Here is a 72,089-nt window from a genome sequence, read left to right on the forward strand (position 1 = left end):
TTGAATTTGAAACAATGCACCTACATGTGCATTCATATGTATACTATATGTATGTTCTCATATTTAGCATCCATGAAAATACTATCTCACCAATTCATAAGGCAACATATGTCTAGGATGCCAAGATTAAGATTCTTTTCATTACATTCAGATGAAGAATCAAAATCTCTGCTGTCTCCAAATGACTAAGTGATTCTCTTTTACTAGGATTTGTATGGGGTTGGTCTATCAGAGGATTCTGCCAGGATTGCTGTTGGAAGGCCATAAATTAATCTATACGACTGTTTTGATCTGATAGAAGGAGATTTGTACAGATCACTGAGCGTACATATGCTGTTTAGCTATAGATAGATCACAGTTGTAGACATTAAAACAGCTGGAAGACACACAGTAGATAAACTGACTGATATCAACTGGGTGCTCTCTGTGGTGTTTGATCAAGATTCTGGCATGCTTCCATGTGTACATGGACTTTGGAATAGAGAATGTTTGGTAATTCCTAGGTTGGATAAATGTTGTAAAAACTGTTCTCACATGCCAGGAATTACAGAGGGATGGAATTTCTTGTTACACTAAGGTGCGATGTTGTGATGGGAATTGCAGTCTGCTCACTTGAGACTTTCAGGGGTAGTGTTAGCGATATGGTGAAGATTTATTCCTAATGAGGAGGTGGGCAGCAGCCTAACAGCAAGGTTTAAGTACGGAAGATGAAGTCTGTATCAAATAGAATCTGGCAGCTGAGTAAAGGAATTTGGAAGGAAAGACTGGTGAAAAACTAACAAGAAAGCCACTAACCAAGAAGAATGCACAGTGGAAGTAATAGCTACCAGAAGCTGGAGGAAAAGAGTATTTACATGCCTGTAATCCTGTGGCTGAGACTACTCAGATAGGCTTGGGAGTGCCCTGCTGAGTCCTCTCCAATACCATTTAGGGAATCTGATAAGTGGCTGTTGTTACTTTTTCCCCAAAACAGAGAAGACTGGGTATAATTAGATGAAGGGTGTGCACTCCACCACAGTGCCTGGGGTGCTTCATGCTATGCCCTGTCTTTGCAAAGCACAAGGCAGTGGTGAAGGATACAGCGTATTACCTTTCTAGCTGCTGTGGGATGGAAAGGCACTGCACTGGCAGTCCAACATTTCTACTCCTGCACTGAGGCTGCATACAGAGAAGTCCGTGCTGCTCCCAGCTTCTTCTCAGATCCTCTCTCAGTTCTGGAACAGGTAAGTGGAGGATGAGGATCGCCTTTCCTTACTTAGAAGATCTGCTTTGTGTATGGGCAAAGCTGCTGAAGATTCATTTTCTTGGGAGTAGGAGCACTTCAAAAAGCATGACAGCTGGACAGGGAAAAAGTAGTTGGCAGGAGCACCACGAGCTTTGTCTTTTGAGACTATTGGAAGGAATACTAACAAGAACACATTACAGGATTAAGGTAGTAAACAGTAATTATTTATAATGAATCTTTTCATATAAAAATCATATTTGTCCCTAAGAGCACTGATAAAAATGTCTTTCAGTTTCCCAGTTGCAGTCAGTTTTTGATTAAGTGATAAGAAAGTCTAGGACTAGGACTTCAAAAAGGGGGAAAATGGGTAGAAGAAAGAATGAAGTAATATGAGAGATTTGAGGAGACATAAATACTAATAGCACGGGACAAATATAGAATTGATGGAAAGCTGCAAATTCTGGAATTGAGGGAGAAAAAAAAACAACACAATACCTAGCATATAATTTGATGAAGGAGGAGACAGATGTGAGGAGATACTTAATGGAGGAGTGACCACTGAGATGATAGGTTGAAAGGTGAGAGAGAGGGAGACGGAGCTGGAGGAGGGTGGAGATTCTATGGGAAGGAAATAGGAGTCAAAGGTATCACATGTAGAAAGGGAGGCAGAAGGGAAGTCTGGCAACAAGCTGAAGGCTGCAGCTGCGAAAGCCATACAGGAAGCAAGCGACGGGTCTCCAAGAAGACCAAAGGTAGAAAAGCAATATTTATATAAACAAATAGGTCAGAAAATATTCATAAATGGAAGTTTCTGGAGTATTTTTTTCCCTTTCCCTTTCCTTGTTTCTTCATTTTCTGACAGGCTTTAAAGATGGAGCTTTGCAGAAAGCAAGGCAAAGAGGTTTATGACACTGGTTGATTCCTGTGTGCATGCAACAAGTAGCATTCTAGCCCTTGTCATGCTGTCTCACTTCAGGGTTTTGTTAACCCTCTATGAAAGGCCATGACAGCCAGGCTGCCACTGTTGCTGTTTGCTGTAACTGTCTGTTAGAAAGTGCTTCAATCTGCTGTTCAAATCCAAAAGTAAACTAAACCCTGGACAGTTCATCACTGCTGTGAGAAAAGGATCTTGCATGGATCCAAAAAGGCAGCAGGAGAAAGCAGTGACTATCATTTGAGTTATATGTTCTATTAGACATAGATCAGAACCAAAGCCTGTGAAGTTCTTTAAAAATACCAATGAATTGGAACATCTGTATCCACAGATGTGATCCCTCATTCTGATCTGTCTGTGCTTTATTTAACTGAGAATACAAACCTGAATCTAAAGAGTTATTTCCAGCGTGAAATGCCTCACCTGCCTTGCAGGGTCTTGTGGGGATTAAGTAGGATTTAGACTGTGTTTGCAAAGAGTTGTTGCAAAGACAAGAAGCAATTAAACTTGTTCTGGATTGGCAACACAGAACTGACATTGTCTGCAAGTGCTGCGTTATTGCAGAGGTTAAGGAGTGCTGAGGCAGGGGTTAGCGCTGAAAGGATTTCTTACAGCTGGTCTTTCTTGCAAAGCAGGAGGGTGAAAGAGTATTAACTTTGGCATCACTTGAGACAGTTTATCTACTGCAACTTTCTGTTTATCTTTGTGGCCTCTGTTGTCTTTGCACCCATTGGACACTGGGCAGCTGCAGAATTGCAGTAGAACTGCTGCAGAAACTCATTTTTTCTGTAAGGAGCTAACTTAGCAGACACCCTCCATACAGGTATGTAACCCTGCTTCTGAACTGAATTCAGTTTCTCAGCAGACAGCTGCACACTGTATTACTGTACATTGTATTAGCACACAACTGCTATGAAAATATTACTACATGTCTTAAGTACTGAAATCAAAGGGATCATTCAGCTTCTATTTCTTGTCTGCTTATAATTCTAAGAGCCCATTTACTAGAATTTATAAATAAATATGCTGCCAATAAAATGATTTAATTGCATATTAATGTATTGTTAATTGTAAAGTCTAATTAAAATGAAGATACTCAAAGTTTCAAACTGTCTATAACAAGTATAAATAATCATTTGTCTGTGAGGCATTATCTTTTATATGTGTCTGTGTTACATATGATTATATATATTACAAACGTGAAAGGAAAGAATCATGTGATATGGCTGCTTATAAAATAAATGTGTTATAAATGAATGTGAAAATTCTGACATAATAATGGACAGAAAAATGTGTATGTCTGAGTAGATTTACAGTTACAATTCATGCCCAATAAAGATTCTGATGTAACATTCTGAGATAACTCAGAAAATGTACTGTAACCATGCATATACTAATAACCTGTTCTGCTTTAGTGATCTGATTCTCTTTCAAAGCAGATGTAATCACTATGATAGAAACTCAATTATTTTTTTAAATTGCTAAAAATACTCTATTTATGTAAAAATTGTAGTCTGCAATTGTCCAGGGTCAGAGTTTTTTTTTTTTTTTTTTTCATGCCCTCAAGTTATGCTTCATAGACCCATAATGAGCACAGACAGGAAAATAGTGAAAAATGCAGTTTTTTTTTTTTTTTTTTTAACCAGTTAAATTATTATATTTTGGATCTACTTTGTATGTAACTGATAGTTACATGTGTATTTCTGTAACATGTTTTCATCTGAAAGTATAGTGTCATGTCTCAGCATCAGAATAGTGTATAATCTGAGAAGTTCAAGGTATCTATTAGCTGCCCGTTTCTTTCCCTACCAGAGCACAAATTTCACCACTAGTATTTTTTCTACTCGTCTGTTCTTCATAGTTGTTAACTCTTTCCTAATGTGCAGTAACTCTTCCCGTGTTTTCCTAATCTCTCTAGACCTTCAGCTGTTGCCAAGGTGTCTTTTTGTGGCCTAGCTCACCAGATCCATAAGGAGAGGTTATAGAAGGTGAAAAACGGTTGTAGCACATTTTCTTGAAACAGTCTGAATACTGCTCTGTCATGCAACTGTTAGGCAAGACCCACACAGTCTGTACTGCTGCTGTCAGCTGACGGGGAAGATGTGGTTTTCTCGAGCGTTTCCATTAGCTCTGTGCTGCTATAGCAGTTGTCTCTGATATCCCCTCGAGAGACAAACCTGCATCAGGAAGGACTTTGGCCCATATTAATTGTGTAGATAATGTTTTCTGTTTTCCTTTCTTCTAGTAGGAAGGCTTCTGTCTCCTGGCAGAGGTCTGGGTCTCCAGATTCTACTTCAGCTACTGATTCTGACTCACAAGGAGAAGATGGTAAATTGTCCCAGGACATAGGAGTATTTAAATAAAGACCCCTCTGACCCCTTTGAACTTGGGCTGGAATAATAACAGATACATATACAGACTGGGAAAAGAACTCCTTGAGAGTAGCCCTGTGGAGCTGGAGTTCCTGGTGGATGAAAAACTGAACGTAAGTGTGCTCTTGGAGCTTGGAAGGCCAGTGGTATTCTGGGCTCCATCAGAAGAAGGATGGCCAACAGGGACAGGGAAGTGATTGTCCCACTTTGCTCTGCCCTCATGAGGCCCCATCTGGAGTACTGTGTCCAGGTATGGAGTCCCCAGCTTGGTAAAGATGAGGAGCTGTTAGAGAGGGTCCAGAGGAGCCCACAAATATGATCAGAGGGCTGGAGAACCCTCTGCTACCAAGACAGGCTGAGGGAGCGGGTTTTGTTCAGTCTGGAGAAGTGAAGGCTCCAGGGAGACCAATATTTGAAAGAAGATTATAAACAAGAGAGAAACCAACATTTTTACCCAGATAGGTAGTGATAGGACAAGGGGAAATGGTTCTAAACTGAAGGAAGGGAGATTTATATTAGACATCTGGGGGAAGTTTTTCATTAGGGAGTGGTGAGGTGCTGGAACAGGCTGCCTATAGAGGTTGTGTATGCTCCAATGGGGCCCTGGACAAGTTGGTATAGTACCAGATTTGGAGATTGGTGGCCCTGCCTGTGGCAGGGATATTGGAACTTGATGATACTTGGAGTCCCTTCCAACCCAAGCCATTCTGATTCTATGATTAAAAGGATCGAAGGATTAGAGTATTAGCCCAGGTTTTTGGGTTTTTTTTCCAATTTTCCTTTATATTTTTCTTTTTCCTGGAAGTAGGTTTATCATTTGGCTTTAATGCTTTGTGTTTATGGTAGAAATGAAGTCTTGGGGTAGATCTGCATGTTGCTCAGACCAAGGATGTCTGTCCAGGCCTGGAAGATGTCACCTAAAAGAATAAGTTTTCAATTACTTGCCAGGACTCCATCACCAGGGAAGTCACCAAAATGTTAAAATTGGTTCTTAATTTATTGGAAAACTCACTTGTAAGTATTGCACAAACAAAATTCTGGTGTAGCTGGTAGGCAAAAGCTAATATAACAACTACCTTGTCATTCATCAGAGCCACTTCCACTGTCTGGTTGGGATGATTCATTATGATGGCTGTTTCTCAACCAGGTATTGCACCAGTGAAGGCGTTTAAAATTACTCTATTATTCTGTGACTTCTAAGCCAAGGAGCAGAGTTTTGCAAGAGGTGGAACATGTCCAAGTGAGGACAAGATTTGTTAAATTTCACTTGTCTTTCAAAAGATATCTGTTTCAAAATTTTTCTCCCTTACCATAAAAGCCTGCTCTCTGTGTCCTCCTTAAGTTTCTAATAGAAAAGTCTCTGGCATTAACAGACTGACCCAGACCTTTAGCTAACAGACTTTTATAGGCCTGTGTTGCTTCAGACTCACACAGAAACTAGAGTTGATATATTACATATTCTGTATTGTGTTCATTTCTACATTCTGAATAGCTCACACAAACACATGGGAATGGAAAAGATGAAGCTTGCTCTACCCCTGCCTCTGCTATGCTTTCATACCTGCTAAAATGAAGTGAAAATAGCTTTTAAATGGAACTTTGAGAACTGAGAAAGGCAGTAGTTCATGCATGCTATCGTGACTAAAGAAGAATGCAGAATGAGTATTTCTGGGTAGAAAAGAATTGAAATGGCTAATGGGTCTTCTATTGCCCATTTTGCCCTTAAATAACTTAGTTGCAGTTTAATAGAGAAACACATAATTGGCAGGAACCAAATGTATCACACTCTTTCCACTGTACTACTGCCAAGTTGGCTTGAGTCAGTAGTATTTTAAGATGCTTTCCATACCATCAGAGCACACTGAGAATCGCAAGGGATAGCACCTTAGGTACTAAAACTTCATAGAACTGAGAAAACTGCTTTTGAGAGTCACGAGTGGGTAACGAAAGAGCAGTACAGCAGTTCAAAATGAGTCTTCCGGGGTATTCTGGTGGGATCATGTATGGTGTGCTTGGGAGGATCTTTTTGCAGGCTGAAGCAGGCTGAAGACTGCTTGATATGAGTGGCTGCAGTATGCATTATGGGATGCACTGGAAAGCCTTGAAGGCCAACACATGTGCAGTAAATTTTATGATGCAAGGTGGGCAAAAAATGCTACAACACCTCTGCAATCTTTGTCCAAACTTTCCTTTGATGTCAGATAGCAAATATTTTGAACTTTTTCCATTAAATTTTCTATTTGCTTTGCAACTTGTTTGCACTCACCAAAACCTTGTATAACTGTCATGGTACTATTGATATAACACACTGATGAAAGGACGAGCTGAAAATCTCACTGGGGAGCCTGACCAGAGTTGCTCTAATATTAACTATTGAAAATTTAGATGTCTAACTTAAGCAAGTCATTTTGGTGCAAATCATTTAGGAGAGGACAGGAAATCAATGCCTCTCTCTTCCTTAGTTCATATAGTTAATTTTCACATGGTTAATATTATTTGCAACAATATTTGTAGATAACGTTAGATAAGAAAAGAATTGCTATGAAAATAAATTTAGGTCATTAAGCGAGGAGATGTTAAAAGCAGAACTGAGACAACTGAAGTATCTTAGTATTTCCCTCTTTAAAGTGAAGTTAGTACTCTATGCCATGTAACCTTCTTCTTTCCTATGGCTTTTGGAAAATAAGATAGCACAAAATGCCAGTCGCAGTGAGAGTAGCTGAGACAAAGACAGTGAAAATATCATTTAGGAAAAGAAAATTCTGTTTGTTTATTTATTTTTTTTTTAATTGATTGGTGTTTTGTATTCAATTTATTTTCAGGCAGTATCTTCATGTAGGTGAACGTTCGCACTAGGGGATCCTCATACGCAATAGGAGCAAAGCAAATTGTTGAAGCTGTCCAAGTGGAAAGCTTGCTTACTGCTTTTGTATTATATGATTAGGTGATAAACAGCAGGTTTTCACTGCCAGAGGAAACCACATTATCTTTTGTGAATACAAAACTTTACTCCATATAAAAGAACATTTCCTAGTATCTCTCATGCATGCAGAAGGGCAAAATTCTTATCTAGCTGGTGGCATATTGCACATTTTCTTCTGCAGATGATTCAGTTTCCTCATTGTCCTCCTTAGTAAATCAGAGTTCATAACAGAAGACAAGTGTGCTGAATCTGAATGAGGTTATCTGTGAATAGAAGACACTTGCTCCTATTTTTGGTCTTATGAATGCTTTGAATTTGTCATGACTAAGTATGATACAACCCTTCTTGTAGGACTTAATAACTTTCGGTAAATCTGAGAGGACCAGTGCGTGGTGACAGCAGGATTTTGAACTACCCAAAACAAACTGTTGCTTTTTCTTGCCATAAAAGGGAGTAAACATAATTTCTCACACCTTTACTTCAAAATAGGAAGAGTAGCTAAAATATTTTAGAAAGACAGGCTTTGAATGCTGACAAGATTAACTTCATCTTCTACTGTACATACTGACACTTTATTTTAAAAATATTTATTTTAAAATCTTTCTTTCTTTCTTTCTTTCTCTCTTTCTTTCTTTCTTTCTTTCTTTCTTTCTTTCTCTCTTTCTTTCTTTCTTTCTTTCTTTCTTTCTTTTTCTTTCTTTCTTTCTTTCTTTCTTTCTTTCTTTCTTTCTTTCTTTCTTTCTTTCTTTCTTTCTTTCTTTCTTTCTTTCTTTCTTTCTTTCTTTCTTTCTTTCTTTCTTTCTTTCTTTCTTTCTTTCTTTCTTTCTTTCTTTCTTTCTTTCTTTCTTTCTTTCTTTCTTTCTTTCTTTTTCTTTCTCTTTTCCTTGTTATTTCTGTTCAGAGAGTGCAAAAGTAATGATAAGTGTTTCCTGGAGTTTTCTAATGTTTTGAATGTTAACATCAGAGAAATGAAGAAAACCCAGCAAGTGGCTTTTCTGTGAGTGTGGAATCATGCCATACAAAGTCATGCCTTACAATACATCAGAGAATTTCCACAGGAACATGGGAACATTTATGTGGACATACCTCAGAATTCAAATTATGTGAACCATAACAGTATGTCATCCCCTCTGATAGATAGGATCTTAACTTAAAAACAAACAGAACCCCAACCTCCCAAAAAACCCCCAAACAGAATAAGTTGTTGAGTATTTAGTTACCCCACACCATACAGAAAGACTGTATCTCTCCTCATTTGCTCCTTCTATGTTTAGAAAGCATGCCAAAGAAAGTGATTTCCAGAAGTCCCTATTATGAGTTGTCTAAAAAAGCCAGGAATTATGCTAATCTCATTAGAATTTTCTTATCAGTGGTATAGTTACATCAAGAAATGAGGGTAGAGTTCATACAGGGTGCTTCCTGTGGTTTTCTATGTTTTCATCAAGTATATGAGTGTCATTTCTCTACAGTCTCTTTGTGAAAGCACACTGTAAATTCTGATGAAGTATGTAATTTTTTGCTTTCTCTGTCATTACAGTTCTTGTTTTGTTTCTGCTTTCTTCCCTATAATCTCTGAACTCTGATCTGAAGCCAGAAACAGAAGTACCATTAAGTACTTTTTTTTTTCTTTTTTTAAAATTCTTTTATGAAACAGAAAAATAACAGGCATTTGAAAGTGAACAACTCCCTTTGTTTCAAATCCCTTCAGCTGGTTTCTGTTGTTGAATCTGACAGGCCTGGTTTCACCACCAAACACAGCTTGCCAAAAGTGATTTTCCTTCAATGGCTCTTTGTCCAGGTGGAGACCAGTCAAAAGTGGTGCCTCCAGGAGGCTGTCTTGGGACCAGTACTCTTTAACGTCTTTATCAGTGACACAGATAATGAGATTGAGTGTCCCTCAGCAAGTTTGCTGAAAACATCAAAATGAGTAATGCAGTTGATACAACAAAAGGAAGGGATGCCATCCAAAAGAATCAGGATAGGCTCTAAAAGCAGGCCTGTGAGAACCTAGTGAGGCTCAACAAGGCCAAGTGTAAGATACTGCACGTGGGTTGAGGCAATCCCAGATATGTGTACAGAGTTGGAGAAGAACTCCTTGACAGCAGCCCTGCAAAGAGGGACTTGAGGGTCCTGATGGAAAACCTGGACATGAGTTAGTAGTGTACATTTGCAGCCCATAAGTCCAATTCTATTTTGGGATGCAAGACAGTGGCCAGCAGGGAGAGGGAGGTGATTGTTTACATCTGCTTTGCCCTTGTGAGGCCCCATCTGGTGTATTGCATCCAGGCTTTTGGCACCCAGCTCAAGAAAGATGCGTATCATTTGGAGTGGGTTCAGAGGAGGCCATGGAGGAGATAAGAGGGCTGGAACACTTCTCTTGTTAAGAAAGGTTGAGGGATTTGGGCTTGCTTAGCCTGGAGAAGAGAAGACTCCAGGAACAAAACAAAACAAAATAAAATGAAAAAAACTTAATACCACAAAAAACAGCAGCAGACATTCTCCTCTCTTGCCTATTCACATTCACATTCATTTTGATACATACTGGTCCCCATGTATTGCAGAGGAAGAATGGGCATGATAGAGAATATATCCACAGGCAGATATGAGTAATTGGAATTGCTTCCTTTTAGAACAGAAGAATAAGTAGAGAATAAGGCAGAGTAGCTTGGGAAGAAAATGAGGGAAAGAATTCCTAACATAAGCATCCTAAGGACAGTATTATGTGAATATACTTCCAATGGAAATAATGATATTTATAATCACAGAATCACAGAATTGTAGGGGTTGGAAGGGACCTCTAGAGATCATCAAGACCAACCCCCAAACTATACCCCCCAGACTACCCCCAGAACTATAAGGTTTGGAAGGGATCTCTAGATCATCATGTTCAAACCCCTTCTAAAGCAGGTTCCCTACAGCAGGTCGCACAGGTAGGCATCCAGGTGGATCCCGATTATCTCCAGGGAAGGACACTCCACAACCTCTCAGGGCAGCCTGTTGCAGTGCTGTCACTCTGACAGTGAAGAAGTTTTTCCTTGTGTTAGTATGGAACTTCCCATGTTCCAATTTCTGCCCATAAAAATAGTGCACATGAATCATAGCATGAAGGACAACTTCTTTCCAGAGCTAAACTTCAATCTTTAATTAGAAAAAGTGAATAATAGTTCTACTGCACTTTTCAAGGATGTGAAACTGGAGTTAGTCAAGGTCACCAACATTTCCTGTCAGTGAGTCTACTACAAAGACTGACCTTCATGTTACTTTCTAAGAACTAGGATCACTGTCACTATTGCTTTCCCCACCAGGAGAAAAAAATCGGATTTCTTAATCCATTTTGGACTGATTTAGAAGTGGATTAAAGGAAGAGAGCTTCTTCCACACCAGTTCAACTTTAAAACAGGGTAATATCAAAAATGAAACAGTAAACAGGAAGTTAAAACATGTAACAAATGCTGATTATGTGAATCACAAATTCACATGCAGTGCTATATCCTGAAAGTCTGCACCTAAGAATCTATTTTTAGGAGTATTTTCTCTCTTGTAATCAAGAAAACCATTTATAAATCACTTCCTTTTGATGCTGCCAGGACCTCTTAAGACAATTCATTTGTTTAATTCACATGGGGTAAAGAGGTATATAAAAAATACATTTTTCCAAGTTTGCCCAACTGATAATTTTTAGTATACACTGTGCTGGGATAACTCTTTGGGTGATCAAGATAGCAATGTAAATCTAACTGAGTTTTAGATACATTAATGGAAAGGAGCTTGGGATAATAAGTTCTTTGAACTTGCAGTTCAGGAGGAAGAGCATTAGCCCTTTGTGAGGAAATGCTGTAATCCAGTTTGTAAGATTGTAAAAGATTTGTGGATTGTAAAAGAACCAAAATCTGCTGTTTCCTAATTTTTCTTTTGTTTGAAAATATACTGTCATGATGATTAAACTGCAGAGGGTTTTGTACTGTACTCTGACACAATAACTTCAAATAGTAAGGCTTAATACAGCAAGGCATGCTGTTTAGAAAAGGGTATTTGTAAATATTCAGCATCTTTAAGAAGCTGCTAAGCAAGTTAGTCATAACTTGCTAATATGGGCACTTTCAAAGCAAATGGATATTAGGAGAGATGTGACCAGGAACCAATAGGGAAATTACCCTTTTGTCTCCTTGACCTTTGACTTACTTGGATCAAAATTTGGCAAAGATTGCAGCTGCTAAGTATATTACCATGGGATGTAGGTAGTGGCATTTAGTCAGACTGCAAAAATAGACAGTCCCCTCCCCAAGCACCAATACAGTTTAATTTTTTCTTCTGGCAGAAAGATAAACAGGGAACTGACATCTCTTGGAATATATAAGCACCCCCTCGAAGCTCTGAGGGTTTGTGCTTGGTGGGGAGCTCAGCTGCTTGTCCTCTTGTAACTTGATGCAAGTCGTGTGCTAAGTGCCTGTACATTCAGCTGAAAAGTCAGTTGCCCTTATTCAAGGTGAGTCATATGATTCATTTAAAATCAGGGAGTTTTCCTCAGAAATCCTTTTAAATTCACTTGATGGAAAAATCTTGAAAGTACTTACTTGTAATGTAAAATAAAATGATAGGATTTTGCAACACTGCAAGGAGAAATAGAAGTGTACATGCATTAGTGGATCTCTTCATAATGTTAATAGTAGGATTATATGTTCAGTGTTGCTGGTTTTCCCAATTTTATTCAGTCATTTGATATTTAATATTATTGAAAGTACAGCTCCTGAAATTAGGTGGATATTTAGAAAATGCATGTTTTAAAAGTGGTATTTGTAACATATGCTATTGTAATGTTGTAAAAATTTAATTATTACAATTCACAATAAAAAACTCAAAACTATAATTCAAAAGTACATCAGCCTTTAAAGGAAAATGAAAAGCAGAAATAATCTCTTCCCTGAAAATGTATCTATTAAGTATTTCAAAAATTTTAACATCACTTTCTAACCTTGAAGCAATAAGTGGAATTATGTTTTAAAATAACCATGTTTGTGGGTTAAGATCCTCACCAGTATTTTCAAAATCTCTTGTTTTCATTATGAACACTGCCCTGTTTACTTTCTGTTAGCTGGGGCAGCAAATCAAATTCAATGACAGAATCAAAGAAGTCCACACACAAAAAAGTGTTTTAAAATGACTATTGGATCTGGAGAAATCATTAAGGAAGTGAAGACAGTATTCTTCAGTTTGTGTAAGGGCTTACTTTGAGTTGATATGTGCAAAAAAAGTGAAGTTGGGAAGAAACACTATTGGAGGAAATTGCTACTTTAATCTTTACATCTTATGTTTATGTTCAGTTATGATAGAAATATGTTATTTACTTCTGTGCAAATAAGTTGTGAGTGCTCTTCACTGCAGTTGTGTAATGGATAATTGGAATAGCATAAATTGAGCTGTGTCTAGACTATTGTTACACTGTCTTTGGTGGGAGAAGGGTGAATAGGCAGAAGCTATAAGCAGTCATTGCTTCTATTTATCAATAGTGATGATGAGGGATATCTATTCTACCTAATGTAAAAAATCCACTGGAACAGCTTTTATTATATTTCTGTTGATTCTGAAAAGCCTCATTATATAAGCAAAGAAAAATAGTCTGACAATATCTAAAAGCCCTTTTCAAAGACTTATGGAAAAAATAATTTCCTTTTTTTAGTTTTAAAATAAATATTTACAAACTTTCTCATTTAAAAAAAAAAAAAAAAAAGGCTAGGATATATAAAAAACAGGCACAAGATGGATTTCCAAAGCAGATGAAAGAAGCAGTCTGGGCTCAGGTGTAGACAGATATGATGTTATTGTTGTTACAACATACAGGACACAAGAGGACACCAGCATTAACCTGCTGACCATGTACATGGTGTCAGTACATGATGTGTGTGTCCTTTGTCTTACCCCCATTAAAAAGGGCATCATAACTGCATATGGGATTTACAAAAATAAAACGTGGCTCATCCTACAACTGCTCTACTATTTGGAAATCCAGGAAGTTTTTTAGCCCTTTAATTGTGTGTAAACTGGGAATTCAGGTTGAGTTGTTCTTTCATTACATCCTTCTGCTTTTCTTTGCTCTGCTTGGCCATGAGTGTATAATTAACTCTACAACTAATACCTGCTTTAAAAGTGATTTAGAAATGATCCCAACAAGCTGACAGATGTAGGTAAAAATAAGAAGGACTATGGCAATAATGTCTGAAGTAGAAAAGAGCTGATTTACTGTTATTTGGAGGTCCAAGGCAAATAAGAAACTTAAATTCTGTGGGTGTAACTAATTCCTGAGCAAGTATAAATTATGCAGCTGTTTTCATAAGCATTATTAAATATGACAAAATATCGCTAGGAGCTTATATGTTACCATTTCACAGCACTGGTATCATTGTGATTTTGTTTCTGACATCTTCAGATAGGGGCCAGATCTCAAGATACTTAAACTCATACTGCCAGCAAAGGTTGTTTCCCAATGGATAATTAAAAACTTTTTTTTTTTTCTTTTTTTTTCTTTTTTTTCTGAGACTGAATTAAATATGAGGTGTTATACACTCAAAAGACCTAGACACACAACCTAGACACAACAACCTAGACACTTGTTAAGAAGTCTGCCTTTCTGTAAAGCAACTGAGATTGGTGAAATCAGCTGGTGGGGTGGATGGCTGAGAGTAAGAATTCAACTCCTACAAGGAAAACCTGGTAATGCTTTGGCCTTGAAGTTGCCCAAACTTTGGGAGAAGTTTTTCACAGGTGCTGGAACAGGATGTCCAGTGAGGTCATGGATGCACCATACCTGGTGGTGCTCAAGGCTGGATTGGATGGGGCCCTAGGCAGCCTAATCCAGTGCTTGATCTAACAGTCAGCAACCCTGCCCACAGTGGAGGTTGCAACTGGGTGATCTGTGACGTACCTTCCAGTCCAAGCCATTCTATGATTCTATGAAACAAAAATTTTATCCCTTCAGTAGTAGACTGTGGACTGACAGAGGTACAAGAAGACAGACTTTTTCTAGATGCCTCTTATTAGAGACTGCCATATCCACTAAGATGTGTTGCAGGCCTAGCCTGGGTAGCTTACACAAGTGCTGTAAACTCCTGATTTTGCCTGAAGTGGTAGCCATGGGCATTGCAGGCTGTGATCAAGGCTGAAGGCTATAACCTCCTGCTTTGGAACAGGGAGATTTCTGAGAAAGTGTTTTCCTAAGGAAGAATGTCATCTGAGTACTGTTATGACAGTTTTCCTTTGTACTGCAGAGCCATAACACAAAGAAAAAGGGAGAAGAAAAAAAAAAAGCAAATGAAACAACGTAATGGCCTTTAAGAAAATGAGGAAAAACCAGATTGCTGTATGTGTCAAGTGACTAGCATGCCAAATGTGTATAAAACTTTTTTCCGGTACTGCTATCCTCTATCTGACTGTTGTTGACATGTTATCTTCCTACCTATTTCATCTCATGTACTTTGTATTTTTGACCTTTAGAATGTAATTTTTGTTCACTCTCTGTGTACATTACCAGCTTCTCTCACGAAGATCAGTGAGTCTGTTGGGACCAAGAAGTGTGAAAAAAAGCTTGGAGAACTGCAACAAGGATATTTTTACATTTCCTGTCTGTACCCTGTCAAAGGAGAGGAATGACTTGTAATAGAAGCTGTGGGCTCCTTACTGGGGCTGTCATTGGTGCTGTGCTGGCCATCTTTGGAGGAATTCTGATACCAGTTGGAGATAACCTCATAAGCAGAGCAATAAAAAAGGTACAAAATATTTCTTTTTTTTCAATCCAGTGGTTTTCTGATTCCTGAATAGTCATTATTTCTGAATCTTTTGTTCTTTCTCCTTTTTTTTTTTTTTTTTTTTTCATTTTCTCTTAACTTTTTTTAAAGCCTGATGTAGTGTACAATCCAAACTTTCCTGGGAGTAGTTGCTGCAGCACTTACTTTAATATTTTTATTACATTACCACATTTGCTGGCTTTTTCATGATTTGAGTGAGAAGGTAAAATATTTTTTCAAGATTAATTTTAATTAATATAATTCAGTCTATTTAATTTTATTACAATTACAATAGTTACTGTTTTCTTCTTTTACCACTATACTGATCCAACTGTTTTTCTGCATTTTTTTTTCTTAATTGGGACTCACACCATGCATTTATGCATGCACTTCATGCCACTATGCACTCCTTACTACACATAACCTACACAAATTTCTAATGCAGAATCTAGTCTTACTCTTGAGTTCATTCAGATCATGTTCTGTGACTATGTAATTGAAACATGCTTTGCTTCATGAGACTACAAAATCTCACCAGACACCTTTCCTTGATTTAAGGTGTGTGAAGAATAACTGACGTATTGTAGACTTCATGCAGAAACATTTCCCTCTTTCTCTCTCTCACAACCTCTTTTCACCTGATTTTCTTTAGAATCTAGTTTTGACTGTAGTTAAAAATACAAAGTTAATTTGTTAAATCTTCTGTTAAAATGAGTACATAACTGTGGGTTTAAGCCATACTGAAAAGAAATGACCATGGAAGCCATGGAAACCAGTTAAAATTGGTCAATCAGACCATCCAACAGTTAGAAATCAAGCTTTGGTTAGGCTTCCTAACAGATCTGCTGTGAAGTTGAATGTGCTGGAAACTTTGGAGAGAGATATTTAAAAACCTTTCTGGTAGACTGGACATAATTTATTCATCAGCAGTATAAATCAGAGAACTGGATACATGGTCAGGAAATGTTTCATTGCCTATTGAAGCCTTGCCTAGATTCCACCATCACTTTGTGGGGGAAAAAAAAAAAAAAGACTAAAAAAAACCAAAACCCTTAAAAAAAAATGTGTTCTGCATTCAATTCAATTCTTAGCATCCATTGTATTCTCTCATGATCTTATCAGATTCATAGAAAAATATAAAAAAATATATTAATTGAAAAAGAGGAGTGTCTCTGCATAAAGTTTCACCCACCTTCTAGTATTTTACAAAAAAAAAAAAAATAGACATTGTCTACAACTGCAAATAATTTCAACTGATTGAAATATAGAGGAAGTTGAAAATTTTCTTGTAAACGTGTTATTTTAGAATGTATATCTCCTTATACCAAAAATTTTCTTTCAGTTAATCCACAATGTTGTCTTGTGCAGTTAGCATTTTCGAAGCAAATTACACACACTGCAAATGTTGTGTTCATCTGTTTACTTTGTGTTCATCTGTTTACTTGTAATAACGGACCAGTTATACAGCATACTTTGAAAATATCTACATATTATACATGCACAAATTCTTAGTAATGTTTTAGACAGAGTAATTTTTCTTTTCCCTCTTTATAATTTTCTGCATTGCGATCATGTTTCAGATGTTTGTAACTATTTCAAGACAACTTGTCAGAAGTATATAAAAATGAAAATTAGTGACACAATTAATCTGAATAACACAAGAGTAAATTTGTAGAGTCTTTGTTTATTTAAGTAATAGGAATGATTTGTTTTTCTAACCACAAGTCAAACTGGATTATTTCTTCTCTGTTTATCATGCTGATTATTCAGTGAGACCAGGAGACTGCAAGGCAATTGCTCTTCTCAAAAGATAAATACAGCTAAAATACAAGATCAGTTCAGAAGATGCGCAAGAGGGTCTTGAGTCTACCCAGAGACATAGAATGGTTCCTAGTTCTGATTTACTTGTGTAAATGAAATTGCTAACAAGAATAACAAATATTTTTTATTCACTGTTATAATGCTTAAGATAAATATTAACATATACTATTTTTTTTTCTAAAGCTTTTTGTTTTTTAAACAAGAATAGAAAATGTTGTTTTTTAAAGAAAATTTCAGTGGCAGTTTCATTGAAATTTGTCAACAGAGACTGCAGAATAGAAACAAATGTACAAACAAAAAAAAAGATTTTTTCCAAGATACGATCTGTAAGTATGCGTATTTCCATTTCATCTGATGTGAGGCATAAAGATGACAACAACCACCAGTAGCATTGTGCAAGAGATTAACTAAACAGGGTCAATTTTAAACTATTTCAGCGTTGGTCCTATACAGCGAAAGGTGCCTTTTTTTAAAGGCACCTTTGATTTCAGAACCAAAGGAACAAAAGTTGTTTTCCCAAGCTGCACCTATCCAGAAGGCAAAGATAGCATTCCATGAAGACCTCTACAAAAAGTATTTTGTTTGAGGCTATCAAAATATGCATTTCTATATGACTCAATACATTTATGTTGCTCACTGTCATGTGATATAGAATCGTAGAACTCCTCAGGTTGGAAAACACCTTCAAGATCATCAAGTCCAATCACAACCTAACCGTACTATCACAGAATCACCCGGGTTGGAAGGGACCTCAAGGATCATGTAGTTCCAACCCCCCTGCCTAGCAGGGCCACCAAACATACACATTTAGATCAGGTTGCCCAGGACCCTGTCCAACCTGGCCTTGAACACGTCCAAGGACGGGGCATCCACAACCTCCCTGGGCAGCCCGTTCCAGGGCCTAACCACTCTCCTTGTAAAGAACTTCCCCCTAACATCCAACCTAAATTTTCCCTCCTGCAACTTGGATCCATTTCCCCTAGTCCTGCTATTGTCAGCCCTTTTGAAGAGTTTACTCCCCTCCTGGGTGTAGGTTCCCTTCAGGTACTGATAGGCTGCAATGAGGTCACCCCGCAGCCTTCTCTTCTCCAGGCTGAACAAGCCCAACTCCCTCAGCCTGTCCTCATAGGGGAGGTGCTCCAGCCCCCTGATCATCTTAGTCGCCCTCCTCTGGACCCTTTCCAAAATCTCCACGTCTTTCTTGTACTGAGGTCTCCACACCTGGACACAGTACTCCAGATGGGGCCTCACAAGAGCCGAATAGAGAGGGACAATCACCTCCCTGTCCCTGCTGACCACCCCTCTCCTGATGGAGCCCAGGATCCCGTTTGCCTTTCGAGCTGCCAGAGCGCACTGCTGGCTCATGTTAAGTCTCTCATCCATCAGGACCCCCAGGTCCTTCTCTGCCGAGCTGCTCTCAAGGACCACTCCTCCCAGCCTGTACGGGTGCCTGGGGTTCTTCCGGCCCAAATGCAAAACCTTGCACTTTGCCATGTTGAACCTCATTAGGTTCACCCGAGCCCAGCTTGCCAGCCTGTCGAGGTCCCTCTGAAACTCTGTACTACCCTAACTCTAACAACCCACTGCTAAATCATGTCCCTGAGAACCACATCCAAATGGATTTTAGACGCAGTCAGGGATGATGACTCCCTTGGGAGCCTATTTGAATGCCTAACAACCCTTACTGTAAATAATTTTTCCTAATTTCTAACCTAAACCTCCCCTGGTGCAACTTGAGGCCATTTTCCCTTGTCCTGTCACAAGTAAGAAGAGACCAACCCTGTTTTCACTGAAATCGCCTTCATACCTTCATTAACATTAAAAAGAAAAAAATAAAAGAAAAAAAAAAAAGGAGAGGTCTATTCAAAACAATCGATCAGAAAATTTATATCTGATACTGCTGAAAGGAGATGTATAACTGAGCCACGTCAATATTTTTGCCTTTCTCCCCCTAAATACAATATTATTAACTTTGAAAAATCGAGTTTATTTTTTCCAGCTAAGTCTAATCATTCAAAGCCATTGTTAGGTGATTTATTTTCCACTTTTTCTCTAAGATCTTTTGCTGCTTACCAGAATGCAAACTCAAAAGATTAAGAGAAGCTACATGATATTACTTAATATATTAAACTCCTGGTGAGTTGATAATACAGAATATTTTGTCATAATACATCAGTGCTCTACTATTTCAGTGGAGTCTTCAGGTTAGCTTCTGCTATTTTTGAAGGAAAGCTATCAGTTTTAGCTATTAATTACTGTGTTAAGGCATCTGTCTCTCTACACATCTATTATACATGATTGGCCAGATCATTGCCTTTTGGGTACCAGAGGCATAGGACACACTTTAATTTTTTTTTTTTTTTCTGTGAAAGACATATGCAACTTCTCTATCTTAACCAATGAAATTAAAGCAACAGCTGGCTTCAGAAACATACATGATCATATAACACGTATTTCAGCAGTGGTAAAATTGATTGGCTTCCATAATTTTTTTATGACCGAGAACTGAAAAAGGACTCAAAGTTTTGATTCAACAAAGCCTGAATAGGAAGTCTAATATGTGGGAGAACTATAATGACATAAAAAGTAATACATGTTTATTCCTACTTTCAGCTACAAAATGGGAGATTGTTTCCTTGGAATTTAGTTACTTCAGTTTCACAGGACCATGTTGTTATCCCCAGCTTGCATTTGCAGCCTAAAATATGCAACACACAAAAACTAGTGATAAACTAGTAGCAGTTTTCTTGCAGCCTAAGGTACACACAACATCTTTCTGTTCCCCCAGAATCGTGACATTTTTTTGCTTGATTGTGTGCAGTTTTCTCCATAAGAAATCATAATTACTGATTTTTGTCTAAAGCGGTAAAATACAGCAGGCTTCTATTGTTGACTGCCTGAGCCTTCAGTTTGTGTATTGTTGGTTGACCCATCATCAGTAGAAAAATGTCAGAAAGACAAGGGGGTTAAAGTTCCTCCTGCTGTCACTCAGTCTTGCACATGTAGGTCATGAGCTGAACTTATCTGTGTAGCAATTGCATTCTGTATAGCTACTTTTGCTAACAATAGTTAAATATTGCTTAAGGAATTAGAGATAGATACTAGGAGCTGATGTGTTTATGTCTGTCCATGGCAGGCAGGGTGGAACTTGATGATCTTTAAGGTCCCTTCCACCCAAAACAATTATACGATTCTATAACTAAGGAGCTGAGACTTGTTTCATATTAACAGTTGTGAATTGTTTGTTTCCCATATTACTCCACCTTTCATAAAATTACAGTGGACAAAAAGCAGAGCAGAATTACTAAGTGAGTATATGTGAAGCCAGCTACAGAGAGGGATAGTATTTAGGGGTGGCCTTGCAAGTGATCAGACAGCCAAAGCCCAAACACTTGCTGGTGTGAGTACACTAGTGCTATTAAATGAGAACTTGAATAAGGACAGGCTTCTGGATTTTTTTCCACTTTAACCCATGATCTTCACTCTTAAAATATGTGGCAGCAAAATGTACACACCTTCTTTTTCAAAAAAGTGTTACAATAATGGCCAAATGCCAATAAAAAGAATAGTCTTACTCCCTTCCTTCTCCTCCCTCTTTTGTTCTTCTGCTTCCCATGTTTAAACCCTGATTCTCATTTGATCCTCACCCCTTCCCACACAGCTGAGCCAAATAGCTCTCTGGCAGAAAAGTAACCAAACAAAATAAAAAAATGAAATAGTCTTCCTCCAGTCCAGAAAGGAGATAAAGTTCCTGGAGGAATGAGAACTGGCCCAATACAAGGGGAAGGTGAATGCATCAGGTCCAGGAGTTGGTAGTAGGTCTTTCCCTTCAACTGCAAAGCTGTCAGGATAGGCTGGCTGTCCTCTTAAAGCTGCCTCCATGTGGTAGTAGTGCCATTTTGTGGATGGGCTGGAAATCCATAAGGGAGCACACTTCAGCCTGGCTGCCCCGCTACTTCACTCCCTGGGGCCTCTTCATACAATATCCAAGATCATTTTTCACCATTAGCATTTCCCAAGCATATAACAGACACAGTTATTCCTGCATGAAAAGAAAGGGAGAGTCACTCCACCTTTCTAGGTAAAAAGCAAATTAGCTCTTGACTGATAAGAAAGTACATAGTACATATGAGATACGATCACTGCAGAATAAATGCAAAGTGCTCCTAATGTCTAAAGCTGAGGTCAGATAGGATGCTACTTCTGCACCTCTCAAGGAAGGAGATGTCCAGCATCTCTGAGCAAGATCTGCAGTGGTGGGGGAGTCAGTGTGTCATTCTGTGCAGCTATAATACCTAGCAAAGGGTTATAGGAGGAAAAAGGGGTGGGAGGGAAACCTTAAAGGTTTTAAGAAGCCAGTAACACTGCTTTCAAATTTTGTCCAAGTTTGCAACTCCTCTGTTCATTTTGTGCCTGTTACATGCTGTAGACTGTATTACAGAGAGTTTAGTTTGTCTTCTTGATCGTGTAACTGCCAGAGATCCTTGAGCATTCCCCTGTCCCAGTTGCACAGAAGTAGGAGGTCAAATTCTTGCCTGTGCTCTCATCCAAATACCTCGCTGAATACATTACACAAGCAGACCCTTAGCAGACTGAGCTGCACGTGAACAGACTGCACTACACTAAAGTAGAATAATTAAGTTTGCATAAGATCTTAAAGATCATCAAGTCCAACCATCTACCTAACACTACAAGCCCAGTGCAAAACCATGTCCACCCATTTTTAAAATGTCTTAAGGGATGATGACTCCACCACCTCCCTCAGGAGTCTGTTCTAATGCCTGACCACTCTCCTTGTGAATAAATTCTTCCTGATATCCAATCTAAACTTCCTCTACTGTGACTTAAGGCCATTTCCTTGTATCCTATCACTTGTCACCTGAGAAGGGAGAATTAACACACTGCTCAGTGCAACTTCCGGTCAGGGAGATGTAGAGAGCAATGGCATCTTCTCAGCCTCCTTTTCTCTAAACTAAACATCCTCAGTTCCCTCAGCTCCTCCTCATGTGTCTTGGTTTTCTATTCTCATCAACAGCTTCATTGCTCTTCTCTGCACATATTCAAAGAACTCAATATCTTTCTATAGTGAAGGACCCCAAATTGAGCACAGCATATGAGGTGTGATCTGACCAGAGCCAAGTACGGAGTGACAGTCCCTTCCCCAGTCCTGCTGGACACACTACTTCTGATGCATGCCAGGACACCATTGGCTTTCTGGGCCATCGGGGCACACTGCTGGCTCATGTTCAGCTGGCTGTTGACTAGGACTCCCATGTCCTTTTCTGCTGGGCAGCTTTTCAGCCACTCTTCCCCAGGCCTATACCACTGTGTTGGATTGCTATGAGCTGAATGCTCCACCCAACACTTACCCTTGCTGAATGCTGTATAATTGAATGCAGTCCATCAATCCAGCCTACCCAGATTGCTCTTGCAGAGACTTCCTGCCCCTACTGCAGATAAACACTCCCATCCAATCTGGTATCATCTGCAAACTTACTGGGGGTGTACTCAATCCTCTTATTAAGGTCACTGATAAAAATATTAAACAGGACTGACCCCAATACTAAGCCCTGAGGAACAGCACTTGTGAGCAGCTACCGGTGAGATTTAACTCTATTCACAATGAACCTTTGGGTCTGGTCATCCAGCCAATTCTTTACCCAGTGAGCAGTACATCCATCCAAGCCATGAGTAGCCAGTTTTTCCAGAAGACTGTGGAAAACAGTATCAAATGTCGTGCTAAACTCCAAGTAAACAACAATTTGCAGCCTTTCCTTCATCCACTAAATGGGACATCTTATCATAGAAGTACATCGGGTTAGTCAAGCAAGATCTGCCTTTCATAAACCCATGCTGACTGGGTGTGATTACCTGAGTGTTGTGTATGTACTGTATGTACCTGAGTGTTGTGTATGTACATGCAAGATGATCTGCACCGTGACCTTCCCTCGCACCAAGGTCAGGCTGACAGGCCTGTAATTCCCTGAATCCTTCTTCCTGCCATTCTTTTAGATGGATATCACATTTGACAGCCTCCAGTCTTTATGTTGACCCATTTCTCCCAGATCCTTTGAGTAAATATCTGTGAAACTTGAAAAGCTAATTTCCAAACCATGGAAAATCTCTTTTCACGAAGGGAATGGCTTTCCCAACTCCGGATCACAGCTGGAACAGTCCTTGGCTTCCTAGGGTTTGCAAGACAAGGTTGAAGGGAATTGTAGCTGTTAGGTCTGAGTGCAGGCCCTCAGGCTGATAACGCATTTGCAGTGGAAATGTTTCCCTCCCCTAACATAGAAATGCACATGAATTATACCAGAAATTTGGAAAACAATTTCAATGCCTTACACTACCAGCAGAGGATTTGCAGCTAGACTACAGAAACAGCCTTTTCTCAGGCAAAACATTGTCTTTGTCAGTTCTTCAGGAGGTCACATTCACTTGTCAAACAGTGGTTCTTAATTAGTACTATTCTTTTTTGAAACGTGTTTGCTAAAGAAACTCTAGAATCAGAACATTAAGATAGAAAGAAAATCTAGTAAATTTAAATTGTAATTTAAAATGTCTTTTCTTGCTGCATAACTTTCTGGAAGATTCCAATTCTTTCTTTTCTGTAGCTCAAGTGAACTCTGAAACTTAACTAAATAATATTGCACAACTCAGCTAGAAAGTACACTGTGGGTTGCAGATAGCCTGCTTAGAATTTTCTTCCTATTGCAAAACCTTTTCTAAATTTTTACCTCCAATGGATTTACAAAAATGTATTGTTCCAGCTATTTATGAAAATTACATAGAAATCTAATGTAGACTAGACAGAGCAGATATACCTGTCAATATGGGAAATATACTTTCAAACTCTTACTTTCACTTTTCAGTCCCAAGTATACTCAATATGCATTTATCATAGTATGTCTGAGTGCCATACAAAAAGCTGTTGGTCACTCCGTAACAATTCCCAGTGTCCTATCTGTTCCTTATGTTTCTATTCTGTCCTTATCTTCTGAACCTGGGAAACCACTCTAGTGAAATACAGAGATTTTATACAAAGTGTCAGTCTCAGCCACAAGAATATGCTGACAAAAAATAGTCCTACATAAGCATTATTCACTTTCCCTGGCTGTAAAATGACTTAGTACATGTGTTAGTGCTGTGATCAGAGATAGTGCTTATCTTCTCCTGTGGGATACTGGCAAATGTACGAAAGGTAGCTTATGGACTTCAAAAACAGCTGGATAAGATTCCGATCTTGAAAGATTTTCTTCTTAGAAGTCATCAGTGGATTTGGAGGGGGAAACTAAGGAAATGTGCACCCACAGCACTAGGAAAGCTTTCTACGGGCTACAGTAGAAATTATATCAGTTTTGTTCTCACTCATTTTAGAGGGACTTAGTTTTGTCAGTCTGCCTTCACATGCTGGCCAAACGCCTTTTCTTGATGATAGAACAGCTTTTTTTTTCTGTTTCCTTGTAACCCTCTATAGATATTTGGAAAGTAAGCACTACTTGTCAGTCATTTTGTTGTTGTTGTTGTTGTCTTAACTGTTTTTTTTTCCCCTTTTAGGAAGTTGTCATTTCAAATGGTACCATTGCATATGATAATTGGCTTGTACCAGGAAGTTCTGTTTACAGGCAGTTTTGGATCTTTAATGTGGAAAATCCATCAGAGGTTTTGAACTCCGGAGCACGTCCAAAACTTGAACAAAGAGGACCTTACACATACAGGTAAGCAGAGTCCCCACTTAAATGATATATCCTATCAGAAGTTTTGTTAGACAAAATTCTGCTGAGTTAAAAATGGTTTTGGAAAGCCCGGAATCCTATTTTAGTCAGACTTGTAAAAAATGCCTAAATATTTGCAGCTATGCAGAGCAATCACAAGCACTCTCTGTACTCTGTTTCACATTTGGAAAAAGAATATAAAGTAGGTATCCAGGTATGAAGCTCTTTGTACTTGTGAAAAATGACTGCCAAGTGGGGAGGTGTTTACCATAAAAACACATAGGCATGATTCATTTGTTGCTTTTCAGTGTTTGCCCACCTCTTAGAAAAGTATGCCAGGTGCCTTGAAAATGAGAGATTGTCTTATCAGCTATATATCACACATATTTATTTTAATAAAGTGTCTTGTTTTATTGATCTTTATTTTTAATGTACAGATTTTTTGTTTCCAATTTTTTTTCCCCTCTTTTTCTTTCTTTCTTTTTTTTTTTTTTTTTTAATGCATTACCTAAGAGCAGAGTCCATCCTCTTTCAGGAAAACTTTTAATTAAGCTTTTGCTTGATTTTAAATCTGAAGTTGACATAGGAGCAGTTGATGCTTCCCAAATCATTAAGCTCAGTTAGTGTCTGCCTGTTGCTGGCTCTCTTGTTACCACATTCTTAATATAATAGGTTATTTCATTCTTAATATCTTTGTGGGTGTATAAAATTTTTGCAAAGATAGTTTTGGACTGCAGCATCTAAAGGTGAGGTGCTTTAATGCCTGAAAGATTAATTTATCATTTGAATATCTTGGTTCATACATTACCTGGGAATACATTACCTGTTCATACATTACAAAGGAAATGATAACACAGGAGCCAGGAAACCAAGCAGCTAAGAAATACTGCTGAAGGAGAATTCTCACTAAACATGAGAATGCTGTGGGATTTCGTATCCTCTCAGGAGTAAGTCTGCTGAATGTGTAGATAAAGCTATGTAAGAAATGATGTCTATTACTCTTCTTACTGCTGCACTCATGCTCACCTATGAAGTGAAAGATATGTCCCATGATCAGAGATATCAGGTCTACTTGAACATCTGGAACACTGGGTCTCTTTCTCAATCACCCTTTGAATTTTTAATTACTTAATGCAAAGCAGAACAACTGATCTTGACATGGCAGTTATCCCAAGGATTCTCTTTGGAAGTGGAAAACTTTGAGTCTTTTGTTTCCAGTTATATGTGACATTAGAAAACAAACCTCCCAACTTCTAGATAGCTCCTTTACACAGTAGGCCATTAATTAAAGTGGCATGCTCTCCAACCACTCTTAAGAAGCAAAGATCCAGCTGCTTTGGGGGTATAGTCCACCTGCACTGGTTACATCTGTACTGTAGGTAAATGTGCTCTGAAGTTTCTGGTCCCCCCATATCCAGGCTGTAAGATCTGATGGAGCATGAATCCATACCAGAATGGAGCCAGTATGAACTTAGTGGTCCCATAGTGTAGACTAACCCATACAGTGCTTCCTGAATGCCACTCCCACAGTGCGGTCAGAAAGAAGATGGAGACGTAAAGAGACAGAGCCAGGAGTGCAACAGCGTGGAGATTTGTGCCTCAGTGATTGACTAATAGAAATATAGGCACTTACAAACACACAGGAGAAGGCTTTTGTGTTTCTTAGTGGTGTTGAAAGACTGCTTGTAGATCTCCATGTGGTTATGAAATGTTAACAAAGTGATTTCCATTATAGATTTAACCTGTAATCTCTTTCATTGGAACACAAGCCTAACATATCAAATCTCAAGAGTGTTTATTAACAATTCTGAGTAATTCCATTCTAAGAGCATGCAACAATTAAAAATCTTAGAAAGAAAATGTGATGAAACTTAACTAACTCAGATCAGAATACAGGAAGATACAGAGCTGATTAGTGAAACAAAAAATTACGAAGAAATGTTTGTTTGAATTTTAGCGTCAAGCAAAAATCCGTTAGGCATTAAGGAAATATTTACAAGAGAAATGTACAGTACATGTTTACAAATATTCAAATGAAACTTTAGAATCTTTTAGTGGCTATAAAATGGTGAACATTTATTTTCAAAAGTGTTCAAAGAAATTCAGTCAGGTCTGATTATATGTTAATGCAAACATCAGATTTTAAAATATTCTGTTTTTATTTTGTATTTCAAGGGTGCGATATTTACCCAAAGAAAATATCACAGAAAACTCTAATGGCACAATATCTTACATGTTGCCTAACGCTGCTCGTTTTGAACCTGATATGTCTGTTGGGACAGAAAATGACACCATCACGTGCCTCAACCTCGCTGTTGTTGTAAGTCAAGAAACCAATCCATAATATCCACATTTAAATGTAGAGATAGTGGAGGAAAAAGAGGAGAATATAGCATTAATAATGCGCATTCCGAGGACATATGGCTTTTACATTAAGGTTTCCTTATATGCCCAGGGTAATCTCAACTATAAAAGAAAACTGACTTATTCTTGCCAATGAAAGCAAAGTCACCAGCCTGGACAGAATGCAACAAACAGCATCCTTCTATGCAAGTTTTGTGTGGGAAAGAATTATTATCAGCCATGATTGTGTTGTTGGAATGTCTCCTGATGACACTGTGGTTCCTACTTGAGCATTTTCAGGATAACCGTGAGAGTGAAGGCTGGTGTTAAAATGAAGAGGTGATTGGTTTAAACAGAAAATAATGGTCAATTGTCTATGTTCTAATCTGGGCTAGCAACTTCCTTTCAGAAAGTTGCTTTTGTTTTGGTGGATCAAAGTCCTTCATGCCGTGGCATTCATGAACACTGCTCATTCCCCTCATTTTGAACCATGCAACTCTATGGATCTAAACGTAGGCTCCTGCCTGGAAGTAGCTATGTCGGGGTATGTAAGGACAGATTACTCAAGCTCCATGTTTGTGTTCAGAACCAAACTGGGATAAGTCTAGATTCCCAGAGAGGTGATGCCTAGCTTGTGTGGCAGCAGTGATGACAGTCTATCTAGTAGAGACCACCTTCTGTATCATAACCTTGTGGTGAAAATACTGAGAAATCAAGGGAGATGTTTTTCATGCTTAACCATGAGAGGAATTGAATATACATCTCTATCTCATAATCTTTCCATATTCATGCTTGCTGCTTGCTCTGAGTTTGAATTCAGGCAAGAATGAAAAATTCATGGGTTAAGGGAGATTTAAAAAATAAAAGCAAAAGAGAGATCAATTCTGTCTCTCGGAGTTCAACTTTCTGGCTGGCTGTTCCGTAACTTTCTGTGTAGCACTGAACACAGAAAGATCTTGTAGAGCCTAGGCTGAGCTTGCTCAAAGAGATTTTTCTTACACAGATTCATCCTGGAGAAGGGAAACCATCAGGACCATATAATGGCTTTCCAATGCTTGAAGGGGACCTGCAAGAAAGCTGGAGAGGAACTTTTTATAAGAATGCTTAATGACAGGACAAGCGGAAATGGTTTTAAACTGGAAGAGAATAGATCTAGATTAGTTAGTAGGAAGAAATTCTTTACTGTGAGGGTAGTGAGACACTGGAACAAGTTGCTAAGAGAGGTTGTGGATGCCTCCTCCCTGGAAGCATTCAAGGCCAGGCTGGATGGGGCTGCGAGCAACTTGGTCTAGAGGGAGGTGTCTGTGCCTACAGCAGGGGCTTGGAACCACATGATCTTAATGGTCCCTTCCAATCCAAACCATTCTATGATTCTATGATTTACTTATCAAAATTGTCATAATTTTCTACTTCACCACATGAACCAACCTAGATTCTTTCTGCTTGTTTTCCACAAGCTATCTGATGGATTTAGGCACATGTTTACATTGTTCTGGAAAAATTTGTTGCAATTACTGCTGGTAAAATACGTCATTCTTCATTGGAATAGAAAAAGTTCATCTATTATGTAGAATTAAAACTTTCTGGAAAGGACATGTTACTTTCAGAAATGTTTTCCTCCAGAGCAGAAATGTATACTTTCTGATTAAAAAATAATTGTACTTTGGCAGTTGATTGTTTTTATTCAGGATACAGTCACATTGTTGATAGCATAATTTCTTCACCATATTAAGTTTAAACCACAGCCAACAGGTAACAAGGCATGTGTGTGAGGCTGGTGTATGTGACACATGGACACAATAGGTAACAAAATGAGAAGTGGTACAGTCCGTGTAATATGCATTGGGACCTGAAGTTCAAAGAGTTTAAGGATAACCTAGTGAACTTTTGTAAACACTGAAGACAAATAGTCTGGTTTTATGCTAAGTTATATCCAGCAATTTTGTAAATGACTGTCAGTTGTAAATAAAAATTTAACTTACAGTGAGTTGTATCCACATTACCTACCAGCTTTGCCAGAGATGTGGAGTCTTTCTGTATTTTTCATCCAAACTTTAATTTTATTGCTGTTGTAGGCTGCGCCTGCCCTCTATACAAACAATTTCATCCAACTACTTTTAAATACCTGGATTAAATCTTCTAAATCAAACATGCTGCAGAACAGAACAGTGAAAGAAATACTATGGGGATATACTGACCCCTTCTTAAGCAAGGTTCCCTTCCCCTTGGACCCAGTTCTGGGAGTCTTCTACCCGGTAAGTGAAACCAGAGAGGAGATAATGATTCAGTTACAATTCCGTGAATGAAAGTTAAGGCTGCTGCTGTGAGGAGGAAAAATCTGACAGTATTTTGTTATTCCTTCTTGTGTCTATTACAGTATAATGGGACATCTGATGGACTTTACAGAGTGTATAATGGGAAAGAAGACATAAGCAAAACAGCAATAATTGAAAGTTATAAAAACAAAAGGTATCATGATGTTGTATATATGAAAAAATGTACGTATTTCCAAGATGTGGTTTTTAAAACATGCCTCACTAAGAGCTATAGTTAAATGGAAACTCAAAAATAATTCAAGAAAAGCTTGATCAATCTTCAGGCTATTCGTTATTCTGTTATGAGCTTGGATTTAAGACAGTTATTGATTCTTTGTTACAAATAGTTGCTTCTGCCTTGTATACTTAAATAGGCACATCCAATTTATCCTATTCTACTGTATCATATAGTTTATCTGAATGGAATTTATTTCTGTTCTGTGTCATTGCTAACGAATCAGGCTTATAATGGAGCAGTGAAGCTTAGTAATAATGACATGATTTACATGTTATAATTAATGAAGCATGACTTTTTTTATGTTAAAGGAATCTATCTTACTGGGAAGGTCACTGTGATTTGGTTAACGGCACTGGTGAGTCTATTAAAGCTTTCTGAAACTTTGAAAGTCATTTCTTAATATTGCAAGATATAGTTAATACTGCAATATTTGAGATATTAATATTAATTATTAATATAATTATATCAATATTGCAATCCAATGAGATACAAAATACAAGTTAAACCCCCTGGGTTGTGAGTCATTGTCACGGAGTTGACCAGATCAATCTATGTCCGTGACAGGGGCGACAGGCCTCTGCCCTCCCCCCCCCCACCCCAGTCCCACAAAAATGGGAAGGAAGGAAGGGAGGAAAAGAGCAGCGGCAACAATCTATGGAGGAAAACTTATTTTACTATAATATTGGAATACAAGATAACACAATATATACAATTTAATTGAAATTGAGATTAATAAATCAGACAAGATGAGAGAGAGAGAGAGAGAGAGAGAGTTCCCGGAACCGAGTCAAACCTGAAAAGCTTGGAACGGCTAGGAAAGCACCCTCCAGCACCCACTGCAAGGCAGCAAGAGAGTGCCCCCCCCCACCCGGAAGGGCCAGATCCCGTGACTTCTGTAATGTACAGGGATAGGTACCTGGGATTGGGCATTAACACTTTAATACCCCGTACACTACATGATGTTTTGATGTAGAATACTGAAACCCAAAGTAAAAACAAACAAACAAACAAACAAGAAACATAGAACCACGACATTCCACCCCTTATTCTACATCGTTACATCATGCTTAATATATATATATACATATATACAAACAAACAACAACAACAACAAAAATGATTACAATGCATTACACACACATGGCTATATATATATATACATATATATATACATAGAGTTAGTAACTGCACTCCCCCGGCATCAAGTTTCCCTGTGGTACACACTGGACATCCCCATTCTTTTGCATTACCCACCAAGTGCATCCTGGTCCCTGGGCAAAAACTGTACCACGGAGAGGTTTGCCCTTTCCAGAAGCTGGAAGAATCCAAACTGCCTTTCCTAACATGTTCTTTACATGTACAACGGGGACTTTATCTCCCTCTACGGTATGTAGGGAACTGGATTGGTTAGGACCATCACGATTAATAGATCCTCTGGTATTGACCAACCAGGTGGCTTCTGCCAAATGCTTCTCCCAGTGCTTAAATGTTCCGCCACCCAGTGCTTTTAGCATCGTTTTTAACAATCCATTGTATCGTTCTATTTTACCAGAGGCTGGTGCATGATAGGGAATATGGTAAATCCACTCAATGCCATGATCTTTGGCCCAAGTATTTACAAGAGAATTTTTGAAATGAGTCCCATTATCTGACTCAATCCTTTCTGGGGTGCCATGTCGCCACAGGACTTGTTTCTCGAGACCCAGTATGGTGTTTCGGGCAGTAGCATGGGGTACTGCATATGTTTCAAGCCACCCAGTGGTTGCCTCCACCATAGTAAGCACATAATGCTTGCCATTGCGAGATCGTGGCAAGGTGATATAATCAACCTGCCATGCCTCCCCATATTTGTACTTTTGCCATCGCCCTTCCTCCCAGAGAGGTTTCATCCTCTTGGCTTGTTTGATAATGGCACATGTTTCACAGTTATGAATAACCTGTGCAATGGCATCCATAGTTAAGTCCACCCCTCGGTCTCTAGCCCATTTGTATGTTGCATCTCTCCCTTGATGACCTGAGGTCTCATGGGCCCACCGAGCTAGAAATAATTCACCTTTGTTCTGCCAGTCCAGGTCTATTTGAGCCACCTCAATTCTGGCAGCTCGGTCTACCTGATGGTTATTTTGCTGTTCTTCAGTAGCCCGACTCTTGGGCACATGAGCATCTACATGACGCACCTTTACGACTATAGTCTTTGTTCGGGCAGCAATGTCTTTCCACAGTTCAGCAGCCCAAATAGGTTTACCCCTTCTTTGCCAGTTATTTTGCTCCCACTGCTGTAACCACCCCCATAAGGCATTTGCTACCATCCATGAGTCAGTGTAAAGATAGAGCATTGGCCACCTCTCCCGTTCAGCGACATCTAAGGCCAGTTGGACGGCCTTTACCTCTGCAAATTGGCTTGATTCTCCTTTTCCTTCAGTGGCCTCTGCAACTTGTCGTGTGGGGCTCCACACAGCAGATTTCCATCTGCGATGCTTTCCCACAATACGACACGATCCGTCTGTGAACAGGGCATATTTCTTTTCATTCTCTGGTAGTTCATTGTATGGTGGGGCTTCTTTAGCACGTGATACTTCTTCTCCTGGTGGTGTTCCAAACTTTTTACCTTCAGGCCAGTCCATGATGACCTCTAGGATTCCTGGACGGCTGAGGTTCCCCATCCGCGCTCGCTGTGTAATCAACGCAATCCACTTACTCCAAGTGGCATCAGTAGCATGATGGGTGGAGGGAACCTTTCCTTTAAACATCCAGTTCAGCACTGGCAGTCGAGGTGCCAGAAGAAGCTGTGTTTCAGTACCGACTACTTCGGAAGCAGCCCGAACCCCCTCATATGCAGCTAAGATCTCCTTTTCAGTTGGAGTGTAATGCTCTTCAGACCCTCTGTATGCCCGACTCCAGAATCCCAGGGGTCGGCCTCGGGTCTCTCCTGAGGCTCTTTGCCACAAACTCCAAGTGGGACCGTTCTCTCCAGCAGCGGTATAGAGGATGTTCTTTATACCCTGTCCTGTCCGTACTGGCCCTAGGGCCACGGCACGGGCTATCTCCTGTTTAATCTGTTCAAAAGCCTGCTGCTGCTCAGGGCCCCATGTAAACTCATTTCTCATTCGCGTCACATGATAAAGGGGGCTTACAATGAGGCTGTAGTTTGGAACGTGCATTCTCCAAAAGCCCACTGCACCCAGAAAAGATTGTGTCTCTCTTTTGCTAGTGGGTGGAGACATAGCAGTGATTTTGTCGATCACATCTGTCGGGATGTGACGACGGCCATCTTGCCACTTTATACCTAGGAACTGAATCTCCTGGGCAGGTCCTTTCACTTTGCTTCGCTTAATAGCAAAACCGGCACTCAGAAGAATTTGGATCATTCGCTCTCCTTTTGTGAAGACTTCTTCTGCTGTATCGCCCCACACAATGATGTCATCAATGTACTGCAGGTGCTCAGGAGCACTGCCCTGTTCCAGTACAGTTTGGATCAACCCATGGCAAATGGTTGGGCTGTGTTTCCACCCCTGGGGCAAACGGTTCCAGGTATACTGAATGCCCCTCCATGTGAAAGCAAATTGTGCCTTACATTCTTTGGCCAAAGGAATGGAAAAGAAGGCATTAGCAATGTCAATGGTGGCATACCATTTGGCCGCTTTTGACTCCAGTTCATACTGGAGTTCTAACATGTCCGGCACAGCAGCACTCAGTGGGGGTGTGACTTCATTCAGGCCACGGTAGTCCACCGTCAGCCTCCATTCTCCACTGGCTTTACGCACTGGCCATATGGGGCTGTTAAAAGGCGAATGAGTTTTGCTGATCACTCCCTGGCTCTCTAGCTGACGAATTAACTTATGAATGGGGAGCAAAGAATCCCTGTTGGTGCGGTACTGACGCCTGTGCACCACCTTTGTAGCAATCGGTACGTGTTGCTCTTTTACTTGCAGCAGCCCCACAACAGATGGATCTTCTGACAGGCCAGGCAAAACAGACAGCTGCTTAATGTTGTCTGTGTCCACAGCAGCTATTCCAAAGGCCCATCGATACCCCTTAGGATCCTTGAAATGCCCCCTTCTGAGATAATCAATACCTAGTATACATGGAGCCCCTGGGCCCGTCACAATAGGATGTTTTTGCCAGTCCTTACCAGTGAGGCTTATCTCAGCCTCCAACACAGTCAATTCTTGAGAGCCACCGGTCACTCCAGAAATATGGATTGATTCTGTCCCTTGGTGACTCGAGGGCATCAGAGTGCACTGTGCACCAGTGTCCACCAGTGCCTTATATTTCAGTGGTTCTGATGTGCCAGGCCATCGAATCCACACAGTCCAATATACTCTATTATCCCTTTCCCCCCCCTGACTGAGGGCAGGGCCCCTCTATTCATTACCTGTGGTAACTGGAGCAACTGCACTGGTGGTTGATCTGCTTTGTAATTCTTTCACCCGGGCTCGTAGTACAGGAGTAGGTTGGCCGTGCCACTTCCCCATGTCTTCTCCATGGTCACGTAGGTAATACCATAAGGCAATTCGCGGTGTGTTACCCCTTACTTGAGCCGGAGAGCGTTTGCTTCTAACAGCTGAGATCTTTGATGGTGCACGTGAGAAGGAAGGTTCATCGTCTTTAATTAGGTGGGCTCGCATAAATTTCATCATCTCCTTCATCTCCTTCATATCCTTTGCTAGACTCTTTTGATTATCCTGATCTTCATCAAGCGTCTCTGATACTGCTACAGGTTTGTCACGGTTAATCAGTTGAGACACTTGCTCCGTCATCATTCTTGATATAGCAGCAACGGCAGTATGAATTGGGGACAGCAATTGTTCGTAATTTTGGAGCGTAACAATTAATTCATAAACTAAGGGCGTTCTCTGTTGTTCGTTGAATCTGTCACACGCTGACATTAGTGTAGAGGCATATTTGTCCGGTGCTGTTGTCACGATTTTCTGCCATATCTCAGGCGTTGTCCTCACTTTTTCAGGGTCGCGGTTTTGGTGTGGGTGGTTAGGAACGAAGTCAGGGTCATACAACATTTCCACCACGCCTATTTCCCTCAAATACTGGATACCCTTTTCAACTGTATCCCATTTTTTCATCGCAATCTTCAAGCCATTTTTGAAGGGATACTTTTCCTTCACGGCTGTTAACACTCGTTCCCAGAGGGAGGTAGCCTCATCCGAACATCGACTAATTCCTCTATCAATAGCTGGATCTCTGGCAATGGCACCTAGTTGGCGAGCTTCGTTACCATCCAGAGACAAGCTATGGGCCCCACTGTCCCAACAGCGAACCAACCAGGAAACAAGAGTTTCATTCGGGCGCCGTGTAAACTCCTTTCTTGAACCTTGGATTTCAGTCATCTTTAGAGGCCGGCGAGTAGTAATAGAGACTTCCTCTTCATCACTCTCTTCTGCACGTCTCTTAGTTTTCCCTTTTGCCTTTCGCGATGGTGGTGGTTCTGAGGAGGGCCCCTCACCTGGATCTTCCTCCTCCTCCTCCTCTTCTTCTCTTTTTCGTTCAAGACGCGAAGACACTCGTTTCCATTTCTTGCCCTCCACAGGAGCAACCGGTATTGTTACTGGTGTCTCCTGTGATTGATTAGATTTGACTTGGGGATTTTCCCCTTTGGCTTGAACCTCAGCTCGAAAACTCTCTCTCTCCAGAATGGTATTATATAGGGCACGGTAAGCACAAGCCAAACCCCAAATAAGTTGTACCTCCTTAGATTTATGTAAGCCGCATAGTCCCTGATTCAAATACTGGCTTAGTTTCTCAGGATCCCACAGGTGTTCAAGAGTAAAATCCCATGACACTGCAGGTCCCCATGCTTCTAAGACCTTTCCTAAACCTCTCCATATCCCCTGCCAGTCATCATTCTCTAGTTTTGGAGAAGACTTATTACAAATGAATTGGAATACATTCAGGAGAATTGATGACACGCACACCACCATGACTATTAATTCAGGATTCAAAAAACGTTTGACAAACCGAAAAGAAAACCCGGAGACTGGTCTGAACATCGTGTTGTTTGTAAAATTAGCTATTCCATTTGGGATGTAGCTGTTTGTGAAATTAGCCATTCCTTCTGGGATGTAGTTGTTTGTGAAATTAGCCATTCCTTCCGGGATGTAAATGTCAAAATTCAAATCATACCACATTGCAAGTAGGTAAAACATAGGTGTCTCCATCAGTGCCATTAGGTACCTATATACGGATGCAATTCCAACACACGTAAGTGCAAGATGGATTATTGGCCAGTAGGTTGTGAGTAACACCATTGCTTTAAATCCTTTACACAGCGCCCCCACGATAACGAGTGGGTTCATCAGAGGTGCCTGCTAAAAAAGGGGTTAATGAATTGAAGCTAACAAGAGCAGGAAAAAAAAAAGGCACTACCCAGACTAAGTAGTGCTCAAAGTTTACAAATATCCCAGAACACTGGCAGTACGCCTAATCTTTCAAGGTCAGGTTTTCCAGCACAGAAACTTGAACTACTGATAATGCTCCCTAACGAAGCTCTCTAAGAGCAGAGAGAAAAAAAGATCCGTTCTAACAGCTAAAAAGCAGCTCGTGCCCCACGTTGGGCGCCAAAAATCTGTCACGGAGTTGACCAGATCAATCTATGTCCGTGACAGGGGCGACAGGCCTCTGCCCTCCCCCCCCCCACCCCAGTCCCACAAAAATGGGAAGGAAGGAAGGGAGGAAAAGAGCAGCGGCAACAATCTATGGAGGAAAACTTATTTTACTATAATATTGGAATACAAGATAACACAATATATACAATTTAATTGAAATTGAGATTAATAAATCAGACAAGATGAGAGAGAGAGAGAGAGAGAGAGAGTTCCCGGAACCGAGTCAAACCTGAAAAGCTTGGAACGGCTAGGAAAGCACCCTCCAGCACCCACTGCAAGGCAGCAAGAGAGTGCCCCCCCCCACCCGGAAGGGCCAGATCCCGTGACTTCTGTAATGTACAGGGATAGGTACCTGGGATTGGGCATTAACACTTTAATACCCCGTACACTACATGATGTTTTGATGTAGAATACTGAAACCCAAAGTAAAAACAAACAAACAAACAAACAAGAAACATAGAACCACGACAGTCATGTATTCTGCAGTTAAATATCTATATATGAGTATGTATACACAAATGTATACACACTGCTGCTACTATATATGCATACATCTGTCTCCATTATATATTATGCATCATTATACACTATCTTATGCACTATTTTATATATTCTTAAACACACTCCAGCTACAGTAGGTGCAGAAGAAGAACAAGCAAGGATCTAACTTTCTACTATCTGTCTGTTACAATATAAGCAAGATTCTTTCTCTTTGGTATAGCATTTGAAAAACAGCGTATTTTCCTTTTAGTAATGTATATTCTTTTGTGTTGTTGAATATTAAGATTACATGTACCAGAATGGACAGAAAAGTTTTTCCTGAGATAGGAAAGAAATTGATGTGACAAGGGTAGTAGCAAGTGAAAATGGATAAAGAATAAAGGTAGCCCTAATCCTAACCCATCCCCACTCCCCCCCCATCCACATGCAGTGTGGTATAAATGAGTGAACTTGGCAGTTCATTTTGAAGTATCTCAAATACTTCCCAAGAATCTGAATATCCAAAAGGCTGTGAACAGGAATAATTTCTTCTTTTGCGGAGTAATTTTATTAGGAGCAATGTTTTCTTAGGTTCTGGAATTTACCTTTTTTATTATGAAACCTGAAATCCATTTGTTTTTCCACTGTTAGCTTTGTCTTTCTCTACAAGTGATGGAATAAACACACTCAGGTAACAGGACTGAGTGCTTCAGTCCTTTGAAAGTGAGGAGAGTTTTGTTGTTGGCAAAGGTCATTGCACAGTTTACATGAGCACTCAGTATGACTGCTAAGGAGGGGATATATATTTAGAGAATCAGCAGGTTTAAAATGTCATGTGAGTTAGAATTCCTTTGCATCTTGTAAGCTTTCACACCAGAGCACAGCATTTTCAGAGCAAAAGTAAATAACGAGATAAAAAGTCTAAATAAGCACACTTATACAGTTTGAAATGAGTCTGTATTTGCAAACATTCCAACACTGCCAAGATTTTACAATAGAGCATGTCTCCAGGACAATCTTGGATTGTCTTTAAGAAAAAGTGCTTCTGTCAGCAGTGGGCAAGCAGCAGTGTGTAATTTGGCTTTCTGGATCTTGCCAACTAGATTCAAAGATAGCACAGTTGTTTTCCATTTCTTGGTTAGAATTGCTGACTAAGAAACTGAGCTGTAGCAAGACGTAACAAATGTACTGGTTAGAAGATTGTTACAACACCTTGCTTGGAAAATGGGTGAGACTCCTCTTACTCAACACTAGACGCATGTAGTGCAGAAGTATGCTTCTAAGCAGGCAAGCTGCTCTCTTCATGGCAAAATGGGAGAAAGACATCAGAAAAAGCTCTTCCTCTGGACATCCTGTGCTTGTCTCTCAGGAGTTCCAATTGAGCAGTTTTGGGTGAAAAATGTTTAGTACTTTTTATTAAATAGGCACTTTTGAAGACAAAAGCTGCACTTCTTACAAGCACTAGGTGCTAGCTGAACTCCAAGTGAACCAAGAATCTCTAGAAGGCCTTAGAGTACATATACACTGAAGCAGTGGCAGCACATATTGGGATTCTTATTAAGTAGGAATTGTATTTTTATCCTCTGCTTTTATGGATTTGATGACCATAGAATCATTGAATCATTAATGTTTGAATAGACCTTGAAGATCATTCTAGTCCAACTGTTCACTGCCACCATTGCTGCCCACTGAAACATGTCCCTTAGTACCACTCCTACATCTTTCTTGAACACTTCCAGGACAGTGACTCCACCACCTCCCTGGGCAGCCCAATTCAGCACCTTACCACTCTTTTGGATAATTTTTTCCCAACATCTAATTTGAACCTCCCCTGGCCCAACTTGAGGCCACTTCCTGTTGTCCTATCACCATTACCTGGGAGAAGAGACCAACCCCACCTCACCATAACCTCCTTTCAGGTAGTTGTAGAGGGCAATAAGATCTCCCCTGAGCCTCCTGTCCTCTAAACTAAACAATCCCCGTTCCCTGGTCTCAGGTGCTTGTAAGTCTTGTGCTCCAGAACATTCACAGCTTTATTGCCCTTCTATGCATACGTTCCAGGGTCTCAATGTCTTTCTTGTGGTGAGGGGCTGAAAACTGAACACAGTATTTGAAATGTATCCTCAGCAGGGCTGAGTACAGGAAGAGAGTACCTCCCTAGTCCTTGAATCACTTGATTTGGAAGGGAACTTTAAAGGTCACCTAGTCCAAGCTCTCTGCAATGAACAGGAACACTTGCCACTAGATGAGATTGCTCAGAGCCTGGTGTCTTGAATGTCCTTGAATGTCACCAGGGATGGGGTGATGGGGTATTCAGTGCCTGTCTCGACAACCTGTTCAAATGCCCTTAGTAGAAAGAAATCCTTCCTTATATCCAATCTAAATCTCCCTTCTGTTACTTAGAAACCATTTCCCTTGTCTTATCACAACAGGCAAAGGATATAGAATCATAGAATCACAGAATTGTTAAGGTTGGAAAAGACCTCTAAGATCAACTGGTCCAACCCCAAGCCATGCCACCATATCCACAGACAGTGTCCCTCAGTGCCACATCTTGAACACCTCCAGGGACAGTGCCCCCCACCACCTCCCTGTGCAGCCTGTGCCAGTGCATCACTGCTCTTTCTGAGAATAAATAGATTGTCAACTTTGGGGAAAAAAAAAAAAAAAGAAAAAAAAAAAAGCTGCCATTATTATTTGGCTCACTCTCAAAAACAGTTCTGTGGAATACTTGCCATCATACAATAACTGACATAAATATTTTCTCTACAAATGACTAATTACGGCTACTTTTAGCTTTTTTATGGGAAAGTAACATCTGAGCATTGAGCTAGAAATTAATTAATGTTTTTTTTTCATTATTTTTTTTACAGATGGGGCATCATTTCCTCCATTTGTTAAGAAGAATCAGGTACTGCGCTTCTTCTCCTCTGACATTTGCAGGTACACTGGCCCCTTCCTGCCGTGCATGCGTGTGTGTTTCCCAGTGTTCTTTCATTTTGGAGAGATCTCTGCTGGAGCTTAGATTGCTGAGGCAGTACCACATAACTGTTCCACCTAAACATGACTTAATGTGTGAGCTGTGCTCGTGAGCTTAATTCTACCACTTTCATTTGTGTCAAGTAGTAAGTTATTTATGGTGTGTTTCATTTCAGAGAATTACAGGTGTGTAATTCGGGAATGCCTTTACTTATTACAGAGGGAGACACTGCTATGAGGTGTTACAGACACTGGAACCCACAGGGTTCAAAGACTTGATCTTTTAGGATCAGGACAGCCCCTCGCCTGCCTATGTGGTCTGAGCTGGCAGTTCGCTCCTCTGCAGGGACTGGCTGGGCCCGTTTTGGTGATTTCTGCTGAACATCATCTGTGCAGAGGAGAATTTGCTGTCAGCCTCTAGATACTCAAAATTGTTTTCTCACAGGCTATTTTTACATATTTTATGTATTTACAAACCTGCTTAATTCATTCCATGCTGATGGCTTTTCAGCATGCTTCTTCTGTTTTGGTTATCTGGTGTCTCTGAGTTCTCCAGTGAGATATCTTAAATCAAATTGAAGAGATACTAAGGGCATCAGAGTGTATTTGTTTTGGGAGGTTCGATCCCAGTATTTATTTTGCTGCCTGGAAACATCTGCTTCCTTTTAAAAAGGGATAAAGTAGATCATATGTTTTGTGAATTGTTTGCTTTTAAAGATCACTGTTTTTACATGCAGATTTTTTTTTATTTTTTATTTTTTTGCGAAGTAATCGTATCTCAAAACTGGGCAATGTTTCTCAAGTTATGGAAAAGGAAACTTACAATTCAGAAATTATAAAATTCTTTAGATTAATTGAGCATAATTTGAGAGATACCTCTGACCATATAATTCTCACAATTAATGAACAAAGAAGGGCAATAACAACCTCCCAAAGGTCTGGGATGAAACAAGGTCATGGAAAAGTTTCTCACCATGTTGCAAGTGGCAGAATCCTTCTTTCCTCTGGCTTCAATACAAAGTGTTGCTGCCTTGGTTAGATTACTGCATACCAACCATATCTCTTTATTATTTTGTAATGTATCAACAAAACAGTTTGAAGTGGTATTTTGGCTCATATGCAGTTGAGTAAGGTAATATCCAATATGCTGCCAGCACCATAAAGCTTAAATCTTTAACATGAGGTCAGGAAAGCACTGTAATCAAGAGCATATATATTGTTAACTATCTCTAGTGTAGTAAAAAAAAAAAAATCAAACATTTCATTACAACAGTGACTGTAGAAAAGTGTAGCAAAAAAGAGCTCTTAGTGTATTCATTTTGTATATATTCTTTACTGGTATTTTTATCTGCCTTTTTGTGTCTTACTGTGCTTATCTTTGAGTGAGTACGCCCCTTTGTGACTGTACAGAATAATCTTTGTTACTGAGGAACGCCCTTACAAACTGCTGAACATGGGTTCTGTGAAGTACTTCTTTCTTTTCAGAGGCAAAATTCAGATTTTCAACCCAAGTGACATTTCTCCTCTTTTATATTCAGATCAATCTATGGAGTTTACCAGACCACGAAGACCGTGAAGGGAATTCCACTGTATCGTTTCACAGTTCCTCGCGAAGCATTTGCATCACCGATTGATGTTGGAGATAACTACTGCTTCTGTACAGATCAGGTCATATCACAGAACTGCACGCTGGCTGGAGTCCTAGACATTAGCTCCTGCAAAGCAGGTATGGCAGGGACGTGATACTGCCAAACATGCTATCTGACTGGGGAGAAAGCATGTGTCCCGTAGCCGAAGTGTTGCCCTAGGATCCAGCAGTGTATTTATCTGCACACTTTTCCACAGGCTACCTGTGAGAGCTTTCCATTTTTGTAGCCTTATTTCCCAAAATGATGGCTATAATATTTCTCTGTCTTGCATGGCACTATGAAGAAAAAGACATGATACTGAAGATTGCTACTGAACTTCTCAGGAATACGCATACAGAAAGGAATGGAACTATATATAGGAACTATATGAAAGCCAGAGTCACAGTCTTTGTATTTATGATAATTCACACCCACAATGTGTGGGTGTGTACACAACTATGTGCACATGCATCAAGTGAGAGACACCATTAGCTTAATTTCACGTTGGTACAATAAAATGTACACAGTCTTCTTTTGGTGCAGGGTGGGCAGCATGAGTTCCTTTCAGGCTTGCTTTCTACTGAAAAAAGATCACGAGCATGGGGTGACACAGTGAAAGATCCTAACCTCAGTGTGGAGCCAGGAACGCTTCCAACTCCATGGCATAGACACAAAGAAACAGGATTTTGTAACCACAACTTATTTCTCGTCATGAGAATAGAATCACAAAAAATCTCAATTTATTCTGGTGGAAACAGAGGAGATATTAATGATTTTTTTTCAGAATTCTTTCTGTCTGTATGACAAATCATGTGTGCATAGAAAATAGCTTCAGATGATGAGCACTGAAGCAAGGCTTAATGATTCAAATGAATTTTTCATTTGTTTGCTTTCATATAGGAAGGCCAGTGTATATCTCTCTTCCACATTTTCTTCATGCAAGTGAATCTATATTGCATGATGTTGAAGGTCTGAGCCCAAATGAGGAGGAGCATGAGACATTTCTAGACGTAGAGCCTGTAAGTCCAAATATTTAATATTTCTAACTCAGTCTTTTACCAGAGTGACAAGCGAAGAATGCAATATTTTTGTGATCTTTTCTTAAGATCTGCTCACAAAGGTGTTAAGCTTTTAGCAGGGGAAACTTAGAGCAAAACTTTGTCTTAGTCTGACATTCGAAGTTTGGAAAATAAGCTTTGATTTTTCCTCATTGGGAATACAGGATTAAATAGATTGCACAAAGTTCTGAAGCGTGTTGAAGTTTATCCATGACTTTCAATTGCTTTTTAAAAATTCTTTTTATGAGATACTTTCTATTGCTTTTATACTACTGTTTCAATAGTTAAAAGTTGAAAAAGAGATGAAGAAAAGATCTGACCTTTGTTAAGATTAAGATATGATGCAAAGTGTTTTCTGCCCTCTGCCAATTAAATTTACATCTCTTACTGGTGCAAAACTTTTAGCCAATTTCTGCTTTTAGTTTATGCATTTATGCATCCAATTAAAAAAAAATAAAATTAGTGGATTCTTTTTTTTTTCCATTTTTTTAGACCACTGGTTTTACACTGCAATTTGCCAAAAGACTGCAAGTAAACCTCCTTGTGACGCCTTCAACAAAAATTGAGTAAGCATTTTTTTATTATTTTGTTTTTATATACTTCACGTTAAAGTACACTGGTAGAAATGGAGAAAGAAGAAATGAGAATACTTTGCCAAAGTTCTTCCTGTGTCTCGCAAAAACTTCAGTCACAAATTCCCAGAGAATATAAATTTCAGTGAAAGCAGCCCTCGTATGCAAGGCACTGCCCAAATATATTGACACATATCTGATTTCCCCATAGAAGCTTACAGTGCAACATGTTCTTAAAAATAACATTCTTACAAAACTCAAGTAGAGAATGAAATAGAAAGGAAAATACATTTTTCTGTAATAAATTCAGAGATGTGATTTATGCTTTCTCTGACACTGGGTGAATTTTGTCAGAAGGGTAAAGGGTCCTCTTTCTGCTTCACTTCTCTTCATTGGCCCAAATGTCCGTGTACAGCTTCTGGACATCTCTTTGGTGAATACCACACAGATTTTCAGACCCTTACTCCAATACATAAATGTGTCCAGCATTTCTTTCTTCTGACTGCCTGCACATGGAAGGCTAGACTAGAGATAATTGCCTAATATGTAAAATGACTATTAGAAACTCTAGGCTTGTTTTTTCAATCCAAAACTGCTGTAGAAGTATGTCTGGGAGATACAGCTGTTACTGAAGGTGAAAAAATGCTTAAGTAGAGAGACTGGTGTATGCAACAAGCTAACAATAACATTCTGTGCGTTTTATTTTCTCGTTCCAGGGCTTTATCAAAAGTTCAAAAACCTTATGTTTTCCCTATTCTTTGGTTAAATGAGGTTAGTATATCTTCTGCATACGTTCACTGTCAAAAAAAGCACAAACAAACAAGACTTTTTCTGTCTTATTGCCCTGAAATTAATCAATTAAACTCATGCTATGATATGTGTGCATTGTCCCCCTTTGCTCTGCCCTGTGAGGCCCCATCTGGAGTATTGTGTCCAGGTCTGGGACCCTGAGCTCAGAAAAGATGAGGAGCTATTGGAGAGGGTCCAGAGGAAGGCCACAAAAATGATCAGAGGGCTAGAGAACCTCTCCTACAGAGACAAGCTGAGGGAGCTGGGCTTGTTCATCCCGGAGATGAGGAGGCTCCAGGGAGACCTCATTGCAGCCGTACAATATTTGAAAGAAGATTATAAACTAGGGGGAAATCAACTTTTTTACCCAGATAGGTAGCGATAGGACAAGGGGAAAGGGTTCTAAACTGAAGGAAGGGAGATTTATATTAGACATCTGGGGGAAGTTTTTCATTAAGAGAGTGGTGAGGTGCTGGAACACGCTGCCTGTAGAGGTTGTGGATGCCCCATTCCTGGAGGTATTCAAGGCTAGGTTGGATGAGGCCCTTGGTAACTTGATCTGGTGCCTGATCTAGTGTTTGGTAACCTTGTCTGTGGCAAGGGGATTGCAATTAGAAAATCTTTGAGGATCCTTCCCACCCAAGCTATTCTATAATTCTGTGATTCTGTGTACACATGCCAAGAATATATTCAGCAAGTGAGGTCTTTGCATATTTACCTTTCACTGACATTTTTATTGCACTATTTCAGTCTGCTGTTATTGGAGATGAAAAAGCAGAAATGTTCAGAAATAAGGTCACCGGTCGGGTCCATTTACTGGGTGTGGTGCAGATGGCATTAATCATCACAGGTTCTGTGCTGTTCCTCGCATTCATGGGTTCCTATTTCATATGCAGAACAAAGAAATTGAAATAAGTAAGTAACACTAATGGCTCAGTTCTCAGCAGCAACTTCTTTCCAGGGTTTAAAATGTTCAGATTTATTACATGTTTATCAATTGTCATTTTTCAAGTGATAGTAATGCTCAGCAGTTATTATTTCAGTTCTGTTGAAAATGTAGATAATTTAGATAATGTTTTCAAATTCTCTTCCAAGCCTTAATTTTTTAGGATGTTCTCAGCATACCCAGGAGAGGATATTGGGAACTAAATCCATAGGACCAACATTTCTTTTTCCAAAAGACAGCGTGATTGTTGTGACTTCATGAAAACAGACATTTTATCTAAGGCCGTTGAACAGTTCAGAAGCTCTTTCTAGTACTTCCTTGGGACAAAGGCCACTCAGCTGTAGATTCCTGCACTCTTCCAGGACATATCCCTGTTTGGGGTTCAGGGAATTCGCTTTAAATTACATTTCTTATCAAGAGCATTGGATAGGTTTTCTCACTTTTTCCCACAGTCTTACCGAGAGCCTCAACACCTCCCAAACATAGCTGGCCCACTAAGATGTAATATAGGTCTGTCCTGGATAGGATAACCAGGTGGTGGAATAAAGCAGAAATGCAAATGTTACAATGAAAAGATTATGCTGTAGTAAAGAACCATTTTTAAGAAGACCTACCTTACCACATGCTAAATTCTGATTTTATCTCACTACAGGTAACAAAAGTCTTCAAATGTAGACAAAGAATGAAGTTTCAGTCAAGCATGTTAAAAGTCAGTGACAAAAGGTATGATTCCACATACAATGGAATTCAATGGGCTTTTCCATTTTTAGAAGACCAACTGAATAACCCAAATAAACTGATATTTACAAAGGCCCTCACTTCTGACATCAGAGATCACTGTGGAAATTATACTTTCAAATAACTGATTATATGAACCTTGTTATGAGTTTTAAATGACATTCAAGCAGACTGAAGTTGAAATGCAGTTGGAATTTAGTCCACCCTCTGTCATTTATGCAAGTTGCTACTTTTCTACCAGGAACTACAAGACAAAGGAAAGACCCTTGCCAGTGTTTTAGCTCTGAGCGCAGGCTAGGGAATGACAACACCTTTGAGCTCAAGCCATGATACTCTGGTTTAAATGTTTCTTTCTGTTCCTTCAAGGAATAGAAACTGCAGCAATTGAACTGCTCTCTATCCTTTATTCAGGGATGTGAATTGTGTTGAATGTGAAGTTTGTTATGTAAAGCTACTAACTGTAAAACATGAAATTAATAAAAGACTCACTAAAATACCTGATTTATAGAATTTGTGCAGAAATGGTGTGTGCACATACCACAGTCATTCATTTGCTGATGGTGCTCATCAATGTTTGGCCCCACAGATATTTGGTAATCTGAGCTACTCCCTAACTCCTATCCTCCACTACACTTTGTATTCTCTACTGTGTGCTTCTCTTTCTGGCTCTTCCTTGCATACCAGCCTCTTTGCTGCCTTAGCTCCACTTCACCAAAGGCAACCCTTAGGGAGTGTTGTGATACATCTCCTTCAAGGTGGAGAGAAAATTTCCCAGAATACTGGAGACAGAAGAAATACAAAGATAATGATTTTGATGGTCCAAAGGGTCCATCAGAGTGTTCCACATTTTTGATTTAGAGCATAAATGAGAACAGGTAGCCGTAGTTTTTCTCTGATAGGCCATCTGCCACAAGGAAATATGTGCAATTATTTGGTTAATGAAGTGTGTCAGCCAGTAGGTAGGTAGCAAACATTGCCATCTGTACAAATGATTTACTTTTTCATTTAATCTGAATGCCATATCTTTGAAATTAGTGTCCTTGAGACAGATGCTGAATATCATGGGGTGTTCCATGGAGACAGTGAATTCAGAACAAGAGCTTGAGTTCTGCATTACGTAAGATTTCTTCAATTTTTTTGTCCACATAAGGCTGCAAAGAAAAAGGAAAATCAAACACAGTGCAGCTTCTGATAATCTGATGCTTGGAAATAGTACTATAATAGATTTTAATCCAGAAAAGTTTAACTTGCTAGCAAAGGACAGTATCTTTTGATAGGTATATTCAGTAAAGTATTTTCACCCTTTGGAAAGAAAGAGAAAAAACCCAACAAAATTTTCTTGTTTTAATCCATCATGTTTAATGTTCCTTGTGAACAAAGTTGTGTAACTGTCATGCATTAGAGCTGATGAATCATAAAAATCCCCAAGGACTATTAATGAGGTCAAAGTCTACATAATACATCATGAGAGTCGCTTTTTCCAGTCATGAGCTGGAACTGCAAAGTAACAGGGCAGGAAATGCGAAAGAAGCATGACACCAAAGAGAAGTTCTGCTCTCACTTAGAAAGTTAATGTATTTGCTTCCTCATTGTGCTTCCTAGGCAATGACTTAACTGAAGACATCCCTAGAGTCCTATGGACATGTAAAAAAAAAATTGAGTACCATAACAGCCATTGACTCACCTTCTGTTTGTTGTGGTTCAAGATCTGACACTAAGTTTTTACATATTTTATATATGTATATATAATGCACTATATTTTATATATACATATTTATGTGTGTATATCTATATACATACACTTTCTGTGTGCCAGAACCTGATGGTGAGATATTTTCACCAGAGGAACAACAGCAGTGCTTTGATTGAATTTGGTACACTTTTGTTTAAGCTAAATTTTCTTTAGTTTGAATTCCACTGTTACCACTTTAACACTTACGCTATTAGTGTGGTTTAGCATGATGTGGTTCTCCGGCAGCAGTGATCCAGCAAGTCAAGTGCCAGGATTTTGAATGTCTCAGGGCCCAATTTTGCATGCACATAAATGTGTTTGTTCATATGTATAATCTCATTGATCTAAATGCAAGTTCAGACTTACAAACTATGTTCTGCTCCTAGACTGTGCTTGAATTAAAATTAATTGTTATTTTGTTCAGAGTGTTGGTTCCAGTTATTCTTAATTGATGTAATTAAGGCTAATGTTAATTATTTGCATTTGTTCAAACTCGTGTGAGATAAACATTTATTAGAGATGTTATTGAACTCAATACAAATAAAATAAAGCTCAGACTTTTCTTCCTGAGACCTTCATGTCTAAATAAATTCTGTGTTAAATAATGGACTAATTTTATTTCTTTTCCTTGGTGTTTTGAGTGTGTTTTCTTTTTCTAAATACTGATTTTATAAACTGATGAATTAATGATTTTGTGCCTAGCCTTCCTTAGGATGTCATTGTAGTTTGGCACATCACTGCTACTTGGATGCACATATTTCTTGTTGCCCTATGAAGTATGATGACATACAGCATTTTTACATTGGGTTACAAAAAAAGAGGAGACTTTGGGGGCAGCATGTCCAATACTCAAATGTGCCAGCATGTTGCATACCAAATACAGCTCAGTTTTGGGCTCCTTACTATAAGACATTCAGGCAGTGGAGCATGTCCGAAGAAGGGCAATGCAAAGAAGGGTCTGGAGCACAAAGTCTTATGAGGAGAAGCTGAGGGAACTGGGATTGTTTAGCCTGGAGAAGAAGAGAGAAGAAGTCTGGCTCAGGGGCAACATTATTGCTCTCTACTACCATTTGAAAGGAGGCTGGAGCAAGGTGGAGGTTGGCCTCTTTTCCCAGGTAACTAGCAATAGGACAAGAAATAATGGCTTCAAGTTGCACCAGTGGAAGTTCATGTTGGATATTTGGAAAATTTCTTCTCTGAAAGAGTGGCCAAGCTCTGGAACAGGCTGACCAAGGCAGTGTTTAAGTTATCATCCCTGGAGGTGTTCAAGAAATGCGTAGATGTGTAGGGAGATAGTTTAGTGGGCTTGGTGGTGAAGGGTTGACAGACTAGATGGTCTTTAAGGTCTTTAATGATTCTGATTTTATGTCCAAACTGAAGCAATTCTGAGGCCACATCAGGAACCGAGGTCAGAGAGGAGCTTGCTTTCACATCCTTAGAGATGGAGGTGTTGGCACACTGTTGGCACATCCGGCAGCACATCACAACATCATTTGCTGGCTCTGCTGGCCCAGCGGGTTGGGCTGGGGGAGAAGTCTGGTTATGCTCTCATCCCATATTCCACACCCATTCCAGGTCATTATGGGTGAAAGTCATTGATGAAAATCAGACTTGGCCCCAAATATGCCAGCCTACATAATTACAACCCATAGCAGGTGTGCCAGCTCTTAATTTCTAGCTGCAGTAATGCTTTAGAAGCCTTTCTAAAAACCTGTTCTTCCTGCATTGTCTGTTAAGGTAATGTTAATATGCCACTATGCTGTAAAAGAAAAAAATGTTGCATTGTCTACGCTTTTAACTGGGAGACTAGTCAAGGACTTGTTTTATTCACAGCTGTACATGGTAATGATATTAAATAATTTAATAACAAATGAAATATGTTTATTTTACACTTTATATATATTTTTAGCAACTGTAAAAACAACAAAACATCGAAAGAAGATGATGCAAATTACTCACCTTTCCCAAATGCAAACTGCATTTATAAATAGATGCCTTGTATTTTCTAATTTCTGTGCCCTCTTTGCATACCAGATGCCTTTGACTCTCCATTATTGCATCGTCTCAGAGCTGTACCCAAAGCAGCCGATGAGCTGGAGCCCACCCAGTCCGTGCTAGGCTGGGTCCTTGCTCAGCCTAAGAAACCAAATGCTTTGCAGCAGGCGCCACCCAAAGGGCATGTATTTACTTTTTTTTTTTTTTTTCTTTTTTCTTTTTTTCCCTTTTTTCCACAAATTCTCATCAGTATAGCCAGAGAAATATATTCCTGGATAAAGCTTGTAATGTTTTAACCAGGTAATACTGGCTATTCAGTAATATCCGATTATTGTTCATTTACTAGAAGCTGAAGACTAAATCTTAAAATGTCCAGTTTCAGTTAGGACTCAGAACAAATCAAGAGATGAGTTTAAACCTGTCGTGGCTATACTGCCTGAAACTCATACATTTGAATTACATACATTTCCACCTCTGTGATGCATCATGCACAGGAGACAGTTTTAGCAAGTATCTCTGATCAATCAGCTCCAAGCTGAGACCTGTTAAATATTTTTATGATTGTTTTATCCTTTGACAAGTCATTAATCTACTTGGTTTCATCTGAAAGAAACCAGAACTTCTCACTGTTGCACAAAGGATGATGAAACAGGTTTACAGATAAAAGCATTTGTTTCTAAGGTCCATAAGGTGTGTTGTACTGCATCTTGTCCCAGAAGATCTTCCATTTGGGCAGATGAAAAAACAAACAAATGTACAGGGAAAGAAGGGGAAAAAGTGAAGGGGAGGAGGAGGGAAAGGAATGGGCAGGCAGAGAATTTCTCCCAGAGGCCACAGCTGAAAGTAGGGGTGTGCAGGTAGATTGTATTAAGGGAAAGTGTGGTGTTCCACAAGTGGGACTCAAGGCTTTCCCTCACAGGCTCTAGGCACTGCATAGGCTGGGGCTCCAGGAACATCACCACACTGCTGAGTTTGCTTTCCATCAGCCTTCTGTTCACCAGGGGGAGGTCGTGCTTGACCAACCTGGTAGCCTTCTATGATGTCTCTGGCTGGGTGGATGGGGGGAGAGCAGTGGATGTAGTCTACCTTGATTTCAGCAAGGCATTTGATACTGTTCCCCACGACATCCTTATAACAAAGCTGAGGAAGTGTGGGATAGATGAGTGGACAGTGAGGTGGGTTGAAAACTGGCTGACTGGCGGAGTGCAGAGGGTCGTTGTTGGTGGTGCAGAGTCCGGTTGGAGGCCTGTAACCAGCGGTGTTCCTCAGGGGTCTGTGCTGGGTCCGGTCTTGTTCAACATCTTCATCAATGACCTTGATGAGGGGATAGTAGCCACCCTCAGCAAGTTTGCTGATGATACAAAGTTGGGAGGATTGGCTGACATGCCTGAAGGCCGTGCTGCCATTCAGCAAGACCTGGACAGAAAAAAACTGGAGAGCTGGGCAGAAAAAAACTGGATGAGGTTTAACAGAAGCAAGTGTAGAGTCTTGCATCTGGGGAGGAATAATTGCATGCACTGGTACAGGTTGGGGGATGAGCTGCTGGAGAGGAGCTCTGTGGAGAGGGACCTGGGTGTCCTGGTGGACGACAGGTTGGCCATGAGCCAGCAGTGTGCCCTTGTGGACAAGAGGGCCAATGGCATCCTGGGTTGCATTAAAAAGAGCGTGTCCAGCAGGTCGAGGGAGGTGATCCTCCCCCTCTACTCTGCCCTGGTGAGGCCTCATCTGCAGTACTGCGTCCAGTTCTGGGCTCCCCAGTACAAAAAAGACAGGGATCTCTTGGAAAGAGTCCAGTGGAGGGCCACAAAGATGGTGAAGGGCCTGGAGCATCTCTCCTATGAGGAAAGGCTGAGTGAACTGGGTCTGTTCAGCCTTGAGAAAAGAAGACTGAGAGGGGACCTGATCCAGGTCTATAAATATCTGAGGTGTGGGGGGCAGAATGGCGAGGCCGGACTCTTTTCAGTGGTGAGTGGAGACAGGACAAGGGGAAACGGCAGGAAACTGCAGCATAGGAAGTTCTGCACAAATGTGCGAAGGAACTTCTTTACGGTGAGGGTGACGGAGCAATGGAACAGGCTGCCCAGGGAGGTGGTGGAGTCTCCTTCTCTGGAGATGTTCAAGACCTGCCTGGATGCCTACCTGTGCGACCTGGTGTAGGGAACCTGCTTTGGCAGGGGGGTTGGACTCGATGATCTCTGGAGGTCCCTTCCAACCCCTACAATTCTGTGATTCTGTGATTCTGTGGTAATACCCTAGCAAATGTGTGTGCTGCCAGCACATGCAAACAGCCCATGTAAAACAGGAATGTTGTGAACCGTCTCAGTTGCCTGTGTAAACGCAAGATCCCTAAAAGTACCCAGTATTTTCTATTTGGTGGCTAGTTTAGGTAGGTCTGCGTCCCCCATGGTGTCCATATCATACTGCTTGTCACTTGTGGGTCTTTTAAGTATCCTAGAGCATGCCACATGAGAGGTCTTTTTTTTATAATCTCTATCTCTACAGCAGTGTTTTCCAGGACTGAGATCTTTAAAAGAGGTTTTGGAATGAGAACAAGACAGAAAAAGAGGCAGTAAGTGCAGAGGGCAAACAATAAGTGCAGAGGACAAAAAGGTCCTGGATTTTAAATCTACTCATCAGGCCATTTTGATAGAGCCCCTGTGAAATCTGGCCTTTGCATATACGTGTCTCAGGTACTCAATCCAACCTTGCTGTCTGAGCAGCCAAGTTACCTCATTCATAAATATGAGACTACATACTTAAATTCTTGGCTGTTTTTGTTTAACACTTGAGCCCGTATATGGAATCTTTAACAGAAGTCTTTGTGGGCAGAAGAGGGAACTGAACAAAATACTGCAAAGCTAAACCGCTTAAGAGCAGATTTAACTCCTAATCTCTGAAATGCTTTTTATTGATTTTTTATTTTATTTTATTTTATTTTATTTTATTTTATTTTATTTTATTTTATTTTAATTTTTCCACAGCCAATTTTTGAATGATCCAGAATATATCTAAGAAGAAATATTCTCTTGCAGTCTGAAACACTGAATAATATGTTTCAATAGAAAAAAAGGCATACTTTACACAGTTTGGCTATTGACATTTTGAGGGTGACAGGCACAAAATCACAGAATCACACAATAGTTGAAAGTGACAGACTTCCGGGTCTACCGCCACAGTATATCGTAAGTAAACTCATAAACTAGTATTTCTGAATACTCTCCTTACTCTCGTGTGTTTGTGCATCTCAGGTTCCAGGACTCGACATGCAGTGCGTGCAATGGCCGCTAGATGGCAGTGCAACATCTAGGCTGGTCTGAATTACCTAATTCGATCATACATGTTTGCATATGGCTTCTCGGAGAAATGGATATATATATATATTTTTTTTCCTTGTATCCAAAGTGCTTGCCAGATGCTGCAGTCAGAACATAGCCCTGTGCCTGCTCATGAAGCCATAACAGCCATTTCTGAGGAACGACACAACACAGAACGCATGAAACCCTGGAGATGAGAGAAAGAGTCTGGGTAAATGAAGACTTCCTGTTGGTCAAGGAGAATCTGATCTCTGATCATCTAGCCAAAATCAGTGCACACAAATCCATAGGCCACAGTGGGATGGAGAGAACTGGCAGAGGTGACTGTTGAACCACTCTCTATCATCTCTGAAAGGTCTTGGTGAACAAGAGATGTGTCTGAAGACTGGTGCATAACCAGTGTCACTCTGGTCTTCAAAACGGCAAGAAGGATCCAGGAAACTACAAGTCAGTCAGCCTCACCTCTGTCCCTAGAAAGGTGATTGAACAGCTCGTTCTGGGTACCCTGTCCAAGCAATTAGAAGAGAAGGTTGTCATGAGTAGTCAGTGGTCAGTGTGGGTTCACCAAAGGGAGATCATGCTTCACCAATCTGGTAGCCTTCTATGATGTCATTACTGGCTGGGTGACAGAGCACTGGAACAGGTTGCCCAGAGAGGTTGTGGAGTCTCCTATGGAGATATTCAAGACCCATCTAGACACTTACTTATGCAACCTATTGTAGGGCACCTGTTTTAGAAGGGGGGTTGGACGTAATGATCTCTTGAGGTCCCTTCCAACCCCTGCAAATCTGCAAATCTGTGATTCTGTGAAAACATCACAGTGTTCGGGAAACCCCATTCATCATTAGCTTACTGCAGTGTCTGGTGCATGGACTCAGAACGACCCAAATAATTTATTACAAGTTCTCACATCACTTATAGACCTTCACAAGTTTTCTATTTCTAGCTTTTCCATCCACCCCTACAACTTTCCCATCCACCTTTACATGTCCACAGAGCATTCTACAAACACTCTTCAACCATTCGTGCAGGCGCTTATCCAATCAGAGCCGTGAGATGTTCTTTCTTCTAGAGGTGTCCTTGGTTCTCATGCTGTTTATCTTGCTCCACAGCTGCTGCTCTGAACAGTTTTTCTTGTATTCCCACAGCTTACCATCGAAGAAGCAGTCACCACTTTTCAAGAGTTCACATTTTTAATATTCTTATTCTCCATCCAGAAAACGTATCTTTGATTCTCTCTGCTTGCTGTGCCCATGAGGACATTTGAACATAACCTGCAAGACTAAATATAAGAGAAATTAAGGACTAAGATGTTACATCAGAAGTTATCTGTTTTGCAAAATGGAGAAGGTGCCAAACGTAGAGCTTGTTGAAGTCTTCCTCTCTGTTTCTTTTATGCATGGATGTCCTAAAGATATGGGTTTTGTTGTCAAGAAGAAGATATTGACTCTGCATATTAAGGATTAGGATTTCATCCTAAATCTTACAGTTCTTTGTTATAAAGAACTATTCTTACGACCTTTTCATATGCATAATTATCAAACTTGTCTTTTCACATGTTTCAAATAAGAAATCTCTATCTTTCTCTACTGGCTGAAATTATTTTTGGCACACCTGCCTCTTCCTGAAGAACAGAGAGCTTACAAAAGCTTTACCCACACAAACTAAACTTGGCACAGAGAAGATCATGCAGGGAGCAGATATGGTAGTGAAGGCTTTTGTTTTAAATACTGATTTAGAAACTTGTGTCCATTATTCAAATTGGCTCTGCAAATAAGCTTTGCAGCAAGTGTTGTCTCACTGAAGCTTGGCACCAAATAGCTTGGCTTTCGTGCTGAAGACCAAGCCTTCCTGCTGAGTGCCTGAAGGCAGGGAGAGTGTTTGTTTGTCTGAGGAGGTGGTGGAGGCGTGTTAAAATGACAGATATGCAACATATATTAAACTTCCTCCATTACTGGCTTTGCCAAAGTAGATTTCATAGGCAGCTGCCATCACATGAATTAATGTCCAGATGCTGACTCACCAGGGAGCACATGCAGCTGCTGATACATAATATTTTGCTATTCTGTCCCTATTGCTCTGCTTCCTCCAGTACTCAGCAGTGGCTGCTGACAGTTCCTCCAGACAGTGACAGCAAGCAAACAAAACACTCAGGACACAAACCTGTAAAAAAGTGTTTTGTGAGGAAGACTGTTGCTGCACACATGGCATGATATACACACATAAATATGAATAAAAAATAAAGTTGCACCACTTGATAAAGCTGGTGCTTTTAATTAAATCATCTGCAAACACACTCATGACATTGTATACTGCCTTAAACCCTCCTCATCCATTTCTTTCACCTTGATAATCACTGAGTGCATTGGTAATGCCTCTTTTTTATCTCTGCACATGACTGTACCTGAAATCCCCATCTATCTACTAAAGTTGGATAACTAGTAGTAATGTAAAGGGGGATACACTGGAGGAAGTAACAACACATCCTGTGTCACTGCAGTTGGCACAGCAAATCTCGATCAAGTTTCCATTGCAACTCAACAAAATGAAAGGGAGTGCAAAAGGAAAAAGACCTATAAACATGCACTGGACACTCACCACTTTTACCTCTTGTGTGACTCAGTCCAGTACACAAGATTGATGTTTCTAACTGACCAGAAGGCCCTTTGCTTGAAGAACTTCACAGTTCAGTACAAAAAATACATGCACAAAGCTTCTCCTTGAAGGCCATTACTTATTTAATGTCAGCCAACAGCTGGCCAACAGCATGTCAGAGGGAGAGCTGAAGTGCACAAGGTCTGGTGGCTTGGATGCAATGGCCCTCCATCAGTGAAGGACACAAGAATTTTCAGCTGTCTTTGAATTAGGAAAAAGATTTTTAAAAGTCACACATTTCTTAGCAGAGTAGAGTCTGAGTTATCAAAAATGATTATCTGCTCTGGCATCAAATAGATTTCTCACTCCAGGTACTGCAAATTCAATGGAGAGCTTTCCATTAATACAGTCAATGCTCGTTCAAGACATTTTTCCTTAAAGAAAGATTTCTCATAATTAAAGAATAGCTTGCTTTGTCTTATTTCTATTTTCAGACTGAATGTTGGGAATGGTATGATTTAAGGCAGTAGGCATTTAGTGAAGTTCCAAATGACACCTTCACTTGAAGGTTTTTGTTCTTTTGTATATTTATTTTTCCAGTCAGAATCAGTGGTTTGTACTTGAAGTTTAATAAACCTACCAGCTTTCAGCATCTGAAGAAATAATAGTCTAAAATAAATTGTATGCTTAGCATATTGTTTAGCTCTGCTGTGGTCATTTGATTCCTGAGGAATGAACACATTCCGCGTGTGTAGAACAAACTCTTCACCCTAAGAATGTGATCTAGCAAACACCAGCTGTCTAGGGTTTTAGCCAATAGAGGAGGAAAAAAGTATAAAGAGAAAGCTAGAAAGCTGTATTTACAACTGCATTAGCACTTAATACCATGAATTTCTTTCAGATTCAGAAAAAAGTGATCTTTCAGAGTAGCAAACTTGGGCTATAAATGCAAAACAAAGCCTGATTATGAAAGCTCAGATATAAAACAGGTTTTATTCTCACAGTTCTTGTCAAGCCCTCAGCCTGGAACTGTAAAGCTCTTTGGTTGCCTTGCTTTTCCAAGCAGACAATAAATCTGCCTGCTTTGTGCGGTTTGATGTGACAGCATGGCCCGTGTCATTCTTTTAAGCAGTGAAAATATGCCTGAGATCACAAGCTTGTGTCACAGATAAAGAAGCTCTCTTTTGCATTGTTGTTTATTTTGTGTTTTTTTTTTTTTTTTTTTTTTTTCCACAGCGATGCTGAGGGTATTGAAATGCTCCTGGTTCATGCACATATGGTCACTCACTGATTGTAGATCCAGTTACAGCGAATGACATTATGTGCCTTCCTCTCTACTTAATTAATGAAATCCTCTTGAGCTGCAAAGATTTCCATATCAAAGTGGGTGGTTCATGCGTAAGTGTAATGGCTAGAGCTGAAGCAATCCTTTTAAAAGCAGAGGCATAAGGCCAAAGGCCATTTCCTACAATTAAACTAGATAATTTAAAATGAAGTTTGATCAGGTGGGTCAGCGAAGTCACAGGGGTGGGCTTTGCAGTCTGAATTACTCTTTAAGAAAAGACGTGAGGATTTTACATCTCTTCTCCATGTGGACAGAGGTCTGACAGCTGGAAAAGGGTGGTGGACACTGTTCCTAGGAACAGCTTTTTGGCAGTGTATAATGGTCAACGATTCCAGCACACCATCCAGGGTCAAAAAGCTTGATTCTGACTTCCTTGCAAGGGTGCAATACTGCTCTATCTTCTGCCTCTTATCTGCCTTGCTGACCTATATGTAGACTGTTACATGTACATGAACAGTGCTCAGAGCAAAGGACCTCTGTTCTTGCCTGATACCTGTAAGTGCTGTTTTGGTGCAAGCAAGCATGGATGTTATTCGAACTCTCCAGTCAGAGTTCATTGACTTTCATCCAAAACTGAGGGGAGGGGAAATGAAAATGGAGCACTCACTGTGCACGTGTTCCAGAGAATAGCCTTGTGTGAGCTGGCACACTTCAAGTCTTTCATTTAATCCATGGTGTCTGTGCTTCTGCTCCTCTTCCCTGCCTTTACATTTATCTCAAGAGGTAGATATGCTAAAGTTTATCTCACCTAGTGCTACATATCCATAAGTCCTTTCTCTGTCCACAATCCGAGCATACCAGTCATCTAAACCCTTGGGCATTCTAAGGATTTCCACAGCAGATATTATTCCAGTGGCAAAGTATGAGCCTGTATTTGTTCTCAGATTGTTTGTAAACACAGCTAAACACATGCAGAGAAGGAAACTTCCCTCTTTCCCTTTTATGCCATAGGTCACAGGGCTAACACAAATGCCAATATCTCTCCAACATGAGAATATTTTAATTCACTTATCTTAGAATAATAGAATGGCTTGGTTGGAAGGAACCTCAAAGATCCCATAGTTTTGATCACTCCAAGCCTCTGCTGTGGGCAGGGTTGATGATCAGTAGATCAGGTTGCCCAGGGTCTCATCCCCATCAATATATCAAGACTCATCACCCCACTACATCTTCAACAGGGATATTTAAGTCTCTTTCTGAGGATGCTTGGCTTTGCATAGAAAAGAGAAGAAAGGGAAGAGAAAGTCTCCTAAGCTTTAATTACAATATTTACTTTAACAGAGAAATGTTCTCCCTGTATCATTTCTCCTCTTTTTTTCCAGCCCATGGCCTTCAAGAAGCATATCTTTATTTCTTCAATTTTCATATTTGAGTGGAGAGAGATTGGTCTTCCTGTTAACATGCAAACCTACAATGACATTCAAGGCAATGGCTGAGCCATGATCAACTTTGCTGAAAGACACTGGGTGGAGACGGACATGCTGCCTAGTTCCCTATGGTCAGCTGGCACACATAATTACTCTGCAAACAAACTAAGAGGGTTGTGTCAGTACACACTCTGTTCATTTGCTGTAACTCACTTTCCAGCAGCTCTAATTCTCATTTTGTCTTTGTGAAATGTCCAATATGCAATTTGAGGTCAATGGTGATAAGAGAAGTTGAAAATAATTGGAGGTTAAATATCTTCTGAGACCTGTATTTTCATTTCAGCTGTTGTTGTGCACACGTAGCTGCCCTTAGAACAGAGTGTGAGATCTAGGATGACACATTCATTTTGTACTGCAACCAGTTTTCTGACAAGCTAAATGATAATGTAAATTCAAGCTGTGCTCAACTGTCTCTGCAGCTCTCCCATATTAATTGCATCACATTTTTCTTCAGATTAGAGAATCTGAGTGTGTTGCAAACAAACAAAGGTGCAAACAAAAGCAAAGGATCATCATGCAAAAAGAACTATGGAGACCAAGGGTCAAGATTTGTAGCAGCAAGGAAAATTAAACTACTCGACTGATACAAATTCTTACATTAAAGAAGACAAAATAACCCTCAGTGAAAGAAAGCAATGGGATATTGAAGCAGCTGCACCCACTGACAATGGAGGAGATTTTTAAAATGTATATTTGTTCTAATTTCTGCCCTTAAAATCATCTCAGTATTCAGTTAATGAGGCACTGTGAGGAGTTTCTAGTCTGGACTGTAATACTCATTGCACAATGTTTAAATGTGGAAGGACACTTCAAAACCAAGCTTTAAGTACCGTCTGATCCACAGTAAGGAGAACTTGAGCCATGTGCTTGCTAATGCGATGAAGAAGTGTATTCTAGCACCACCTAGCTAACTTCAAAGGCAACTTCAAGCCAGCAAACTAGTGGATGAAACAGCAAAGTTACAGGACGATCAGGACTGCAGGCATTCTTTTCATAAGAGAGAACCTTGATTAGAAAAAGTGTTTAGATGTCTTATGTTATTCAGAGTGAAGGAAATAATCCAGTTATTTGGGAATCGGAGTGTTTTGGTGTATGGAGATAACTGAGAGCAATTGCGCAGTTTTGACAAATAAAATCAACAGTGGGTTGTATTTCATTTCATGTTTTAGTGCATAAAGATAGAATTTGGAAGGAAATTAATTAATTATACATTTTAAAACCCCTTCATAATATTAAGTCATTTTTTCTATGCTTTTTAAAAATAGATTTTCAGAATAATGTCATATTATTTGTGTTTGCAATATCCTGATTTGCATATGGCTATTACAGCCATAGTAACCTAAAATAAATGATACAGAAAATAAATGTTCTTGTCAGTGAGTTGGAATTAATTTATAGAGAGAATATAGAGAGCCCAGAATCAGGTGCTGAGAAAGATTTAAAATTTAGAAGACCTCAGAAACAGGAAAAAGGAGGCTGAGTACACTTCTCAGAAAGCCAGATCCCACAGGCCTTATTCAGATATCACTCATCCAAGGTAATCAGCTAACATCAGTAAGAGTTTTCACTAGGAACCTGGCTTAAGAAACTGAGAAAAGGAGTACACTGGACTGGGATGCAGTTTAATCTGTCCTCAAGGAAATACTTGCTGGATCTTTCCTGGGATGTAAGGATGGAAATTGCTAGATGATGCATGTGTTAGTCAAGGAACTGATGACATTGCATGAGATGTGAAGTATTCTACAATGCACTACATATCTTGACTTGAGTTCTGGATCTTTCATGAATTGCATACCTCCTGGTCTTTTCCACTAGATAAATTTCAAGTCCAAGGTATGGCAAATTTAAAAAGCATTCCTTGTTTGTGAAATTACAGTTGTGCAGCCTGTAGAAAATATTTACAGAAACTCTTCTTCCATTTTAAAGCAAAAAGAGGTCACTACCAAGCATCACTTGTAAATCAGAGCCCTCTTGGTTATTGCACCACCCCTCCCCACACTCTGCTTTTCTTTAGGATGCTGACAAGTCTCAAAACTGTGCAGCTAGGTGCTTTGTCCTGGTAAAAGGACTGAAATAATGGCTTTGAACCAATGGTTGCCTTGCACAATTCTAGTGATCAAAAGCAGCTGTATACTGACTTAATCAACCAGTTAAATGGTGTTTATGACTGTTTCAGCTTTTTGGGACAGTACAAAGTAGATGGATTGAAGCAAAGGAGAGGCCCAGAGTTACCAGTTCAAGGTTAAGGCGGTGGACTGCTTTATCTCCATCTCTTTCCATACTGATATGTAAGGCAAAATCTGGTGTAAACTGGGCTAGGGGGATACAGCATCGGGTATGGCGTGACACTGTCTGCCACACTCAGCTCTGACTTCACCAGCCAGAACAGTTCAGTCAACAGAAGTTACTTCAGAGGTTTTCCTCGGAGTGAGATTTATTCTTGGCATTCAAACCTGAGTGCTCTCAATGCAGGAAGACTTGTACGATTTCCAAGATTTCTGCTGGCTGACTTTACAGTTGGCTGGAGGATGCAGGGGAAGTTTCTATTCAGCTTATATGGTTTTCACCATCATGTAGTTAGCTCCCTTCAAAATAACAGCTTGCCTTCTTGACAGGAACGAATAAACTGGCAAGGCAATTCCTCCTTTGTTAATCTCTAACTGGCCTCCAGCAACACTGGTAAATGTACCATCTTGAACTCCTTTTAGGACTCCTTGGTCAATTTGTCCCACATCACAACAGGCCCCACACTGGGAGATGACTTCAGAGGGCAGGTGGCACCCAATGGCAGCAAACATGAGCCCCTATCAGGTATGCTATTCTCTGTGTTAACCATTTCCCAATTGTCCACTCCATACATTTCTAGATGGAAGACATAGCACATGAAATATCTTTACATAAGACAGATCCATACTCAGATAAATACCATAAATTTTTCTAATCCTTAGGAATTTGACAAAGGGCAGAAAACCTGTGCACTCATTTAGTCCCAAACATGTAAAGGATACACTTGATTTTGTGCTGTGATAATAAAGGTGATTTTCATCCTCCATTACAAAGATCTTTAATGTTTATGGGGTAAAAAGAAAAAAAAAAAAAGTTTTAGGTAGATTGGACTACTTTTTTATTATTATTTTATTATAAGCTTTTCTGAGCTACAAAATAGTTTCTGCTAGCTTTTATACTGACAATCTGTCAGATTATCTGTGCCATATGATCGATTGATATTTTACTTCTCCATTCTCTCCATTCTCTGCTATCTCGAGTTCCCCCAAACAAAATCAGTTAGCCTGGATTGGAGCTTGTATTCTCAGGCGCAATAAAGGGAATAGTCTGCAATATGGATACTGTACTGAAAAAACACATTGTACAAACCATAACAAATATCCAAATGTCTTTTGAGTTTGAACACACACATTCTACTATGTAATCTGGTTCTGATGTTTCTTCTTAAGCTTAAAAGACTGCATACAACTTGGAAATACTCTTTTATGCTTCATTTTTTAGCTGACACTATGGAGATGCTTGATGCCACAGTGTGTGGCATCTGTTGAAGATTGTAGTAAGCAATATATTTCAGAGTATTGGAATTAACAGGGTTTGTAATTAAAACAGCTAAATTAAACTGGCTCTTCTCAGACTGAGTTTAAATGAACAGATAGGGAAAAAGAAGAGATCATAAAGAAAATCACGCAAATTAAAAGCAAGGCAAAGCAAAATAAAACTGAGAGTGAGATAAAAGCTCCGTAAAGGGCCTGAGCAAATCCATGTTAGTAGTGAAAGAAGATTAATTTTGGTGAGCTTTGATTTACAGGAGATTTGTCCCTTTGTGGTTGAAAGAATGATATTTTTCCATCATATAGCAACATGTAGTAGCAATTCACATTCACAATGTTCGAACCAGACCTGCAGCATGTTTCATTGCTATTTCTGGGGTTCCAATCTTTCATCCTTTGCAAAAATTTTAAAGTGCAATTTTTGTTTATTTATTATTTAACACTGTATTAACAGCTGAAGCTATTTAGGTAGATATAAGAGATAACACTACAGGTAATGTCATTTTTACTGAGGTCTTGTTAGAGAAAAGATCCTGGACAACTATGTCCTGAGATATGGACCTGAAAGCAGGCCCAACCCCATGTGTCTTTTGGACCTCTGAAATGGAGACAGAGAAAGCAGATACTGGAAACAAAACTGCTGTAAAGTGCCAAGGAACAACAGTTATCCAAAAGAGTTTTGAACTGAAGGTTAAGCAAATGTATTTCTGCTTACCCTTTCCCATTGCTAAATCTTTCTGTACAAGTTGCTCAGATAGAAAACAGTCTTTGATACTGACTCTCATTCCCCACAAATAACAGTGCTAACCAAGTTTTAATTTTTTATTTTTTTTTTTTTTTAAAGTTTCTGGGCTTTTTACAGTGCTGCATGTTTTGAAACCTTGTGGCTTAAACAGTCTTGATTGTGAAGCTCAGCAAACATTTGGGTTCATTTGTAAGGCTTGGCATTCAAATCATCAGTAACAAAGCTGATACAGTGTTAATAATACGTGAATGCTGTTTGCTCTGTAAAGCTCTATATAGACTCCAATAATGAGTCCAGGAATACAAGACAGTCTGTTACTGTGAAATAATTGTTTGTTGACCGCTGAGCCAGCTGCATTAAATTTCCATCTTGGAGTGTCCAGAATGCCACGGCATTAACAAATCTCAGCCTTTTGTTTGGGTTTGACATGTTAGATGCCAGCACTTTTTTTTTTATTTTTATTTTTTACTTACACTATGCTAAAGTTTCCTGATGTAAAAAGGAAATTTCTGTTCAGATAGAGAAGAAGATAATTTAGAAAAAGAGTGATTAGAAGAAAGAGCTTTTGAGGATGAATTGCTTGTCTTTTAAAATGTTCTTGGAGATACCAACTGTTCTACTCACAGGTTATTAATGTCTTGAAAACCTGATGTCTGATTCTGATCAAATTGAAACAGAAGAAGGATATACAGTAATGTCAAAAGAAGCTAAATGGACCAGAAAATACTTTTTGAAAACTTCTGTATTTGTCTTTATTATGTGCATGAATATATATATATGGGACCAGCTGATATGTACCCATGTGTAATTTTATTTGAGTTCATATCACATGAAGTCACTTCTCCCCAGACCACCTTGCTGAGGAATGGGCTTAGCAAACCAGCTGCAGCTCAAAGGATAAAGAGATACTGGTCTCCTGAGACCTAGTCCATTGCTTTAGACAAAAGTCATAGTGTCCCAACTTGCTTTTATGGCCTGCCCCATAGAATAACAGCTGCTGACTTAATTCTAGAGATGACAATTAATTTCATAGGCAACAATTACTCCGCAGCATTGGGAGCCACCCTGGTGTTAGCATTGCCTCCTGTGCAAGTAACATTTTTCATTGGTTCCCTCTGGGTTTTGTGGATGCATTGAGAAGGATGTGCCAAGCACTGCTCTGCCCTTCTAGGGATCCTGCACATGCTTCACAGTAGGTTCTGTGAATGTGGTTTATTCATATCCTGCTTCCACTCAAGAGAATTTGTCACTAGAAAAGGCAAGTAGCTCCCACATGAAAAAATGTTCCAACAAATTTGAAAGAAGGAAGCTCAGTTCTTTGGAAATCTTGCATCTGATGTCCTGAGAAATCAAGTGTCTTGTTTTGCTACTGCTTGGAGCTAAGGAATCAAAGCGATAAGTGGTTGAAACTTGCTGCAACTCCAGAGAAAGCGGGGGAAAAAGGCAGAGAGGATCAGAAGAAGGCTGACTGAGGTTTAAAGACAGAGGATCGGACCTGTGAAAAGTATATCAGAGCACTGTAGTCTGTAAATGCCTCGCTCTTAAATCCCTGTCTTTTGGAGCCTAATCCAAGCCTTTCCTGCAGAAGGATGGAGTGTTCAAAGGCTCAGCTTCAGACCTGAACTGGCCTGAGTGCAGCTATCTCTCCAGGGTCAGCACATCTCGGAGCCAGCCAGTACAGAAATCCTAGGATTAGGTAATCTTGTCCTTCTCACACTTCATAATGCCTTTCAGGAACCTGTCTACTTGGGAATTCAAAAACCAGGTTTATTAACCCAGAACCTTGTTGTGAAGGTCAGTATTTTAAGGAATGATTATTGCTTGAAATGGGGCACACTCTATGCTGTCTTTATAAAACCCATTCGAACCCAAGAAAAAATAAGAAAAACAGTTGTAAAACTGCTTGGATGGTAGATGCAGGGAAAAAGAATGTACTGCAAGTATCAGGCAGGTTATTTGCTCCAAGGACAAGCCAGGAAATGGGAGCAAGCTGTGGTCCCTATTATAGTGCAGACCCACCAGCCTCCCTGCCCTGGGGAGTTGCTTGGCAAATGTCTTGTGTGAAAGAAAAAGCTGAACAGCACAAATTTTCATTTGCAGGACTTCACAGGATGGGTGGTTGTGTTTGTTTTCCTTCATTTCAAAGTGAAATAAAATTAGAAAGCATTTATATACTGCTTTCCTTATTTAGAGTCAGGTATTGCTGATAACAGTTTATATTGCTTCTAGAAAACATTTTTTTTCATATACAAATATGAAAAAAAGTATAAAAATATGTATTTCATATATGTATATGCAATGAGAAAATGCTGGCAAGTTTACATGCAAGGTCATCAGAACAGATCTTTTCTGTAAGAATTCAACTTGGACTCCTCATCTATCCCTGGAAATCTTTGTGTTGATGAGTGTTCAGACTGGAGAAGGGCTCAGAACTGATCAGCTGCAATACCTGATGCTGCGAGTACTTTCTTGCACTTGCCTATGAAACCCTTTGGGATTGCTCTTCAGATAAAGAAATAAAGCTCCTTATTTTTAGCAAACAACTGTAAAGAAGCATTTAAAAAAAATTAACTTGTTGCAACACACTTTATTTTGTCAGGCAAATAGTATTTTAGATATTCAATTAAATATTACTATTTTAAACTACATTTTGTTCTTTCTTACACACTATATAATGCATATTCACTGTAATGACAGTTTCATCGTGCTAGAAACTTATACACATACCTACACTTTTAAAAACAGGATTTTCTTAATAAAACACTCATATCTACAGTAACAACAATTGCAAGGAACACATTGTTAGGTCAAGATTTCAGCGAACTTTACAAACTACACAAAATAAAAATAGCCCAAAAATATCACTATACGGTGAAGTTCTTAGCAGAGAACATATCTTTGCATTTGGTGAAGTTATACCTAGAAGTCTTTTTGCTTTTGTATTTTTTAAGAAATAAAATTATATACATTATTTAGTAATCCTCAAAATAGGAAGTATTAAATAGCACAAACAATATTACAGTCCTAAGTTTTGGTGTCGCCTACAGTAGAGGGGCTGTTTGAAACAAAGGAAAATTGCAGATTGTGTATTCTGTACATTCAAGGCCAAAGACCCAGATGGCAGAATGCACAGTCGCTAAATGGACAGCAAGGAAGTTCCATCAGTTCATACCAGCTGAGCATCTGGCTCCTGACTACTCTGTACACAGGGGAAGGCTGCTAAAGCGTGGAAGCTTGGACCGCTTATGCACCAACAGAAGCTTGTTATATATATGCTGAAGTTTTCATGCAGCAGGAAAAATGTTAGTTTAAGTGTAATCCCTTAAACAGTCATACCATAATAATGGTATATGAAGCAGCTTTAAAAATATTATTTTATAATCACACAAAACTCTGAGCTATGCTGATTGTTTTACCGGAATCCCTTATTGCCAATATTCTATTAGAAAACTGTAACTGTAATTTCTGAGGCCTAATGGAGGCCTTTTAAAACATCACCGTACCTAACCACTTAAAGAGCAAATTGTAGCCTTAAATACTTATTAATCACTGTGTTCCATCTGGAAGCAATTATGATCCTCACAATAGACATTAAGATCACACTAACTGAATAGGAGATAGGAAGAGCATGGCAGCACACAGAGCGTATGCACTAATATCATTCCAGGAGGTAGTTTCATTTTGTGGCACTCAATTTTTGGTTTGTAAGTTACACACTCTAAAAGTCAGTTGTCCTCAGGAAAAAAAATAATAATGCAGTTTGCTGCACTGAAAGTCAGCTGGGAAAATGAAGTCTTATCTTTTCTCTTACTCATCTTCTTTTTTTATTTTTTTTATTTTTATTTTTTCCATCAGAAAATATTCTGCTAGCTCTTGGGACCAGATTCAAGCTTGCAGAAGTCAAAGAGAAATTCTACTCACTGGTTTCCATGAGGAGAAGAGCCCAGATACCACTGTCTGCATGCTGCAGATATGTGCATTTAGGCTTTCATTAAGGAAAGCACTTAGCTACACGGTAATATATGAACAGGCAGGCATTGCCATCCCCTTTGAAACAAGCACTAAGCACATAAACCAAAGTCCAAGAACTCCCATCAGCATCAAAAGGTCTTAGGGAGAGTGTTTAAGTGGTTTAAAGAATCAGGGCCCATTTCCCAGCTATTCTATGTCAGGTGGCAATGATATGACGTAAAGAACTATGGTATCATCTCAGTAACAGAGCTAACTCCATTGCACTAGATCTTCATTCACACTGGCATGAAACTTGAGGTATCTTCCCACATCCTGCAGAGTTATGACCAGTGTAGAATTGAAATAATGCCCAAGAGTTTCAACAAACACCCATTAAATTTTTTTAAACTGTGTTTTAAAGTACAGAATCTGTGTTACTGGCTGGAACTAACCACTTTTTCTTAACTTTACTGTGCTTAGAAGTTATTTTCATTCAACGGCTTTTTAGAAAGCTCCTTCTTTTTTTTTTTTTTAATTTTTGCTTTTGTTTTTGTTGAGCTGACCATACTCAGTTAAATAGCTGACACCATCATAAAATAAAACATAATTTTTCTAAGTTACTCCCACAGATTTAAGCCCCAGATAGACTTCCCTGGTGTCTAATTCCTCTGAAGAGACTCAGTGGATTCTGAAACACTCTTACACAATAAAATAAAGAACAGCTGTCCCTGTTTTGTGGTATTGGTGTTGCTCAAAAAAAAAAAAGGTGATTGCTTTTACTAAGATAGCTTGATGCACATGCAACCAATTAGCAACAAGACGAACTTCAATAGGCCTGACAGCTTCTTCTTAAACAAAAATATTTCTATTTAAATGTATCTCTCAAAATGTTGCTATACTTTTTGGTTTTTGACCCTAACCAGTTTTTAAAATATTGTTTTTCTCTCTTTCTTTTCACTTTTTATTTCTTTTTCGAATATTCTTTACAGCAGAAAAAAAAGAATAGAGGAGGAAATTGTGAAAACAGCATTAAAAAGAAAAGTGGAAAAGCTTTAATTTAAAAAATCTAGATAACATTTTCCATGTTGAGAAGCTGAAAAAAATAAGTTTTAAAATTTTCAAACATGTTCATAACTTGTTTCTATATTGCAAGCCAACCTCAATTTAACTATGCAATAGATTAAATACTTTTTTTTTTGAATAAACACTCTACACATTCTGTCTTTTGAAAAACAAACCAAAGGAGTGTAATTCTTTGAAAACAGCTAAAATACCCAAGTCACTTAGGTGCTTTCAAAATTGTACATATAATGAACATTCTCATGTTAGCGTTGTACCACTTATAAAGCTCTGTAGTGTTACAGAACATCGTATATTAACAAAAATCAATATGAGCAGAGATATTTTAAGTTACATTCCAGAACTCATTAATTTATTACAACTCATACTATGCACAAAAATCAGTGTTTCCTCTGACAAAGTATAAAAACATATTTTTTTTCTTCTATTCATTCCTTCATTTGACCTCTGAATGAATGACACATTTCTATTACACTTTACATGCATCTTATCTGCACGTACCTAAATGATTTGAAGAATGAATGAAAATTGTAAACCCAGTATTAATTAGTAAACAAGCAGAAACTCATGTTCGTAAATGCAGTGCAAAGAAATTTTAGTACCAACCTACTTGGGGTGTGCATCTTAATCCAGATTCTTCCACCACCAGTCTGGTACAGCTCCAGAGTAAGATGTAAGATGTAAGATGTAAGATGCTGCATTGAGCTTGTTCAACTGTAACTAAATTTCTGTTCAACTATAATTAAATAACGAGATACTAAATATGAATCTGGTTTAAGAAGAACACTCATTTTTGTTTCCATGACACAGACTAACCTAGTGCCAGTAAGCATCTAGGACTGAAAAACTCCACATCTTTTCTTTACTTGAGTTACACTGCATTTCATTGGGAGGAGGATCTTTTCTGAAGCTTGTTGTAATTTCATCTAATTTTTCATCGTATTTGCACAACTTTGTTCTCAACAGACAAATATAAGCCCTCTGCAGTGAGGACAAAAATATCTCCTTCAGCAAAATAAAATTAAGAACCAGGTAACTGATTTCTTCGATTTCTACTTTTCCTGCTATTGATAAGGGCCTTTAGTTTGCTGTAGTCTCCTCTCATCTTCTGGGGTTCTTCCCTCCGCTGACCTTGCTGTCTACTGTCTTTGCAGTATTGGTTGATCATCTGCATTTCAGAGTGACTGAAAGTTCCCACAAAGTCCTTTGGGTGGAACTGCAGGGCTCGCACTGAGCTGGCCCAGGTCCACGGGGACCATTTGTCTGTCATGTAGGCCACCATCTCTGTATCCAGCACTTTGAAATTGATCTTTGCTAAGGTCTGCTTGAAATTGTTCTCTGTTGCAATGCAGTGATAAAGCCCCCGATCACTGTCTTGGACAGAGCGAATGAGAAGTCCTTGCTCAGTAGCTATGATCCTCTCATTCAGCTTAACCTAAAGGTAGAAAAGACAGAAGAAATTTTTTCAAGAATGTTACAAAATAATGCAGTATTGCAACTCCTTGTTAACTATTACTTTAAATGTCTCTATCTTTCTTAAAAAACTTTTTAAAGGCATTATGTTTTCCTTCCTGTGATCATGAATCACAGTGGCCACTGTGCCTGCTAATGTTAGGAAAGAGACTACTCCTAACATGAGTGTCTCTAGAGAAAATGACTTCCATATTTTTATTCATTATATTAAAGTGGATTTGATTGGGATGGAGATAAAGATGTAAATCTTCATGAAAGGAAAGTATTTGTAATGTTCAAGAAGAGAAGTTGAGAAAACAAGCTTTTATTTGCCAGGGTTACATGTCTGTGAACGTCTTTTCCAGCATCAGAGGTTGCTGTTGAGATTTGATGGAAGAAAGGCACAGGATTAGGCTGAGGGATGATTTGTCATTGAATAGAGTGTGGCTTCTGCTGAAAACTTTGACGGCTAGTGAGTTTCAGGAGCTAACTTCCAAAGAACTCCGAACTGTGGAGTCTAAAGCCTGGTATGAAAGTTTTTTTCATACAGCATCAGCTATGTTACCTCATTGGAAACATAGAACAATTTTTCTACTCTCTTGTATCCTTTCTGCCTTCAGGCTTTAGACAGTCCCAAGAGATGATCACATCATCTGAAGAAAGCAAGTTACCACAGCTTGTTTTGTCATCATCTGATTACAAACGACTGCACATGTCCCTTGTCATTTCAGCTATGAAATAAAAATTGCTAATACCCCATTATCAAAGAATAACAGTGCTGCTATTTGTATGAAATATTTTTCTGTTTTGACACTGAACAATTCATTATTATACCTGATACTTTTAGGAACTCATTTGTTTACTGAGCTATTCTGTTATTGTAAAGTTCTTTAGACGTTGTTCAGAAACCTGAGAGATTAAGTTCAGCTTGAAATGTAATTAACCTTTTGATTGCTTTGACTGCTTCTATTTAAAACTGCATTGATTCTGGTACCGATATGGAAAATAACAAGAAAAAAGAGGAAGATGCTATTCTGAAGCAAAGGGTTAAAGAATTTCACCTACATTACTAGTACATGGCTTAAATATCCCAAGACTACAGGAGAGAATATGTTGAAAAGACTCAACAAAAAGCTTCTAAGTCCTCTCTGATTTTGGAAAATGGCCTGTTATGAGAGTAGTGCTTTTCAGTATTTATAAACTATCAACAGACACCATAACACTTAATTTTTCCTTACAAAGATATTCCTTGTTATTCACACAGTAACTGCCTCAGATCTGAAATGGATTTTTCCCCTTTTATATTAGTTAAAAAAGATGTGTTCCTCATAAACAATCTTACTGTATATTATAGTGCTGAAATTTGAGAGCCTTAGAGAATGCAGTAATGGAAAATGTGATTGCAGCATGGTGGGGAAATGCTTTTGTCAATATATGTTCTTGCTAAAGAAGCCTTTCACATTTCTCCCACTTATGCCTTTTATCTCTTCAAAAGCACAGAGAGGCCACTGCAAGAAGACTTCTTCCTGAACTTTACACAGTTTACTGCCTTTATGCTTCTTTCCTCAGATCAATAGTAAATCCCAAGTGCTGCAAACTTTCCATTTGCAATTAGTAAGGTGTGAAGGAAAAATTCATTAACTAGTTCCTTGACTTTATTATTATTTAATAGCTATTCTGTTCTGATCGGAGCTGGCGGAGCTGAGGAGTCAAATGCCTTTCTGCCTCACTGAAGACTATCTTGATTTATAGAAGTAAAGGGCTGTCTGATGTCCTGTGCCCACGCAAATTCTCCAGATTCATAGTCCAATGAAAACACAAATGCCATCTCGCCTCATTCTGAGATGGGGATGCTGACTGAGGTCCCTTTCAGAGCTGTTGTTTTGTTGACATTACTCACCTCTTTCCTCCTGTCATTATCTTTCTGTAGCAGCCATTTAATAGAAGCCTGAGGAGATTTGGGTGTGCATTCAAGAAAGGTGGTGTTGTTTTTCACTCCATATTGGACTGTTTCTGCTGCATTTCTGTATGCTACGAAATAAAAGAAGACAGGTCAGGCTACTGTAAATGTTGGTGTATAGAAAACAAATAACTGTGTAGCACCACTTGGAATACAGTCAATTGAAGTATATCCAATCCTGATATTAGCAGATAATAGATACGTTATGGTACAATATTTTCAAAGAAAGGAAATTAAATGTAATGAAGAAAAGCCTGCTCCAAATACTGGCATTATCACTTAGATATGATCTCTTCCGAGAAAGTGGGATACCTGTGGGCAGGTAGGCAAATGCATGCCCAGACACTTCTACTGATGGGATAAAAGACAGGGGATATTCTTTCCAGAAATTATCTCATTCTCTACTATGACAAAACCACCTGTTTGGAACTCTCCAACATAGAACAAAATATTTGGTATACTTCTTCACACTTCACAGTTTGGAAATTAGGGCAATATTCTTGGTATGATTCTAAAATACATCATGACATAAAGACAGCTCCATCCATTTCAACAGTCATGCACTATCACAGGGAGGCAAGAGAGGGCAGACTTTACTGTAAATATACTCCCCTCTAAAAAAGCAAGAAAAAGGGCCTGGCACTAAATCTGAAATTCAATACTTAGGCAATCAACAGAGACCAGGAAAGATATATAGCACTCCAGCAATATGTGGGCAAATGCTGAGTGTATGCCATCATTTAGACTTGCTGTGGCCCTTTATAGTCTAGATAGATGGCAGTTACTGAAAGCAACTTCTAGATGTTCATTACTTGCCACAAATTATAATATTTGTCCAGAAAAAAAAAAGAATACACTTCAGATTTAAAAGCTTATTACATATATAAAATAAAAATATTTATTTATTTTCATAAATGAGTAGTAATCATACTGTATTTCTGCACAGTCCTAAAAGTGATCTTCATCAGAATGTATTTTATCTTCCATTCTCAACTTCTTTCATCAATTCACATATGAAATGGGAATCTATGCTAACAAAGGAAGGAGACTTTCCATGGTTTTTGTCCTTGCAAGTTCTCAGCACATTTATGAGGTTGTGACAAAATCAACCGCAATTTTTTACCAGAATAATGTAGACATATTTCGCATTCAAAGATCATAAACTAGCAGAGCTTGGATGTCCTGTCTGTAGCTGTATAACACTGAAGAAATCAGAGCTGTAGCAATTTTTTTTTTGTTTTGTACATTGGCGCTAAATATATCACATAAATGCCATTTACAAATACTGAGAAGAACAGTGACAAAATAAAAATGCATTTCTTTAATGGCCATGAACACTAACACAAGGATAAGAAATACTGAAGTACTTAACAGAACATATGAAAAGAAATATTACAAACCCTTTAGTTCTTAATGATCTCTTAAAAAAATAACAATATGCCAAAAAATATTGGTTTTCGTC

At 39.3% G+C, this 72,089-nt stretch overlaps 2 protein-coding genes across 2 annotated transcripts in view; one reads left to right on the forward strand and one right to left on the reverse strand.

Moving 5' to 3' along the window:
• Nucleotides 1–15,094: 15,094 nt before the first annotated feature.
• CD36 (CD36 molecule (CD36 blood group)) lies at nt 15,095–44,705 on the forward strand (the record flags this gene model as incomplete). Its single annotated transcript, XM_079537013.1, has 12 exons — nt 15,095–15,214; nt 24,611–24,771; nt 26,944–27,088; nt 29,187–29,366; nt 29,489–29,580; nt 29,973–30,019; nt 39,638–39,707; nt 41,282–41,469; nt 42,272–42,390; nt 42,922–42,995; nt 43,718–43,772; nt 44,541–44,705. The coding sequence occupies 12 exons, from the start codon at nt 15,095–15,097 to the stop codon at nt 44,703–44,705; spliced, it is 1,416 nt and encodes a 471-aa protein (XP_079393139.1).
• A 23,531-nt stretch (nt 44,706–68,236) lies between these two features.
• The window catches only part of SEMA3C (semaphorin 3C), a gene marked incomplete at both ends in the record, with an annotated part of 115,540 nt that continues 111,687 nt past the window's right edge, over nt 68,237–72,089 (reverse strand). Inside the window, 2 exons of the mRNA XM_079536309.1 lie at nt 68,237–68,650; nt 70,568–70,698. Coding sequence (XP_079392435.1) covers nt 68,237–68,650; nt 70,568–70,698 — 545 coding nt within the window. The remainder of the gene's footprint in view (nt 68,651–70,567; nt 70,699–72,089) is intronic.

The sequence above is a fragment of the Tetrao urogallus genome, assembly GCF_951394365.1.
Source record: "Tetrao urogallus genome assembly, chromosome: 1".
NCBI lineage: Eukaryota > Metazoa > Chordata > Aves > Galliformes > Phasianidae > Tetrao > Tetrao urogallus.